Source organism: Monodon monoceros, unplaced genomic scaffold, assembly GCF_005190385.1.
Source record: "Monodon monoceros isolate NGI ecotype Baffin Bay Population unplaced genomic scaffold, NGI_Narwhal_1 Super_Scaffold_15, whole genome shotgun sequence".
Taxonomy (NCBI): domain Eukaryota; kingdom Metazoa; phylum Chordata; class Mammalia; order Artiodactyla; family Monodontidae; genus Monodon; species Monodon monoceros.
In genome coordinates, this window is record NW_021703771.1 from 28,139,373 (window position 1) to 28,211,461 (window position 72,089).

Sequence of the window (72,089 nt, forward strand, 5' to 3'; positions counted from 1 at the left end):
TTGTCAATGATAATCTTGTAATTGACATATTTGTTCGTTTGGTTTTGGTTTTTGGTTTTGCTTAAAGTCATATTTGGGATACAAGTTATATAATTAGAATGTAAGTTCAATAAGGGTAACAACTTGGGCTGTCTTAGTCATTCACTCATCCCCTATGCCTAATACTGGTGCGCAATAAGCATTTTTTAAATAAATGAATGAGCAGCTTTAAAGAGTTATATGGCCTATCTGCATTGTCATTTTTTTCTCCAGATCTTGACTTTCTATGTTTACTTGTATTTCCCTACATCTGATTATTTTTTAGTTATCCTTATTGAAATAATTATTTCTGTATCAATCATTTTGGAGTGTACTTTCTCTAAATTATGAATGAACATACTGCAAAAGTTATGAAAATATCTTCAATAAACATTTAATTGAATGAATTATTTCAGTTGACCTATATTGTTTCCACAGGCTTGATACTTTTTGAATGGTAAAATGACAAGGACAGCCCTACCAAGAGACTTTCTGCACTCATTTTACATCAAGTCAGCAGTCATCACAGAATGGGTTAAGGCAGCAGATCTGAAAATATAGGTCAAGAGCCTCTGGTGTCCCCAGAATCTTTTGGGGGGGCGGTCTGTGAGGTCAAAACTATTTTTGAAAAAATACTAAGACATTATTTGTCTTTTTTGCACTTATTTTATCATGAGTGTATGGTGAAGTTTTCCAGAGACTACATAATGTGTGATAGCATAACAAATTGAATTAAGAAGCTAGCTACCTTCTATTAAGCCTGTTAAAAAGAAACCAAAACAGAGGGCACAGTTTGAATATACCTATAGGCCAAACACAGATAGTCATGTAACCAAAATTTAAAGACGTCTCAATTTCCCTATAACGCTGACTCTGACCTTAAACAAAACTTAAGCTTTCCTCATATCAGCATCACCTCAGTTCCCTAGCCAATCAAGTGAAAATATACACAAACAAGTCAGATAATAAAATGCTATTACCCTAAAAAGAATGTAACTTTCTAGTTACTGATCACTATAAGAAACAATGTACTTCCTCATTCATGCTTTATAAATTTTATTTATAAACTTTTATTTACAAATTTTATAAAGTTTATTTAAACTTTATGAACTGAGCTATAACTGCTGAAAGCCAACCTTTTACTACTCTTAGTTCTGAAGTCTCCCTGTTCATGAATAATTTGTTTCTCAATCAATAAAATATTTATATCAATTAAAGTTCTCTGAATATTCTTTTGGCAAGCCAAATGTTAAAAAGATTTACAAAAACATGAAACAATGCCACTCTTCTCACTATTTTTTTTGTTCTAGAAGACCAGATAATTTTACCACAAATATGTATGTTAACAGGCATATACTGCAGTCATTTTCAATAATTATTTTATTTCTGTTTTAATTTTTAACATGGTAAATATTGTTATATAGGACCCACATACAAAAGCTCTTTGGGAGATCCTCAAAGTGTTTAAGACCACAAAATTTTCCTGAGGCTAAAAAGTGAGAAACTCTAGGTTACTAGAAGGAGCTCCTTCCTCTATGTAGTAGGAGAACAAAACCAAAAACAAATGTTTTCTCTTTCATCCTCCTTTGGACAGCTAGTCCCAAGGAACACCTATGATGTCACAATTGGCACCATCTTAGAACACACATACACACACACAAACGCTCAATAGAATGAGAAGAATCTGAGTGATGGCTACACAGATAGACATATACAGATCTAGAGATGTAGCCCCAAAGTTTGTTTTCTCTTTTCACTTCCATCTGACATTTACTCCAAGTCCAAGCCAGAATTACCTTCCCTCAGTTCCCAGCTCCTGAGAAATTAGGATCTCTACCTGATTTTCTTAGCACAATTCCCCAATCAGAGAGATTTCTGTAATACTCAATCGGTGACCCTTACATTTCTGATGGCACTGCCCACAGATCTTTTTACATGAGGCTATTTCTCAGAGGTATGGCCTTGCTCTGGAATGACATATACATTTCATAGCAAGTGCCAACTCTGATATATTGTCAGCAGTTGGCTGGAACATTGTTTGAGAAGAAATCTGAGGCATTTCCAGGCTTAGCAAGACAAATGCCATCATTGATTAGTGGTCTGCCCTGGGTGCTAGAAGGAAGTGTTAGCTTGTGTGCTGTGTATTTGCTGACCCTATAAAATTGATTAGAATCGCTGTTGTCAAACAAATGTAGAGCAAGACAATAAATGTTTAGTCCACGTAAAAATTACACAGAAATATAGTTACTATGGTAAGTAATAACAGATATCAGCAATATCTCCCTCATAAACAAACTCGATCTGCTTAAAATATAAGCATATATTTTAAGATTCAGAGAAACAAATTCAATTAAAAGAGCATAAGAATTGCTCAAAGGTTTGCATTCACATAGCCTGTATATCTATATATCTGAAGACATTTTTACCTTTCACATGAGCTAGGATAGATGCCAATTACCCTTGATTTTGGCACTTTAGGAGCTTGGCCAGAACTTACTTTCAGAAACAGTCTCCTCGGAATGGAATTTAGGAAGGTGAATTTTAGGGGTGCCAGCTGTGGCTCTTGACAACTTCCAGATGTTGTCACTGTTGCCACTACAGTGTGGCATCTGCTGCAAGTCCGATTTCTTTACAACATGTCATCTTGTTGGTGTAATTAATAATTAACGCCTAGAGAAAGAAGAAGAGAAGGAAGAAATTGAGAGAGAAAGAAGAAAGGAAACAGACAGAGAAAGAGAAATACTGTATGGTATCACTTATATGTGGAACCTAAAAAAGAACAAAAAAAATTTTTTTAACTCATAGATACAGATACCAAACAGATCAGTAGTTGCCAGAAGTGAAGTGTTGGGACTGGGTGAAATGGGTGAAAGTGGTCAAAAGGTACAAAAGAAGAAAAAAAAAGGAGAAGGAGAAGAAGGAAAGGAGGAGAAGAAGAAAAACACAGTTGTTCCTGGAGTTTTGAGCCAGTCTAACTTTTCCCTTGCTTGGCAGGAAGCACAGATACTATGTATTTCTTTAAAATGTGTTCCTATGACTATTAACTCTACCTACCACTGCCTTAGTACTGATACAAGCTGGCAATATATCCCTTTAAATCATACGTTGTTGGTGAAACAGAAGAATTTGCAGCTCCTTTGAGAGCAAAGCCCAAGCACTGACAAGAGCACTAATTTGTTCCTTTGCGAATTTGCCTTTTTGTCATTTTGCCTGGGAGTTACACTGTGGAGAAGTGTACGCTGGAAAGAAAGTGACGCCTGGAGCTAATAAATCTGACTCTAAATACAGCATTGTGAAGGAATTGGGGGGGGAAGCAAAACCAGAAAAGACTAATATAGTATTTGTTCCCTTGGAAACAAAAGAATACTTAGTGCTTTTGGAATAAATATATATATTTGCAGCACAATTTTCACAAAAGTGTGGCTCTAAAATGAAATTCTGCCAATATAATCACAAACAACACTAGTGAGGAATAAATAGGGGGCATAAATATACAGAGAATTTTATAGTTTACAAAATATTGACATGCATTTGACTCCATAGGTCAGACTACAAAGATTATGTACCAAAGATAAAGTGATGGGAACCAGAATCGATGCTGGTTATTGCTTTACTGATGAAGGTAAACGGTCAGAATGAGCAGAAACTTGCTCCCTCACCTCCCAACAAAACCTACAAATAACAAAAGGGAGTTTTAAACCTTATTTTGGAATAAAAAGGAAAAGAAAAATATACGAAAGCATGACATATTCTAAGATAAATAATTAAATAAATGGCTTTGCAGGATTTAAATTTTAAAAAATGATGATCAGTAGAAAACAGTATGAGTTCCTTAAGAGTAAATCTGGAAAAATTTACTCCTCCTAAGATTAATAAATTTGAATTATGAAATTCCATAAACAAGGTGGCATTCCATGATCTTCCCCTTAAACAAAAGAAGTATGGCATTTAGGACAATCATACCCAAAGGCTCATGTTAATCTCTTTTATAAAATAAATGAACCACACTGTTTGATGTTCCTAAAGTCCCCTCTGGCTCTAAAATTTTTAGAATCTAGGGTCCTATTGTATGAGTGTCACCAGTCATCACAGGTGACTCTTGATCAATTTTGTTATTAAGTTGAATAAAGACTTAATCATATTTATCAAATTTATAGATGACAAGTGATGGCAGAAATAACGATGTTGAATGACACAGACAATTTTTGGAATAGCCTTGACCATTTAGAACAGTTTGTTCTTCTTGGTATCCCCAGGGCATACCACAAAGCCTGGCATATAGTAGACCTCAAACACTATTTGTTGAAAGAATTAATGAATGAATGGGTCAAAAATAACAAGGTGAAAGTTATCAAATAAAATTAATTTGTTCAGGTACAGAATAGACTAAACCTGGTTTGATAGCAATTTAGATGAATACCAGTCAGATACAGTTCATTACCAGCTCAATTTAAGCCAAGAGTCCAATTAACAGAAGTATAATATCTAGGGAAATTAATCTCATTGTCATCACTCTAGTCAGACTATGTGTAAAATATTAAATTCCTTCTGGGCATCACTTTCTAAAGTTGACATTGGCAAACTAGAATTTAACAAGAGAGGGTAGCCAGGATATTCAGAAGTCTGGAAATCTTGTCATGAGATATAATTGAATTATCTGAGATGTTTAACTTGGAAAAAGAAAACAGGAGGGACATGCTTTGAATATCTGGAGAGTTGTCATGGGAAAGATATATTAGAGTCATCCTGTGAATCACCCAAGGAAAGAATATGGAAGCTACAGAGAAATAGATCTTGCTTTAGTATAAGGAAGGAATTTCTCACAGATCTGTCCCAAACTGAATTACTCTACCCTGCAAAGAAGGGAACACTTCATCACTTCAAATGTTCAAGCAAAAAGTACATAATCTATCAGACTCACAAATTATTACTGTGGATGGATATTAGCATGGATGATCTGAAGAGCCTTTCCTGGCCTGATATCCTCTGATTCTGTGACCCCTGAGTGATTTGCTGCCTACCTCTTCAACGTCATCATAATCTCTCTTTTCATTGACTTACCTTCTTTTCATTTAATATCTGATAAGTTCTCTTTGTTCTTTCTCCCATCATTCTCATTTGCTCATGAAGTAGTCCTACAATCTGACTTCGATTGCAACCACTGAAGGGAAAAAAAGTGGCCTCTGAAAAGTCACAACCTCTTTACCTTAAAAGCCAATGGGGTTGCATTTATTTACATTCCCTTTGATCATGCAGAGGTATTGTTAACTGTTCGATCCCCTATACCTTCTCGCTTCCCTTATTTCTATCTCTTCAATTTCATCCTCTTGCTTACTGACCTTTTCTGTCTTCTTCCACCCATGAATCACAGTAGTTTCCCAAGGCATTGATGCTTTCTATGTACAAGATTATACTGCCATTTTTGATGATGAGGTTAAGGTAACTGTTATATCCCTAACTACAATAAGAATGTCAGCTATGTAATTAACACTGTCTATGTCTTTGTAATTTCTCTACAACAACAAATGAATACTGACTTGCTTGAAAGTACCCGTTTTGCAGTTGTTTAGTTTTATTTTGCTGGTTAAGTTAGAGAAAGTTTATCTTGGAGGAATTTTACAGGATCACAGCTCATATCAAATCAGTGAAACCATCAATCCACATTACAGATATTAGAACATTTCATTAGCCTTTGAAATTAAGATGACTCTAAGGATGGTGTCACAATCATGTACCTAGTGTAGCCGAGAAGACCTTGAATCCTTCCCACATAATGTACACGTCAAAATCTGACTTGTTTGTAGACACAAATTGTTAGAAAATATTCTAGAAAATTGAAGCTCTATGTTTCAAGTCTACACAAAGATTGTTCTTAAAAGAAATCTCTCATCTCTTATTCAGTAGTCACTAGTGCCTACCATTATTCTATCAGGTAATGTATCAGATGTTGGCTAACACTGAAATAATTCCCATTCAAATTTTTATACCCCATTCAAAATAACGGAAACTGTAGTTGGGATATATGGTTGCTAGGTGGAGGTGGTTGCTTTGAGTCTCATGAGCTTAGAGTCTGAACAAATCTGTGTCCTTACCAAAGGTCTAAACCAGAGCTGTCCAACAGAACTTTTGGTGAAGATAAAATTGGTTTTCTATACTGTCCCATAAGATGGCCATGAGCCATATGTGGCTATTGAGTGGCTTTTGTGACTAAAGAACTGACATTAAATGATACATATATTTTTAAAGACTTTATTTTTTAGAGCAGTTTTAGTTTCACAGCAAAACTGTGAGGAAAGTGCAGAAAGTTCCCATATACCCCGTTCCCCCACATACGTACAGCCTCTCCATTATCAACATCCCCCACCAGAGGGGCACATTTGTTACAACTGATACACTTACATTAACACGTCAGAAGAACCCAAAGTCCGTAGTTACATAATGGCTCACTCTTGGTGTTGTACATTCTACTGATGTGAACAAATGTGTAATGACAAGTATCCATCATTATAGTATCATACAGAGCATTCTCACCACCCTCAAAAGCCTCTGTGTTTTACCTTTTCATCCCTCTTCCCTTCCCAAACACTGGCAACCACTGATCTTTTTACTGCCTTCATAGATTTGATTTTTCCATAATGTCATGTAGTTGGAATCATACAGTATGTAGACTTTTCAGATTGACTTCTTTCACTTAGTAATATGTGTTTGTTTTCTCCATGTCTTTTCATGACTTGATAACTCATTTCATTTTGGTGCTGAATAATATTCCATTGTCTGGATTTACCACAGTTCATTTATCCATTCACCCTTTGAAAGAAATCTTAGTTGCTTCCAAGTTTGGGCAATTATGAATAAAGATGCTATAAACGTCTGTGTGCAGGTTTTATGTGGACATAATTTTTCAGCTTCTTTAGGTAAATACCAAGGTGTGTGATTGCTAAATCATGTTAAGAGTAGGTTTAGTTTTGTAAGAAAGTACCAAACTGTCTCCAAGGCAGCTGTACTATTTTGCATTCCCATCAACGAATGAGGATTCCTGTTGCTCCACATCCTAGTCAGCATTTGGTGTTGTCAGCGTTCCAGATTTTGGCCATTCTGATAGGTGTGTAGCGGTATCTTGCTGTTTAAATTTATGTTTCTTTGATGACATATGATATGAAGCAACTTTTCATATGCTGCTTTGTCATCTGTATATCTACTTTGGTGAGGTGTCTGTTAAAGCCTTTGGCCCATTTTTCCATCTGGTTGTTTATTTTCTTATTGTTGAATGTTAAGACTTCTTTCTATCTTTTGGAAAATAGTCTTTTATCGTATGTGTCTTTTGTAAATATTTACTCCCATCCTGTGGCTTGCCTTCTGTTCTCTTGATATGGACTTTTGCAGAGCAGTTTTAAATTTTAATGAAGTCCAGCTTATCAATTATTTCTTTTATGCATTGTGCCTTTGGTGTTGTATCTAAAAAGTTATTGACATACCAGAAGTCATCTAAATTTTCTCCTGTTATTTCCTAGGAGTTTTATAGTTGCATTCTACATTTAGGTCTGTGATCCATTTTCAGTTAATTTTTATGAAGAGTGTAAGGTCTATGTCTAGATTAATTTTTTTTGCATGTGAATGTCTAGTTGTTCCAGTACTATTTTTTGAAAAGACTGTATTTGCTCCATCATATTACATTTTGTTCCTTTGTGGAAGATTAGCTGACTATACTTACGTCGGTTTATTTCTGGGATCTCCATTCTGTTTCATTGATCTGTTTGTCTATTCTTTCACCAATGCCACACTGTCTTGATTACTGTAGCTTTGTAATAAGTCTTAAATTCAGGTAGTGTCAGTCCTTCAAATTTGTTTTTCTCCTTCAATACCATGTTGACTATTCTGGGTCTTTTGACTCTCCATATAAACTTCAGAAACAGCTTGTTGATACCCACAGTGTTACTTGCTGGGATTTTGATTGGGATTGCATTGCATCTACAGATCTAGTTGGGAAGAATTGACATCTTGATGATACTGAGTGTTCCTATCCACGAATATGGACTATCTCTCCCTTTATTTAGTTCTTCTTTGATTTCATTCATTAGAGTTTGTAGTTTTCCTCACATAGATCTTATACATATTTTGTCAGATTTATGCCTAAGTATTTCATTTGGGGGCTTGCTAATGAAAACGATATTGTGTTTTCAATTTCAAGTTCCATTTGTTCATTGCTGGTATAATCTTAATTTTAATTAACTTAAATTTAAATAGCTTCATCTGTCTGGTGGCTATCCTTTTAGTCAGCACAAGCCATCTCTACAAAGTACAATCATGAATTCTTCCTTTTTTAGGAATTATTCCCTTTTTAGGAATAAATGTAAATGTTACTACTGTACCAAAATGTAGTGCTGCACCGAAACATTTACACTGACTTACTCATTTAACATTTATGGAATATACCAGGCACTATGTACCAGTTGTCATCCTAAATGCTAAAGAGCATCTAGGAGCTCACTGAAGAGCCCAGACTACTGAGAGATGTAGTGAGTAAAAATTACAATATAATTTTGCTTGCTGCTAGAGACATCTGAATAGAGAATTGTGGGGACACAGCATATGAAACAATTGCAGGAATTTAAAAAGTTTCATTGAAGAGTTTTATTTAAGCTGGGACGTCATGGAAGAATAAGTTAAAAAATAAATGTGGGTAGAGGAGAGTGAAGAAGAGGACAGGCAATCCAGAAAAGACATGAAGTCCTGAAAAGGCTTGGTGTATGGAGGACACAGTGTGCTACTCCACATGTGGTATGCAGCCGCAGAGGATGCTGCTGGAAAGTAGACTCCATGCTGATCGTGAGTCTTACATGATCAGTAAGAAGTCTGGATAGCAAGTAGTCACATAGTTCATTATACTTCCCCTATTGTTATAAATTTCATACTTTATATTAAATGCCTTTTTAAAAATCTGCTTCCTTAGATTTTCAAGTTGTTTATGGCAAGATCACGTCTGCCTTATCCACCACTGTACTCCATGGCATCTGGTAATCAATAAGTATTTGTTACATGAATGAATGTTTCTGCTTGTTCTGAAACTTGATGCCCTTTGGGACCACATCACCTACTCTATTCCAAGTTACCTCTTTAATGCCTGGTGTTCCACCTCTCAGTTTGCAACCACATTGCCCAACAGTTTGCCTGTTTGGTGGCAGTACTTAGTGACAGGTTTTATTACTGTTTTCTGCATTTTAAATAAAGCTGGGTACTTTACTAGACAAGAACATTTGTGGCATTGGCTTTGAGTGACCCAGAATGAGATACTGAGATGGGAAAGTAACTGAAATAACTCCCCTCCACCAACTCTATAGGGCATATAGTTAAAAGGAATTATATATGTATAGTATATACATTTTTTAAAAAATGAAGAGTGAAGTATAAAAGTAAAACGGATCAGGAAAGGTACTCCAGAGTAACTATCTACTTTTTACCGATTTCAATGTAGGGGAAAGCAAAACAAACGTGCTCCTTGTTTCTTCCATTCCATCCATAGCCATATACATTTATTACCTTATGTTTATATTTCTTCATTATTTGATGGAGCTAATCCTCCCCGTAAGAGAAATCGGAAAGGCTCTAGACTACATGAAAGCAGTTCCCAACATTTATGGTACCCAAATTATATTTGTGCAAAAAAAAAGTAATTATCCAACAGGTTCAAAGCTTTGAGCCCAAGTAAAAATAAGCATGATTCCCTATACAAATGGGATTGCCCTTCCTTAATAGCTAGAGAAGAGGGGATGCTAACTGCAGGCCCCGGCACATCTCCTCCCCGCCACCCCTCCCAAAAATAAAACAAAGGGAGGGCAGAAAAAAAAAGAAGAGTGGTTAATTTGATTATCACTGCGCCAAAAACATTAGGGATAATGCAAACAAAGACCTAAAGTAACACTTTATTAACTTGGCTTTCCTGCAACCCATCCGCGGCCGGGCAGAGACCTCGCGGCCTAGCTCTCAGCAGTCCCCGCCAGGCTTCCATAGCCGAGGACAAACCTCCTGCGCGGGGTAGGCGGGGCTGAGGCCTTTCGGGCCCCGCCCACGCCTGCGCCGGCCGCAAGCGTTTCGTAGCTGCGTCGGGGAGGAGTCTCTTGTCCCTCTTCGCGGCCCGTTCCGCCCCGGCTCCCGTGGCTTTTCGGCTGACGTGTCTCGTGTTGGTCGGCTGTTTGGCGAGTAGGGCCGAGATGGCGGACGCTTGGGAAGAGATTAGGCGGTTGGCGGCTGACTTCCAGCGGGCGCAGTTCGCAGAGGCCACGCAGAGGTGCTTGACCCTCCCTCTTCATTGTGGAGTCCAAAATAGCCCCTGGGCGGCCACGCCAAGATGTGAGGCCGCAAACCCCAGGCCTTGGACCCCGGACCTTCCCAGCCGCTGTCAGCGTTCTCGCCCCCTCCCCCGCTCCCAAAGCCTAGATTGCGGCTGCCAGTATAATTCCCGGCGCGGGGAGACCGAGAACATCCCCCCACCCTTTAAGCCCCAGCCAGGTGCAGGCGCGGCCTCCCCCCACGACAGCTGGGGCTGGTGACTTGGAGCTGTCTTAAGAACGTCTCTCTAATCCTTACTTAACCGTCAGCAAGTCATTGCCTGTTATACACTTCCTGACTTAGAGCTTGAAAGGAGAGGCTAACCCCAAAGTACAGTACTTTGCAAATAACTCTGTTGACCCCTTAAACATTTTGCCTTTTTATTCACCAGAACAGATGTCCTAGGCCAGAGCCAGGGTCTTATCTGTCATTTTCAGGGACTCTGGACACTGATATTTCCTACAAACCCACTAACCTTTGCGGGGGGGGGGGTGTCCTGAAAAGCACCCGAACTCTGCTTTTTACCATTACCGAGCTCGTAAAAAGCTAGTAGAACCCTTTTTTATCCGTTGACTATTCCTTGTCTTGTTCCTTCTGGGGCTGAAGACTTTAATCCCTTGATGCTGTGTTTTGTATCAGTGCAAGCAAAACTAGGACACTTAACGTGTTTTCCTATCTCCTGCCTACAGATGAGTTGTATGAATGAGACAATAATGCATTCAATAAAAGAAAATTTTTTTTTTTTTTTAACTGAAGCTAAAGTGAAAATTGAAATAAAAGGGCAGTTTTTTCCCTTATGTAAATTACATGTCCTAATTTTTCAGATTTGAAGATTAGAAGCAGGCCTAGAAGAGAGAGCAAACTTGAAATCTTTAATAGAAAGATTTGTAACTATGAACTACATGATTTAAGTTCGTGTAAACCTGTTTACTCCCTAGAACTTTTTTTAATTTATTGAATTAGTATTATACTAATAAAAGATACAGATTTTGTAATATAGAACCTAATGACTACCCAAACCTTTTTAAAAGCCCATTTTCATACGTTTTCTTAATCATATTATGCACTGAATGTATCAAATGCATTTTTAAAAGTTAACTTTTGTTTCCCTCAGGTTGTCAGAGCGGAATTGCATTGAGATTGTGAATAAATTGATTGCTCAGAAACAGCTAGAAGTAGTTCACACACTTGATGGGAAGGAATATATTACTCCAGCCCAAATTAGTAAAGAAATGAGAGATGAGTTACATGTTCGAGGTGGTAAGTAATTCCTTAGTTTTTTTCTTCTGGTTCTTTGGAAGGGGGGAAAAACCCTTAAAACTATACATCATAAGTGATTTGGAGGTTATAGGACACCCTTTCAATTGTTAATATGGTAATCAGCCTTAATATTTTTAATAGGTTTAGGTAAACCTGATCGTATAATTTAAATGAAGTCAAATATTGTCACTTTAAAAAATAGCATTTTGGGGCTTCCCTGGTGGCGCAGTGGTTGAGAGTCCGCCTGCCGATGCAGGGGATACGGCTTCATGCCCCGGTCCAGGAAGATCCCACATGCCGCGGAGCGGCTGGGCCCGTGAGCCATGGCCGCTGAGCCTGCACGTCCGGAGCCTGTGCTCCGCAATGGGAGAGGCCACAACAGTGAGAGGCCCGCGTACCGCAAAAAAAAAAAAAAAAAAAGCATTTTTTATTATTTTGAGTTATGTGTTCTGTATGTGAATTAATCAGCTGTTTCTTTTCACAGTTCATGAATTTATTGGGTGACTCAGGGGTGGATACTTAGCTGCCTCTTACCAGGTGATAATTATGAAGAGGAAATAGAGATTTAAAAGTATAGATTGTTGAAAATCAGGGTTGTACTACCATGCTCTTTTTTAAACTTTAAGTATTTGCAAATTAGGAATCGATGTAATAGCATGCTACATCTGTTTGTAGGAAATGCTATTACAAGCATACAAAAAAGTTTTTGTTTCCCTTGTCTTTTTGAAATTTGAACAAATTACTGAGCAAATTTGAACACTTTGATTAGATTAGATGCATCTGTGAAAACAACTCATTAGATGTCATTAGATATACCCTTGGTGTTTGTTTTTTATCTTCCTGCATAGTCCTAATAAAATATTAGCTATAATTTGGAATACTTAACAGATATTCTTTAGCTAATAGTGGTAACCTACCAGTTTCAAATAATTGAAAAAAGTTTACCTGATTTTAGTTGTCTGTATCTCTTTGGTCACAGTAGATAAAATTGGAAAGGGAGGTAAATAACCCCTGTATATCTGGCTAAACCGTGTATCAGCTGATTCTCTAATTGGCCTGATATGACAGATGGAACTTTGAAAATAAACTATTGTCTGTACCTTAAGTCATGAAAATTTATTCAACTAATGGTTCGCGTTTGAAAACATTAATTACCGCAGCCCTATGTCCTTTGTAGAAGGACGTTGACAGTCCAAAACATAAATCTGTTGGAATTTACAGTTTTTGGCTGGTATGTACTTAACACATAATGTAAAATAAATGAATGTCTTTTCTTTAAAGGTCGAGTAAACATTGTTGATCTGCAACAGGTAAATTTCAACTTTATAATAGTTTTTACTTTGATTCCTCAACATTAATTTTTTCAGTGCCCTAAGTATTCACTTGGTACTGGTATCATATTTTGTGTTTGTGAAGAAATAATTACATAACCCTCACTGACATATATTGAATCAGTTTAATAAGTTCTTCTTTCTCAGTTGACTTGCTTATTCTTTATTCTTTATGAAATAAACTCATAGTTGTCATTTTATGTAATTACAGAATTTATGTAATTTTGGGAGAAACATCACTGGTTTCCTGTTTGTTTTTAATATGTGGAAGTAAAAGAAATGTAGATATTTTTAGAAAATACAGGTATACATGTCATCAGTAAGGTACACTACAGAATATACAAGAAACTGGCAAATTTTGTGTGAAATGGTATATCTTTTATTTTAATTTTTATTTTATACTGGAGTATAGTTGATTTATAGTTTTTTTTTCAGATTCTTTTCCTGTATAGGTTATTACAGAATACTGAGTACCATTCCCTGTGCTATACAGTAGATCCTTGTTGATTATCTATTTTATGTATAGTAATGTGTATATGTTAATCCCAAACTCCTAATTTATCCCTCCTCCTGACTTTTCCCCTTTGGTAACCATAAGTTTGTTTTCAAAGGCTCTGAGTCTGTTTCTGTTTTGTAAATAACTTCATTTGTATCATTTTTTTTTTAGATTCCTCATATAAGTGATATCATATGATATTGACTTTCTCTGTCTGACATACTCCACTTAATGTGATAATCTCTAGGTCTGTCCATGTTGCTGCAGATGGCATTATTTCATTCTTTTTTATGGCTGAGTACTATTCCATTGTATATATGTAGCACATCTTTATCCATTCCTCTGTTGATGGACATTTAGGTTGTTTCCAACCTAATTGGAAGCAATTTACCTATTGTACATAGTGCTGCAATGAACATTGCTGTGCATGTATCTTTTTGAAGTATAGTATTCTCTGGATGTATGCCTAGGAGTGGGATTGCTGGATCATATGGCAACTCTATTTTTAGTTTTTTAAGGAACCTCCGTACGGTTCTGCATAGTGGTTGTACGAATATACATTCCCACCAACAGTGTAGGAGGGCTCCCTTTTCTCCATAGCCTCTCCAGCATATATTGTTTGTAGACTTTTTGATGATGGCCATTCTGACCAGTGTTAGGTGATACCTGATTGTAGTTTTGATTTGCATTCTCTAATAATTAGTGATGTTGAGCATATCTTCCTGTTGTTTTGGCCACCTGTATGTTGATGGAGAAATGTCTGTTTAGATCTTCTGCCCATTTTTTGATTGGGTTGTTTTTTTGATATTGAGTTACATGAGCTGTTTGTATATTTTGGAGATTAATCCCTTGTCACCCACTTCGTTTGCAAATATTTTCTCCCATTCTGTCGATTGCCTTTTCATTTTGTTTATGGTTTCCTTTGCTGTGCAAAACTTTTAAGTTTAGTTAGGTGCCATATGTCTATTTTTGTTTTTATTTTCATTACTCTAGGAGGTAGATCCATAAAGATATTGCTGGGAGGGAGACGCAAGAGGGAGGGGATATGGGGATATATGTATATGTATAGCTGATTCACTTTGTTATACAGCAGAAACTAACACAACATTGTAAAGCAATTATACTCCAATAAAGATTTTAAAAGAAAATATTGCTGCGATTTACGTCGAAGAGTGTTCTGCCTATGTTTTCCTCTAAGAGTTTTATAGTATCCAGTCTTACATTGAGGTCTTTAATCCATTTTATGTTTATTTTTGTGTATGATGTTAGGGAGTGTTCTAATTTCATTCTTTTACATGTAGCTGTCCAGTTTTCCCAGCATCACTTACTGAAAAGATAGTCTTTTCTCCATTGTATATTCTTGCCTCCTTTGTCATAGGTGAATTGACCATAAGTGTGTGGGTTTATTTCTGGGCTTTCTGTACTATTCTGTTGATCTATATTTCTGTTTTTTGTGCCAGTGCCATACTGTTTTGATGACTGTAACCTGTAGTATAGTCTGAAGTCAAGGAGCCTGATTCCTCCAGCTCTCTTTTTCTTTCTCTGGATTGCTTTGGCTATTTGGAGTCTTTTGTATTTCCATACAAATTGTAAAACTTTTTGTTCTAGTTTTGTGAAAAATGCCATTGGTAATTTGATAGGAATTGCATTGAATTTGTAGATTGCCTTGGGTAGTACAGTCATTTTGACGATACTGATTCTTCCAATCCAAGAGCATGATATATCTTTCCATCTGTTTGTGTCATCTTTGATTTCTTTCATCAGTATCTTACAGTTTTCAGAGTACGGGTCTTTTGCCTCCTTAGGTAGGTTTATTCCTAGGTCTTTTATTTTTGATGCAATGGTAAACGGGATTGTACCCTTAATTTCTCGTTCTGATCTTTCGTTGTCAGTGTATAGAAAAGCAAGAGATTTCTGTATGTTAATTTTGTACCCTGTGACTTTACCAATTTCCTTGATGAGCTTTACTTATCTGGTAGCATCTTTAGGATTTTCTGTGTATAGTGTCATTTCATCCGCAAACAGTGACAGTTTTACTTCCTTTCCAATTTGGATTCCTTTTATTTCTCTTTTTTCTCTGATTGCCATTGGCTAGGACTTCCAAAACGATGTTGAATAAAAGTGGCGAGAGTGGACATCCTTATCTTGTTTCTGATCTCAGAGGAAATGCTTTCAGCTTTTCCCCATTGAGTATGATGCTAGCTGTAGGTTTGTTGTATATGGCCTTTATTATGTTGAGGTGTGTTCCCTCTATGCCCAACTTTCTGGCAAGTTTTTATCATAGATGGGTGTTGAATTTTGTCAAAAGCTTTTTCTGCATCTATTGAGATTATCATACTGTTTTTATTCTTCAGTTTGATCAGTATGTGTCTTGGCTTGTTCCTCCTTGGGTTTATCCTGTAAGGGACTCTGCGCTTCCTGGTCTTGAGTGAGTGTTTCCTTTCTCGTGTTAGGGGAGTTTTCGGCTGTTACTGCTTCAAATATTTTCTCATGCCCTTTCTCTCTCTCCTCCTTCTGGGACCCCTATAATGTGAATGTTGGCACGTTTAATGTTGTCCCAGAGGTGTCTTAGGTTGTCCTCATTTCTTTTGATTCTTTTTTCTTTATTCTGTTCCACAGCAGTGATTTCCACCAATCTATCTTCCAGCTCACTTATGTGTTCTTCTGCCTCATTTATTCTGCTGTTGATTCCTTCTAGTGTATTTTTCTTCACAGTTATTGTATTGTTCATCTCTGTTTGTTCTTTAAATCTTCTAGCTCTTGTTTAACATTTCTTGTGTCTTCCCAGTCTGTGCCTTCATTCTTTTTCCGAGATCTTGGATCATCTTTGCTATCATTATTCTGAATTCTTTTTCAGGCAGATTGCCCATTTCCACTTCACTTATTTGTCCTTCTGGGGCTTCATCTTATTCCTTTATCTGGAACATATTTCTCTACCATGTCATTTTATTTAACTTTCTGTGTTTGAGGTTTCCATTCCACAGGCTTCAGGATTGTAGTTCTCCTTGCTTCTGGTGTTTGCCTCCTGGTGGGTGAGGTTGGTTCAGGGGCTTGTGCAGTCTTCCTGGTGGGAGGGACTGGTGCCTGCCCCCTGGTGGGTGGAGCTGGGTCCTGCTCTTCTGGTGGACAGGGCCATGTCAAGGGGTGTGTCTAGAGGTGGTTGTGGGCTCAGGACGTTAGGTAGCCTTTCTGTTGATGAATGGGGCGTGGTCCCACCCTGTTGGTTGTTTGGCCTGAGGTGTCCCAACACTGGAGCCTGCAGGCTGTTGGGTGGGGCCAGATCTTGGTGCCAAAATGGTGACCTCCAAAAGAGCTCACGCTGAGAAGTATTCCCTGGGGCCTCTGCCACCAGTGTCCTTGTCCCCGCAGTGGGCCACAGCAGACCCCCACCTTCCTAGGAGACCCTCCAGGACCCTCACGTAGGTCTGGCCCAGGCTACTGTGGAGTCACTGCTTTGCTCTGGATCCCAGTGCATATGAAACCTTGTGTGTGCCCTCCAAGTGTGGAGTCTCTATTTCCCCTAGTCCTGTGGAGCTCCTGCACTCAAGCCCACTGGCCTTCAAAGCCAAATGCTCTGGGGGCTCTTCCTCCTGATGCCAGACCCCTAGGCTGGGGAGCCTGACGTAGTGATCAGAACTCTCACTTCTGTGGGAGAAGCTCTAACAGAGGATCCAGTTTGTGGATTATTCACCTGGCGGGTACAGGGTTTGATTATATTGAGAAAGCGCCCCTCCTGGCATCTCCTTCTGGCTCCTTCTTTGTCTTTGGATGTGGAATACCCTTTTTGATAGATTCCAGTGTTTTTTGTTGATAGTCGTTCAGCAGTTAGTTGTGATTTTGGTGTTTTCTTGAGAAGAGGTGAGCTCACATCCTTCAACTCCACCACCTTGTTTCCCTACCTTCCAAAAATGAGCAGAACTGATGTCGTTAGGTTAGAGGACCTTGGTCCTTGTCTTTTTTGGAGAGAGAATTCCACTGTAAAGCAGGCACAGAGTTTATCGGAAGCACAGTATGTGCAAAGAGAACAAAGAAGCAATTTATTTAGAGCAAAGCAGAAATACACACCCAGAGAAGAGTGTGGACGTTCTCCCTGATGAGGAGCACACCAGAGAGGTGATTTAAATCACTTATATGGAGGAAGTTTTTCCGGGCCTTTGTTTTCCTTTGGCCATTCATCTTGCTTCGTTTCCCACCTCTGACCAGACCCAGGGCCCTTCCTGATATGCGTGTGCATCTTATCGCCAAGATGGATTCCAGCACAGAGGCCTATGGAAGATTGACAGCACCTTTTATGGGGCAGCGCCCCTTCCTTTTTGACCCCCAAGGAGTCTTTCTGCACATGTGCAGTCAGGGAGGTTTCCTTGACCTCAGGAGTGATAGATGCAGTCATCTTATCTAATTACTTCAGCAGAGCTCAGCTCCTGCCATTAACTTTGTCCTTGAAGTGTCTAGGGCATACAAACCTCCAATTACTCTGCCTGACAAACTCTAGCTGTTCAGCCCAGGGGCCTGTCTACCTTCTACCTCAAATCCCCCCGAGAGATGTGAACCCCAAGAAATCTTTATTGGGAGGATGAACAGCAACAGTCTTTCCTCTATAGATTCTTTAGGCTGGCAAGGGGCTCATAGACCCTACCTACTTGGGGTCATGGAGCCCTCACCAGGTCTCATTAAGGGGCCCCAGGGTGACTTCTGTTATTATTCTGGCAAGATCCGTTTCAAGGAATGGCTGGAATCTCTGGATCACCATCATCTTGTCTGGGAAACTGTTGCAGAGAACAAACTGAAGAAGTAGATTAAAAGAAGGCAAGGGCCAAAGATCAGTAAAAGAATTATTGTAACCAGAGGCCCAAGCAGGAGTAAGAACCAGGTTACATTTGGTAACAGTTTTGGTACGGGTCCAGATAGAGTCAGTACTTGGCTTATCCTGTCCAAAGAATGGAACCATTTGGCCTGGTCATATATTTTTGATGTCCTTTTCTGTTAACCCAGTGTGATTGTTGTAGGTGTTACAGTCCCAGTTAGAAGGAGTTGGAGGATTGACAACCTGAACATTAATAGACAAAACAGATCTCATTTTTTTTTTCTGGGAGAATAAGCCTGAGACCCAATATGGACCTGGTGCTTCGGGGAGACTTGTAGTCACGTAGCCAGTTGTCTAGTTTTATCTAAGTAGGTTTTAACCTTTGATGTGGTATTAAAACATAAATAACAGGAGCTATTGGTCACTACACATGTCCCTTCTTTCTGTTAATGTATGATCTAAAGCAATTTTATTATTTAAAAATGTAGTAGTTACAAAAGGAGACCTTGAAAACATAAGGTTGTAGCTACCAGCTGTCAGCTGGTATTGTCCTGAGAACGGCCGGTGGCGTCAAATTTGACACAGCTCATAAAACTTAAGTTCTCAGCAATACAAAGTCTTTTCTGAAATCACGCCCATAGTGTCACCTAGTATTACCTTGGATGGCTGAACTACAGCTCCTTCATTTTGACGTTTAATTGTAATTTTTCCCTTAATAGCCAAAGCAGATGTCACCGTTAATGATTTTAGTGTTTTTCTAGGTATGAGAAGAGGCAAGAATTAGGGATCAAAAAAATCCTTACCTGAAAATATCTAACTATTTGAAGGCCTGTTCTGTCACTTTTTCCCAGAGCACAGAGTGCCTCATTTCTGATTTCCATTCCGAACTCTTTTCATGGGATGTTGAAGGTTAGCAGCTGAAGCAACTCATGATTTAATCCTTGTAGAGGTAGATGGCGAGTGCCAGTTTCCAGTTGGCAGGGCCCTTTATGATCATAAATTTGGACATGGTTTGGGCGGCATTTTATGACCATTTTGTACCATGGCTCTAGGAATGTTCATTCCCAGGTCTGGTGAAGATTTTGCTGACAGGCCACTCACTGTGCTATTTATTACTGGACGAGGCCTTGTTATCAGTAGCCAAAAGTCTCTGGACCACCTGTCTTACTAGTCTCTTATGATCCAGGAAAATATTCCCTTTTTTGCTTCCTCCCATATCTGGAGTTACACTAACAGTCATTGATTTCGTATGAGACTATATATATCATCATTTTATCAGAGATCAGTCATACATTTGGTAATGTAAGAAATAACAATTTTGTAAAACAGGCAATAAAAAATAATATAACTAGCAGTATTAGTAAGGTCAGAAGTAAGGGTTTAAGTCAAGAACTTACATTAGGTGCAGCCTAGTATATCCCCAAGTTGTCTGTCTTAGTCTGTTTTGTACCACTTCGTATCTTTAAGGGAAATTATATACATTGGCATTGTCCATAAGACGTTCAGCCTAATTTCCTAATGTTACTAGGCTGGTTATCCTTAGTATAGTCTAATTGTTCCTTTAAACTTAAATGATCATAGCCTGGTGTTAATCTCCAGGTTGTAGATCATGGAGTATGTGATCTTTATCCAAAGGTTGATTATGAAGTTAGGCTTCAGAAAGAAACTTAGAATGTCCCTTTAATAATTTAATTAAATTTTGTAACAATATAATGTTAACAGCAAGGAACTATCTGGGAAGTGAGTCTTAGTAGACACAGGCCTTAATTAACAAAACTAGAATTTAATATTTAGTGAAACATAATCCTTTTTCTAAAATTGTCCTCATTTCCACCAAACACAGCCAAGATCAATTTGTTTTCAAAATAAGTTTGGTCCATTGACCGCATAGGCTCCTCCATACTGACTCTGGTGTAACTCCTCAGAAGGAGTCTCAGACTAAATTCCCAAAAGGCCTCTCAAGGCCAAGAAAGCCATGCCAAAGGCCTGCCATCAGATTTTGCTTAGGTGGATTTCTGTCTTCTAGAGGTCCCTAAAGTATTTTGAGATTCCTTTACATGTCAGGAGGCAGTCTTTTTTATTTATCTGATAAGGCTGTTCATAACCCAAGGATCTCCAATTTCTGGAGGGACCAGGCAAAGAGAAAAATGTTTTAATTTTATCCTCAGGTGTAAATTACCAAATTGTTGTAAGCCATAAGTAGCTTGAGGAGAAGGGCTTTTCTGTATCTGAAAAACAAAGGTTAGAAATTGGTAATATGTCAAAGTCATATTTAATGTAATTTAATCCCATGTAATTAATTTTTGTTCTGTTTGAGTCCACTTTTTCCATTAGTTTTGTTGACCTTGCCTGATGATTGAGGATGGTAGTTACAGTGATAATTTCAAGAAGTTTGTGTTAAGGCTTTTATATAATTTGTCTAGTGAAGTGGGTGTCTCGATCGCTGGAGGTTGAAGAAAGTATACCCCAAGTGGAAAACACATTTTTTAACCATTTCCTTTTCATTGTGAGGGCATCAGCCCTGTAGCCAGGGAAGGCTTTAACCCATCAAGTAAAAATGGAGTTTGCCAGGGAGCTGGGAAAGCCAGGTGGCCATCTTGGATTTCCCATAACCCTGTTTAATTTACAGCTATTGTTTACCCATTTTAAGTTCCCTGATTTAGGAGTAGACCATTGCCATGTTACAAGGACATCAGGATGGCAGAGTCTGACAGTCAGGGGTTAATCTTTGTAGAAGCAGAGTGAACTTTATCTACATGTGTCATGATCTTTACAGATTCTGTCGTTGTTACCTTTTATTTGACAATGTTCCTCCTGTAATTTAATCTGTCAAATAATCCCAGTTAGTGTAATATTTTTCTGAGATGCCTCAGGGGCCCTCTGAAGTGCCCTGAAGTTAGCTGGAGGTCAGAAGAACTTTAATTAGAATTTGACACTTGGGAAGTTTGTTAAAAAATATCAAAAAAATATCAAAAAGTTTTAAAACACTTAGTCAAATAGAATCATAGGTCATTGTGAAATAATATTTACTCAACCAAAGTAACAAAAGATTTCAAAAGCAAATACAAATCACCTAAAGACAAAGAAATTCACACAGTCTCTTATCAAAAGCAGCATTCCAAGAAAACTTTGTTCTCTTAACAGAAAGAGAAAACTAAATTCCAGTCTTCATATCTTCTATCACCGACAACATATATTCTACTTGCTTCACACATTGAAATGCTTACCTTATCATTTTAGTAGCTTTAATTACATATTATACTTGTTAACCCTTAAAAACCTTAACCTCTAGTGAAAACCAAGAAGAAAGCAATTGTGAACTGTTTGTCGTATTGGTATTTTCTGATTAGCAAACTTAATATATTCCATAACCTCTAAAAACATGCATTTTCCCAAAGCACAGTTTCTTTTCTCAATGTAGTACAAGGCATGTGTCTGATAAACCCAAACATCTTTAGTTTCTCTCTTGCGAGAAGACAAAAGTAGGTGAATTTAGATTTGTTCAGCGATCAATATTTCAGTATTTTATCTTAAAAATGATTTAGACGTTTAATGACTTTTTATCATTTGACTTGATTTAGCAAAACTAAAGTTTCAAGGTACCAAAAATCTGGAAAAACTAAAACATAATTATTCCCACAGTGTTTACTCAAAAGCTTTTATCCCATACCATGTTAATTCTCTTGTTGACAAATGTAACAGATACAGTGTGAACTTAATGACTTTCAGTAAACCTAGGTAAAACAAAGGTATTATACTTAATATTGATGACTCTAAAGACATGTCTGTATTAATAAACTTAAACTAACTTTAATATCAGATATCAATTCAATACTGAATATTTTCCAGCACATGTGAACCTGAAATTTGTTTAGCTTAGTTTCTCTTATATATAGAATTGTTTGATTTATAAGCACTTACTTTTCTTTCAGCCAATTAAATAGAGTTCACTTACGAATTAGCCTCAGCAATATTATCCACAGACAGAGACACGTACTGAGATATACATAAATCCAGACAGACAGAGATCTCACAGTTTCTGCTTGAGGTTTAAAATGCCTCTTTGCTTTTTTTTCCCCCTTGGCTTGAAGTTCTACTAATTAACCCAAGGCTGAAGTCTCAGGCAAAGTGGGCTGTGTTTGTCTCTCAAGGACATGATAAGAGTTAACTTCAGGCTTTCTCCTGGGCGTATTTTTGTTCTCTCAGGATCAGAATTCTGAAAAAAAGTATTTTAACAAGCTAGCTTTCTCTAATTGTATATGCAGAAAGAACCAGTTTTGCAATTTCAAAAGGGTTTTATCTTAACCAGTTTTTTCTGGAGTCTAAAGAGTATTGTGGCCACACAGTGTCAAAAAAAAAAACCCATCTTTTTCTGTATTCATAGTTTCATAGCTAGAATTTAGACCAAAGAGTGCTCAAATTGGCCCTAATGACAGAGGCAGACTGGCTGATACATTGTTGTCCCAGGGATACCTTCCATGGTGTTTATGACTAAAAGTGGACAGAAAGAACAAAAATAACTTACTGCCCTGGGAGCGTTTCTGAGGGGTGGTTTTTTTTGGTTTAGGAGGAGATCCTCCCATGTTGAATAACCTGCAACTGAGAACAGTGCTCCTAGAAATGAAGTCCAGCATCCTGGAAACATTACTAGGAGGCACCTGGAGGAGATTCAGAGTGTCCTCTGAATGTCTTTCGATCTTAATGCTGATGGACTTTGGAGCATCCTCTACTCCCCCACTGATTTCTAACCAGACGTCTCTGGTCAGCTTTGGTTTCTTGCACAGGGTGCCCTCCCTTCTTACCTGGGGTGGACATTTGAACCAGTGCAGAGTGGTTGCCGGTTTTCCCTTAAGCTTTATAGACATCAGATCTCCCCTATGTCCTATAGCAAGATTTCCTACTGGGATGTACTCCTCGGGGTTAAGCATTTGTGAAATTTATGACATTATCTCCTGGGAATTGGCCAGCCCAATAGGCTGTCCATAGCAGTGTAAGGGCTGCCAAAGCTTGAGGGGTGGGGGGGTCCGAGAGGTAAAAGGAGGAACTCTTGGAAGAATTGGAGTTGGGAAACATAATTATTTCCAAAGTCATATGCCCTGGTGTTTTTTGTAACTAAGACCTCAGGGAGCCTGTGCGCTCAGCCTGACAAACACAGCATTGGCAGTTTAGAAATAAAAAGCAAAAGATCTTCTCCCAGGAGGGTGTGAAAATATGTAGTGAAAAACAGAGCCTTATGTGCAAGAAAAGTAGGAAAGAAAGGTGCAGGCCAAAGGAGAAGCTAAGGAAGATAGTGCGAGCAGAGGTCTCTAGCCATAGTTGAGCAAGACCTGCAAGTTACCTTGGAAGCAATCCAAGTCATGGCGCCAGATGACGTCGGCAGGTGAGAGGACCTTGGTCCTTGTCTTCTTGGGAGAAAGAATTCACAAAAAGACATTGTAAAGCAGGCACAAGATTTATTGGAAGCACAGTATGTGCAAAGAGAACAAAGAACCAGTTTATTTAGAGCAAAGCAAAAATACACACCCAGAGAAGAGTGCAGGCATCCTCCCTAATGAGGAGCACACCAGAGAGGTGATTTAAATCACTTATATGGAGGAAGTTTTTCCAAGTGTTTGTTTTTCTCTGGCCCGTCATCTTGCTTCGTTTCCAACCTCTGACCTGACCCAGGGTGCTTCTCCATATGCGTGTGCATCTTTTTGCCAAGATGGATTCCAACACAGCAGCCTATGGGACATTGACAGCACCTATTATGGGGTAGCGCGCCTCCCTTTTTGACCCCCAAGGAGTCTTTCTGCACATGTGCAGTCAGGGAGGTCTCCTTGACCTCAGGAGTGATAGATGTGGTCATCTTATCTCTTTATTCTGGCAGAGCTCAGCTCCTGCCATTAGCTTTGTCCTTGAAGTGTCTAGGGAACACAAAGCTCCAATTTACTCTGCCTGACAGACTTTAGCTGTTCAGCCCAGGGGCCCATCTACATCTACCTCCCAGCTCAGAACCACCAGCCAGGATCTGCCGAGAAGCCTTGTTCACGAAGCCGACAGCAGGTTTGGCTGACGTCTTAGCAAGCCTGAGAACCTCAGCAGGGGCTGAGGTGCATGGGCCAACTTGATCCCCTGAATTTTAGCCTGCAGAGCCTCTCCTGAGCGAGAGAGCCAGGGCTGGGTTGATCGTTGGGCCAAGTGGCTGCCTGTGGGGCGGCAGTCTGGCAACTGCTCCAAGGCAATGGGTGGTTTGGGTCGCAGACTCACCAACTCACTGTGTGATCTCTGGCGGGTTGGGACTTGCCTGTTGCGCCCCACCAGACTTCCCAGGCTCCAGGAGGGACTCTGGAGGAGAAAAGACCCCTGAAATGCTGTAACTTCTTAATACGAACTTTCTTAGCAAGTGGAAATGTACTTGTTCAGAAATGAAAGTAAATAAGCAACAAGCCTCTAATTTTTTATTTGAGACTCGTTATAATATTTCATATCAATTTGAAATTCACCTAAGGATAAGTAAGTTTTTTTTTTAAGTTCTAAATATGTAATTTCAGACTTAAACAGCATGAACTTATCACTAACAGAATTTGTACTTATTTTCCAGGCGATTAATGTGGATCTGACTCATATTGAAAATAGAATTGGTGACATTGTTAAATCAGAAAAACATGTTCAGCTAGTGTTGGGACAACTGATAGATGAGTATGTACGATATTTAAGGACACTTTTTTGTTTTCTTTTTTTGTAAGTAAATTTATACTTAAATTTAGAACAGTTGTGGCCACTTCAGCATTTTGTTTAGAACGCTTAGTGCTCATTTTCATTGTAAGGATCATTGTACTTAAAAAATAAGTGCTTACTTGTGTGGAGTACTTGGAAATAATATAACTTCTATTTTTTTCTATTGTTTTAAAGCGACACAAAACATAATTTTTATCATCTTTCCTGTATGAGTTTAACTCTGAAAGCAGAATTGTTCCAAAAATATTAATGAAAATGATTGCAGAATTTTAATTGTTGAAAACAATTTCAGCATTTATTATTTGATTAACCTTACATTTAGTTACATTGATAAGAACATTTTCAGAATATGAGTAATGAATGGTGTTTACCTAAACATATTCATTACTTTTGAGGCATACCTTATTGCAACAGGAATTAGACATAATAGAGGAAAATTATTATTCCTAATTGGGTTTTTCCTTTTTTTTTTTAAACTATTAGGAACTATTTGGATCGGTTAGCAGAAGAGGTAAATGATAAATTACAGGAAAGTGGTCAGGTAACCATATCCGAACTGTGTAAAACCTATGATCTTCCCGGAAACTTTCTGACACAGGTATTTTTTTCTTAATACTATAATATGTCTTTTCAGATAAATAAAAGAATTTTAATGGGAGGGAAGAAACTATACCTTCTTACCATTAATTGATTTTTTGCAAGTGTTTTGACTACTGATGTTCTAACAATATATTTGGGGAATACTTAAACATTGATGGCTCTGATGAGATTGTTTAGACGTGATTGTAATCTTCCTGAACCCAGAGACACCCTAAACTTAAGTAGACTTAAGTTCTAGGCCTGCTTTGATGCAGTAGCAGGTATACCATAAGCATATAGGTTTATTTAACGTTCTGATAACAACTGTACAGAAACTTTAACCAGGGTATCATCAGTTCTGATTGCCTAGTTATATTTTAAGAAATATTTTAAGAAATAACTGATGAAGACTATAATTTAGAAGGGGTGCTACTGGCATCTTGTGTGGTAAAGGTCAAGGCTGATGCTAAACATCCTGCAGTGCACAGAACATCCCTTCCCAACAAAGAATTTTCTTGCCCAAAATGTAAGTAGTACCAACATCTTTTGATGTCACCTTTTTTCCTCTAAACTGTCAGTGTGACAGGAAGAAGAACCAAGGAATCACTTATATTCTCTTCATTTTTGGTACTTGTGTCAATACTCAAATCAGATATCTTGATTTATAGTGTAATAACAATGCTACCTGAAAATAGAGGCTAGTTCCCTGTTTGTTGTTTCTTTTTTCTTAAAATGGTTTGACATTTTAGAATTATAGAAGTCCATTTGGTACAGTGGAAAGTGCATGGGCTTTGGAGTTAAACAGACCTTGATTTGAATTCTGGCTATGCCACTGCTTAGTTATTCAGTGTCAGGAAAATTATTTCATGTCTTTTGTGCTTCCAGTTACATATCCGAAAATGGGAATAATTGTCTCTTTCATAGATCTCAGTGAGGTTATATTCATGATATATCTACTGAAATGGCTGGCACAGTGAAAGTACTCAATAAATGATGGTTTTGTTTTGTATTTACTGCAACAAATAAGGGAAAAGCCAAATCTCTTTTTAGGTATACTTTAACTTACCAAACCATAATTGCATGAGATTAATTTATAATAAAACAGATTTACTCATTCATTTTAGCTGAGTGATTTCTCCTAATTGCATCTAAAATACCATTTAGGACATAGATCTGTTTTACAAAGCATTTCAGGAGCCTAAGCTCCTGAGCAAATGTATGTAAATCACAGAAGATAAAATCGGCAAATACATATAAATCACAGAAGGTAAAAAAAAAAAATTTTTAGACTCTTAAATAAAAGTATCAGAACAGATTCAAATGATTTCTTATAAAATTGTGCTACTGATACATTTTAGAAATATATATAGTTTCTTAATATTTTTCAGTTTTAATTTTTCTCAGTTTCACAGGCAGTATTCTAAAAGCTCATTAAGAAGTTGTTTGGAAAGCATTTTTCTGTACCATAAAAGTATCAGCCAGCTGACTTGAGTAGATTTAACTTGTCCTGGGAAGGCAAATATGTCCAGGCTTATTTTATATGTACCTGATCCCAGTCATAGTGTAGCTGTGGAAAAATACTCTCTTGAGATTACCAAGAAATCAGGTTGTCTGTCAGTATAGATTTCTGGACACAGTTTGTTAATATTTGCATCACAGAAGATAACTTTTCAGGTCTTATGTTTCCCTAGGTTGCAGAATCTTGGAATAATATTTATATTTCTCTCTGTTAGTGTTAGAAGGTCCATATAGGATCCTCTCCAAGACCCATGTATATGTCTTGGCTGTCTATGTGTCAGACTGCCTGTATCTAGAAAATTGGTTAATCAATCTCTTTTATTTTACCATAGAAATAGGCCTTATTTTAGCATGTAGCTGAGCCTTTTAACATTCAGCTATTTGATTCATTCGATTCTTGTCTCTGCCATAAGATTATGAAGTTTCCTAGATCCTAAGTCTTCATTTTACCTTATATATCTTGTTAATTCATGCTTGCTGAAATTATTCAGTCATATGATTAATACAGCATCAGCATGCAACATGACGCTAGTAAGACTGTACAAATGTGTAATTCTGTTCTTTCAAATTAATAAGAATTTTCATCCATCTTTACCCTCAGGCGCTAACTCAGCGACTAGGTAGAATTATTAATGGACACATTGATCTTGATAACAGAGGAGTAATATTTACTGAAGCTTTTGTAGCTAGACATAAAGCACGCATCCGTGGGTTGTTCAGTGCTATTACCCGGTAAGCATATTTTAAATTATGTATATTTTTACATTTGTTTGATAATTGTTTGCTTTTTTGTTGTTTTAAAGCAGAATCTCATTCAGGCCCCTAGTTTATTGAATAGACAGAGGGCAGCTTCTGTGAAATAGGAATGGGGATTCCAGAGCCCTAGAATGTGGCCACACTCTCTCCAACGCACATCTCCTTTACTCGCCTACCTTCACCATCCTTATGACCCCAGATGTACTTCTACAGAACACCCAGATCATATATAAAGTCACCCTGGGATCATGGAAAGAGGATGCGGTCAGAAGTCCTTGGGTCATATCCCTATCACATAGTAACCTTGTGACCTTGAGTAGATAAGTCAGTCAGTCACCTAACTTCTTTGGGCCACAGACGGGGCTGGATGACTTTAGAACTTTTTTTTTTTTACTAAATAACATTCTAGAATTCTAATGAATAACAATTTTACTTTCAAAATCACTTGAACTTAATGTTTGGGCCCTGTGTAACAAACTCCGGTGTGGAATTAAGAAAAACTACATTCTCAATTCTCTCTTTTCTCCTGTGTCATTTAGTTTATCTCAGTGGTTTTTGGGTCCCACCAGCATTTAAATGTCCAGATTTCTCCATTTTAAAACAATCAAACCTCTCTCAACCCCATTCACTCCCTTTACCATCTTGTTTATTCCTTTCCTTAAAGTGAACCTTCTCGAATTGATGTCTACAGTTACTATCTCAGTTTTCTTACCTTTAGTCACTTCTCAACTCACCCACCTGGCTTCTACAACTTACGTAGCAATGATGTCAGTATCATTAAATTTAATGGGTATTTCCTGTCCTTGTTTTACTTTATAGCACCATTTAACCCCAATTACGGCTTCCTTCTTGAAATGTTCTCATCTCTCTTTTTTTTTTTTCTTTCTTAACACTGTACTTTCCTGGTTTCTTTTTACCTCTTTTGGCTGTACCTTATTAGGCTGTACCTTTTCTGGCTCTTCCTTCTTTCACGAGCCTTGAAAGTTTTGTTTCAGGCCATCTTTTCTTCTCAGTCCTGTACTGTCTGCCTAGGTGCTTTTACCTTTCTTCTAAGTTTCAGACTCATACTATCTGTACAGCATCTCTGTTGAAGTGTTTTATTATAAGTGCCTCAAATTCAGCATATTTAAAATAACTCACTACTGTCCCACTTTCCACCTCTTCTGAATTTATTCTTCCACTGGTGTTTCCATTACCAGTAAATATCATCATCAGGTTGGTTTTGCCAGAAAACTGGGAGTCCTCCTTTATGCCATCCTTTCTCTTACCTCCCTTTCCATAACACAACATCTTTTGAATTCATATTTTAAATATTTATGTAATCTTTACTTCTCTGACATCACCATTCTTACCACTTCAGTCCATTTTTTACCTAGACTGTATCAGGAGCTCTCTAACAAGTCCCCCTTCTTCTACTCTTATTACTTTTCAGGACATTTTTTCGTGGCAGCCACAGTGATTTCTTTTTGTCATTCAGCAAATCAAAAGCACTCATTGAACACCTAATACATTCAGGGCCCTGGTGGAACAAAAGACTAAAAGGATAGAAGAGAGAGCTTGCAATCTAATGCAACAGTTTTCTTTCTCTCTTTCTTCCTTTTTTTATCTCACACTTACAGAAAAGTTGCTAGAGAACCTTTTTGTTTTTTAATTCTGTCACATTTGAGAGAAAGTGGCTGACATGATGTCCCATAATCACACTTTAGTCTGTATTTGTATTTCCTACAAACAAGGGCAACGTCCTATAGAACTACAATACAAACATCAAAATCAGAAAATTGACCATGATCCATTACTATTATCCAGTCCTTGGATCCCATTCATGTTTTACCAGTTGTTCCAATAATATTCTTTATACAAAAAGGATCCAGTTCAGAATCACATAGTGCATTTAATTGTCATGTCATGTCTCCTTAGTCACTGGAACACTTACCTTACTTTCATGACCTTGACACTTGAAGATCACAGGCCAGTTATTTCATAGAATATTCAGTCTTTTCTTTCTGCTACTTTGTCATATTTATATTCAGGTTATGCCTCTTTGGCAGGAATATCACAAAAGTGATTATATGTTCTTGTCATTGAACCCTATCAGGTGGCATACAATTTAGATTTTTCCAGTTACTGATGAGGTGCACTGTGACTTCTTAATAAGGAGATATCTGCTAGGCTTCTCATAAAGATTCTTGTTTCCCTTTATAATTAAGTATTTATGGGGAGGGCAGTTTGAGATCATGTGAGTTACCCTGTTTTTCATCAAATTTTCAGTTTATTCATTTATTAAATCACTGTGGACTTATGGTTTTCTATATTATTCATTAGATTATAATCTATTGTTACCATTATTTAGATTTTCAAATTGGCTCTGATTTAGCTAGTGGAAGGCCTTTCAAGCTGGCTTCTGTGTCCTTTTGACGTGTCCCCATCATTCTTCCAACACTTCTTTCTGGCGCAACAAGAAGTTCCAGGCTCAGTTCATACTTTACCTGTTCCAACCTTGGAATCAGCCATTTCTCCAACGAGCCCTGGTTCCTTTTAGTAGAGTATAGTATTTAGAAACCAAGATCTGGACACTAGATTGTTTATTGCTGTTTGGTTGTTCCTACTCCCAAGCCCTCTCAGCAGACAAGCTAAGGTATACACGTTACACAATTGTATACACCCCCCTATATATCTATATTTTTGTATTTTTGTGTATCAGGAACCATGAGTTCACACTGATACCTTCAACACTCTAAGTCTTGTTCTAGTTTTCTCCTTTTCCATAATTGTAACTCCCTTCTCTGTCCATGAGAAACCTAGCTCCCATTATCCTTAATGTATTTACTTATTTGATTAATTCCCCTTTATGTGACTGATCTCCCATTTGCTGCTACAGCTCTCTTCCCTATGTGGATGTCTGCTTTACATAGGCTCTGACAGATTCCACCAGATCACCCTTCTAACACAAGAACAGTAGTTTTTTCCAGGAGAGGAACTGAGTAGCTGAGTGATAGGAATGGAGGGGGACTCCGTTTTGTAACTTTTTTGTACCCTGAACATTTATCACTTAGTCAAAAAAACAAAAAAAAAAACTAAAAGTGTATTTTTCCTATTAACAAATATTTATCCTTTTTCTTTGACTAGTTTTTGTGGTGAGTGTAGTTATCATCTGGTTCAGCAAATAATATTTTCCTGACTCATAGTAGCCCTGAGTTTCTCTGTATGGAGGTATTATCAAACCATGAGAGCAAAAACAAATTTTGAGCCACAAAAGATGTTGCTAGGCTGTGTGGCTTCTAGTTAGTACCATTTAAGGTAATGTATCTTCATATTTGCCTCTTAAATACAAGGAACCAACTCAGTTTTCTGGTCTAACTTCAGAGAGAAGACCTGCATCTCTGACTGAAAAGGGTTTATGTTTATTGTTACTATACGTAGCCAGAAAGAAGAGCAGGAAGTAGTTAGTGAGAAGAATACTAAGCTACATTGTATTCCAGATTGAAATAATTCAGTAGCTAAGTTTCATTGTACAAAAAAAGCTAGAAATTTTGTGCAATCCAATTAAACTTTTATTGAACACCCACAGTAAGTTATGCACCCAGCAGTTTTAAGATAAAGTTCTTCAAGATGCCCTCTGCATTTTTGTAGGAATGTGTTCAGGTAGAAAGGAACAGAAAACAAAAAACGTGAGAAGGTTGTAATAAGATAAACAGGAGAGCAAACTTCACGTAATTGGACCTAATTGGTCCGGGGGGGGCGGGCTCTAGATAATTCAACTGAAAATTTTAGGTAAAATAATTTAATACAAACCAAATTGATCTATATAGGAATTTGGTAAAAATAATAGTTTAGTCAAAAATCCCCAAACACAGCGGTTTTAAGTATTAATTCATATTTAGACAACTGTTTCTGCTCTCCCAGGTTTGTCATAGGGAAAATTTATAACATTTCAAATAATCAACAAGAGAGAATCAAGTAGTTGGAATAACTTAAAAGTCTTTTAGTTATATGTGTAAGAATAAAAACACAGACTAAACCTAAACCAGAGAACTGGTATAATTGGCTTAAAATGAATAGGGATGAAAAAATTGGAGTCAGAAAAAAGTCTAGACCTTTTTTTTCAATAGTTTCCTTTACTTAAAATAAATTGTAATTATTATAAAAGAAAAGCATTCACAGGGATCTATCCAAAAGAAATGAAAACATATCTCTGCACAAAGGCATGAAACAAATCTTCATAGCAGCATTATTCATAATAGCCCCAAACTGGAAATAATCCAGGTGTCCATCAACTGACAAATGGATACAAACAACAAAATATGGTATATCCATACACCAGTATGCTATTCAGCAACAAAAAGGAGTGAATACTGATCTGTGCTTTATTATGCATGAACCTCAAAGACATGCTAAGTAAAAGAAGCTGGATACAAGAGACCACATACTGATTCCATTTATAAGAAATCTCTAGAAAAGCACATTTGTAGAGGCAGAAAGCAGATCAGTGGTTCTCTAGGTCTACGGGTGGCAACAGGAATTAACTGCAAATATCTGGGAAGGAACTTTTTGGGTGATGGAAACCTTCTAAAACTGGATTGTGGTGTTGGTTGCTCAGTTCTGTTAATTTATTGAGATTGTTGAATTGTATACTTAGAATTGGTTAGATTTATATGTAAATTTTGTATATCTCATTAAAGCTGTTCAAAAAAAAAGAAATGGGGCTTCCCTGGTGGCACAGTGGTTGAGAGTCCGCCTGCCAATGCAGGGGACACGGGTTCGTGCCCCGGTCCAGGAAGAGCCCACATGCCACGGAGCGGCTGGGCCCATGAGCCATGGCCACTGAGCCTGCGTGTCCAGAGGCCACAACAGTGAGAGGCCTGCATACCGCAAAAACAAAACAAACAAACAAACAAAGAAATGTATAATCATTATAGAAAAGACTGATAAGCAAAAGAGAGAAATTAAAGTGGATTTCTCCCAGTCATACACCCTAACTGGAATACAGCATTCAGTTTCCTTTCAGTATGTTTGTGATCTCATTTTTCTTCAGAAATGGAATCATATAACATTCACTGACTTCCCAGGTGAGGGGAGCCTCACAGACAGAAAAAATAGAATGAACAAGAAATTAACATACAATAAAGGGCAAGACAGATAGTCAAGAGTCACCAAATTTGAGGTGAAATTTTGGTGGGAAAGCAAATTGATCACAGAATGGGAGGACAGATCAATTACCTGGTATTTCAATAGCATAATTCTGCTTAAGGATGTAAAATTTGGTGCAGTTTTTTATTTTTTTTTAGTTGATTTACAGTGTTGTGTTGGTTTCTGGTGTTCAGCAAGCAATTCAGTTATATATGTGTATATATATTTTTCTTCATGTTCTTTTCCATTATACTTTATTACAGGATACTGAATATAGTTCCCTGTACTATACAGTAGGACCTTCTTGTTTATCTATTTTATATATAGTAGTTTGTATCTGCTAATCCCAAACTTCTGATTTATCCCTCCCCCACCCCTTTTCCCCTTTGATAACCATAAGTTTTCTATGTCTGAGTCTGTTTCTGTTTTGTAAATAAGATCATTTGTATCATAGTTTAGATTCCATATGTAAGTGATGTCATATGGCATTTGTCTTTCTCTGACTTCACTTTGTATGATAATCTCTAGGTCCATCCATGTTGCTGCAAATGGCAACATTTGATTCTTTTTTATGGCTGAGTAATATTCTATTGTGTGTGTGTATATATATATATCACATCTTCTTTATCCATTCATCTGTTGATGGACACTTAGGTTGCTTTCACATCTTGGCTATTATTAATAGTGCTGCTATGAACATTGGGGTGTGTGTATCTTTTAAAATTAGAGTTTTTGTCTTTTCTGGATATATGCCCAGGAGTGAGATTGCTGGATCAAAAGGTAGCTCTATTTTTAGTTTTTTAAGGAACCTCCATACTGTTTTCCACAGTGGCTGCACCAGTTTACATTCCCACCAACAGTGTAGGAGGGTTCCCTTTTCTCCACACCCTTTCCAGCATTTATTATTTGTAGACTTTTTGATGATGGCTATTCTGACCCATGTGAGGTGATACCTCATTGTAGTTTTGACTTGCATTTCTCTAATAATTAGTGATGTTGACCATCTTTTCGTGTGCCTATTGGCCATCTTTATGTCTTCTTTGGAGAAATGTCTATTTAGGTCTTCTGTCCATTTTTGACTGGGTTGTTTGGTGTTTGTTTTTTTTTTTAAATTGAGCTATATAAACTGTATATTTGGAAATAACTCCTTGTTGGTCACATTGTTTGCAGACATTTTCTCCCAGTACGTAGGTTGTCTTTTCATTTTGTTTATGGTTTCCTTTGCTGTGCCAAAGCTTATCAGTTTGATTTGGTCCCATTTGGTTATTTTTGCTTTTATTTCTGTTACCTTGGGAGGCTGATCTAAGAAAACATTGCTACAATTTATGTCAGAGAATGTTTTGCCAATGTTCTCTTCTAGGTGTTTTATGGTGTCATGTCTTATATTTAAGTCTTTAAGCCATTTTTGAGTTTATTTTTGTGTATGGTATGAGGGAGCGTTCTACCTTCATTGATTTACATGTGGCTGCCCAGCTTTCCCAGCCCACTTGCTGAAGAGACTGTCTTTTCCCCATTGTATATTCTTGCCTCCTTTGTCGAAGATTAATTGACCATGGGGGGTGTGTGGGTTTATTTCTGGACTCTCTTTGTCTTCTGTTATTGTTGTTTTGGGCCGTGTGGCTTGCAGGATCTTAGTTCCCTGACCGAGGATTGAACCTGTGCCCTTGTCAGTGAAAGCACAGAGTCCTAACGACTGGACCACCAAGGAATTCCCTGGGCTCTCTTTTCTGTTGCATTGATCCATGTGTCTGTTTTTGTGCCAATACCATGCTGTTTTGATTACTGTAGCTTTGTAGTATTGTCTGAAGTCAAGGAGGGTTATCCCTCCTGCTTTGTTCTTTTTCCTCAGGATCGCTTTGGCAATTCTGGGTTTTTTATAGTTCCATATAAATTTTAGGATTATTTGTTCTAGTTCTGTGGAAAATGTCATGGGTAATTTGATAGGGATTCCATTAAATCTGTAGATTGCTTTGGGTAGTATTACTATTTTAACAATATTCTTCCAATCCAAAAGCATGAGATATCTTTCCATTTCTTTGAATCATCTTCAGTTTCCTTTGTTAATGTTTTGTAGTTCTTAGCATATAAGTCTCTCACCTCCTTGATGAGGTTTATTCCTAAGAATATCTTTTTTTGATGCAGTTTTTAAAGGGAATTTTTTTTTACTTTGCCTTTCTGATATTTCATTGTTAGTATAAAGAAATGCAACAGATTTCTGTATGATAATCTTGTATCCTGCTACCTCGCTGAATTCATTTATCAGTTCTAGTTTTTGTGTGGTGTCTTTAGGATTTTCCGTATATGGTATTATGTCATCTGCTTATAATGATAATTTTACCTCTTCCCTTCCAATTTGTGTACCTTTTATTGCTTTTTATTGTCTGATTGCTGTGGCTAGGACTTCTGATACTGTGTTGAACAGAAGTGGTGACAGTGGGCATCCTTGTAGTAAATTTCAGCAGGAATGCGTTCAGCTTTTCACTGTTGAGTATTACGTTGGCTGTGGGTTTGTCATAAATAGCTTTTATTATGTTGAGATATGTTCCCTCTGTACCCACTTTGGTAAGAGTTGTTATCATGAGTGGATGTTGAATTTTGTCAAATGCTTTTTCTGCAGCTATCGAGATGATCATGTGGTTTTTGTCTGTTCTTTTGTTTATGTGGTGTATCCCATTGATTTGCTATGTTGAACTATCCTTGTGAACTTGGGATGAATCCCAATTGGTCGTGGTGTATGATCTTTTTTATGTGTTGTCAGATTCGGTTTGCTAATGTTTTGTTGAGATTTTCTGCATCTACATTTGTCAGAGATACTGGTAATTTTCTTTTTTGGTGGTATTTTTGTTTGGTTTTGGTATCAGGATGATGGTGACTTCATAGAATGTCTTTGGGAGTGTTCCCTCCTCTTCAGTCTTTTGGAAGAGTTTGAAAAGGATTGGTGTAAGTTCTTTGTATGGTTGGTAGAATTAATTCCCCAGTGTAGCCATCCCGTCCTGGACTTCTGTTTGCAGGGAGTTTTTTTTATTACAGATTCTGTTTCACTTCTAGTGATCATTCTGTTCAAATTAATTTGTTTCTTAATTCAGTTTTGGAGGACTGTATGTTTCTAGAAACTTGTCCATTTCTTCTGGGTTGTCCAATTTGATGGCATATAATTGTTCATAGTATTCTCTTATGGTTTTTGTATTTCTGTGGTATCAGTTGTTATTTCTCCTCTTTTATTTCTTATTTTATTTAGTTCTCTCTCTTCTTCTTGGTGAGCCTGGCCAGAGGTCTGTAGGTTTTGTTTACCCTTTGAAAGAACCAGCTCTTGATTTTATTGATTTCTTTTTTTTTTTAATTGCAGTATAGATTTACAGTGGTGTGTTTCAGGTGTACAGCATAGTGATTCAGTTACATGTATGTATATGTATATGTGTGTGTATATATATTCTTTTTCAGATTCTTTTCCCTTATAGATTATTACAAAATATTGAGTATAGTTCCCTGTGGTATACAGTATGTCCTTGTTGTTTATCTATTGATATTTTATGTATAGTAGTATGTATATGTTAATTCCAAGTTCCTCATTTATCCCTCCCTCCTACCTTTCCCCTTTGGTGACTATAAGTTTGTTTTCTATGCCTGTGGGTCTATTTCTGTTTTGTAAATAAGTTTATTTGTATCATTTTTTTTTTTTTTAGATTCCACATATAAGCAATATCGTATGATATTTGTCTTTTTTGGCTTATTTCACTTAGTATGATAATCTCTAGTTCCATCCATGTTGCTGCAAATGGCATTATTTCATTTTTCTTATGGCTGAGTAATATCCCATTGCGTGTGTGTGGGTGTGTATGTATGTCTGTCACATCTTCTTTATCCATTCATCTATCAATGGACATTTAGGTGGCTTCCATGTCTTGTGTATTGTAAATAGTGCTGCAATGAACATTGGGATGCATGTATCTTTTTGAATTATAGTTTTGTCCAGTTATATGCCCAGGAGTGGGATTACAGGATCATATGGTAACTCTAGTTTTAGTTTTTTTAAGGAACCTCCATAGTGCCTGTACAGATTTACATTCTCACCAACAGTGTAGGAGGGTTCCTTTTTCTCCATACCCTCTTCAGCATTGTTTGTAGACGTTTTTGATGATGGTCATTCTGACTGGTGTCAGGTGATACCTCATGGTAATTTTGATTTGCATTTTTCTAATAATTGGCATTGTTGAGCGTTTTTTTCATCTGTATTGGCCATCTGTATGTCTTTGGAGAAGTGTCTGTTTAGATCTTCTACCTGCTTTTTGATTGGGTTGTTTGTTTCTATTTTTTTAAATCTCTTTTATTTATTCCCTCTCTGATCTTCATTATTTCCTTTCTTTTTCTGACTTTAGGTTTTGTTTTTTTCTTTTAATTCTTTTAGGTGGTAGGTTAGGTTGTTTATTTGAGATTTTTCTTATTTTTTGAGGAAGGCCTGTATTGCTGTGAACTTCCCTCTAAGGACTGCTTTTGCTGCATGCCATAGATTTTGTATGGTTGTGCTTTCATTGTCAGTTGTCTCAAGGTATTTTTAAATTTCCTCTTTGATTTCATCTTGAGCCATTGTTTTTTTAGTAGCATGTTGTTTAGTCTCCATGTAATCGTTTTTTTTCTTGTTTTTCTTTCTGTGGTTGATTTCTAGTTTCATGCTGTTGTGGTCAGAAAAGATACTTGAAATAATTTCTATCCTCTTCAATTTGTTGAGGTGTGTTTTGTGTCCTTGTATGTGGTCAGTCCTAGAGAATGTTCCATGTGCACTTGAAAACAGTTGTGTATTCTGGTTTTATTGGATGTAATGCCCTGAAAATATCAATTAAGTCTAACTATTCTAATGTGTCATTTAGGATCTCTGTTGCATTATTGATTTTCTGTCTGGAAGATCTATCCATTGATGTGAGTCTGGTGTTAAAGTCTCCTACTATTAGTATTTGTTTTATGTATTCAGATGCTCCTATATTGGGTGCATATATGTTAAAGAGTATAATATCCTCTCCTTGTATTGATCCTTTTATCATTATTCAGTGCCCTTGTTTATCTTTTTTATGGTCTTTGTTTCAAAGTCTGTTTTCTCTGATATGAGTATTGCTACCCCCACCTTCTTGTCACTTCCATTTGCATGATACATCTTTTTCTATCTCTTCACTTTCAATCTATGTGTGTCATTTGCCCTAAAGTGGGTCTTTTGTAGACAGCATGTTGTAGGCTCTTGTTTTTTTATCCAATCTGCCACTCTTTGACTTTTGATTGGAGCATTTAGTCTATTGACATTTAAGGTAATTTTTGATAGATATGTATTTGTTGCCATTTTAAACCTTGTTTTCCAGTTGATTTTGTATTTATTTGTTCCCTTCTTTTTCTTTTTGTCTTTCCTATTGTGGTTTGATGGTTTTCTTTTTATGCTTTTGTTCTCTTCTTTTTGTTTTTTGTGAATCTATTGTATGTTTTTGATTTGTGATTACGCTGTTTTTCAAGTATGTTAACCCATTCCTGTATCTACTTGCTACAAACTGGTAGTCATATAGGCTCAAACACATTCTAAAAAAAAAAAAATCTGTATTTTCTTACTTTTCTCCCCCATATTTTTTGATTTCAATGTCCTCTTTTGCACCTTCATGTTTATCCTTTTGCTGTTCATTGTAGTTAATATCGCTTTCACAATAATTTTTTAAAAATCTGTGTACTGGCTTATTTAAGTGATTTACTTTCCAGTTGTGATATTCTTTTTCTTTCCTACAGATTCTTGCTTTTCTATTGAGAGAAGACCTTTCAATTATTTCTTTTAGGATAGATTTAGTATTGCTGTATTCTTTCAGTTTTTGCTTGTCGGAGACATTCTTTCTCTCTCCTAAATGATAATCTTGCTAGGTAGAGTTTCCTAAGTTGTAGGTTTTTCCCTTTCAGGACATCGAATATATCTTGTCACTCCCTTCTGGCCTGAAACGTTTTTTGTAGAGAAATCAGCTGATAGGCTTAAGTAGGTTCCCTTTGTAACTAATTCTTTTGTTTTCTCTTGCTGCCTAGAAACCTCTCTTTATCTTTTAACTTTTGTCATTTTAATTATAATATGTCCTGTTGTGGGTTTGTTTGGGTTCATCCTTTTGGGACCTTCTCTGCTTCCCATACCTGGATATCTGTTTCCTTCCTTAGGTTTGGGAAGTTTTCAGCCATAATTTCTTCCAGTACATTTTCGATCCCCTTTTCTCTTTCTTCTCCTTCTGGGATCCCTATGATGTGTAGATTGGCACACTTTATATTATCCCATAGGTCTTATATATTGCTTTCATTTTTTTTCATTTGTCTTTCTGTCTGCTGTTCTTATTGGGTAATTTCCATCATTCTTTCTTCCTGATCATTTATTCATCTGCATCATTCAGTTTGCTATTTATTGCCTTTAGCTCAGCTTTCATCTCACCAAATGAGTTTTCTAATTTTTCTTGGTTTCTCTTTATAGTTAGTAACTAGTTCCTTGTTACAGTGATCTGCATTTCTATTGATAGCCTTTCTTAATTCCTTCAGTAGTTTTATTACCTCCTTTTTGAACTCAGGGTCTAGTAGACTGGAGAGGTGTTTCATTTTTTGTTCTTTCAGGGGAGTTCTCTTGATCTTTTCATTGCATTTGGCTCCTCTGCTTCTTCATTTTACTTATATTTCTCTTACTGTTAAGAGTTTAGGAGAAACAGTTATCTACTGTGGTCTTGGAGGGCTGTTTTTATGTCAGAGCATCCCCGTGTACCCTGCATGAATCTGATATTTTTGGTGTGAGAGCTGTTTTTAGTGTGGGGCCCTGACACGTCTTTTCTCAGTATGTGCTGGCCATTATCCCATTGATGGGGGTGTTACTGGTGTTGTGGTGACCAGAGCCTGCAATGGATATTGAGCAGGGCATCCTCTTTGCTCTGTGGTTGTCACAGCCCTGTTGGGGACAGGGTCTGCTCACCAGTTGTTGGAGTAGAAGCCCCCAGATACATTTCTAAGCTACTACAGTGTGAGATAGGCAAGACTGGAGTGCTCCCTCTGGGAGAAAAGCCACTGCCTGTTCCTCCACAGGAGCTGTTTGCCGGGAGGGCATCTGTGGTGTTGCCTGTCACTCGTGCAGTCTCACAAAGTATGCTCTTGTTGGCACTGCCCTGGGCCCTCCTCAATCATGGGAATGCAGGCAGTCGACCTGGGTGACCCTCCGGCACTGTGCTCACAAAACCAGCAGCGCAGATCCACTGAAGTCAGGCACCTGAACTGTCATGGTCGCACACCTGGACCTGCCCTGGGAGCTACAGAATCAGCCCAGACCCTAGCTCCACCTCCACGTATGCATGCCCATAAAGCTTGCAGCTGCTAATGCCAGACTTGACCCAGCCACAGGATCGCCAGTAATCTGCTTGGATGTCCCACAGGTGCTGAGCTTACAAAGCCACCAGCAGCGGCATAAATCCACAGATTGATCAGCTGCTGGGACACAGCTCAGATTTCAGCCCCACCTCCAAGTGTGGGCAGCACTCCCGGGCTTGCATGCTCCCAGAGATCATAGAGGCAGAGCCACATCTGCTGTGAGCACGCAGAGATTGAGGCTGCTCTGGTGGGGCCTTGCCCCTCCCTTTGCTTGAGGGTCACCCCATTAACAGTGGGGCTTCTATGGCAGACCCAGGCTCAGTCCTGTGTACACCTCCTGTTGCAGCCCAAAGCATACTCCACCCCCTTCAGGCTGTCTCTGCACAGCGAATCCCAGTCCTCTCCCCAGGTCTGTCCCCTGAAGCCCAAGTTTCAGCACCTAGCCCCCATGCCCACTAGCAGACATGCGTCTGGCTGGGGAGTACAGCAAGGTGGTCAGGACTGTCTGTGCCAGCCTCTTTTCTGCCTGTGGCAGGCTGGTTGCTGCATTCTCCTCTGAGCCTCTGAAGCTGTCTTGCTGGCCTGGCTGATGTTCCAGTCAGTGAAGGGAGTTCCCAGTGTGAGGGAACCTTCCCTCTTTCACAGGTACCTCCCAGGGACGTAGATCCTGTCCCAATTCCTTTTTTTTTTTTCCTACCCAGTTAAATGGTGATCTTTCTTGCAACTTTGGTTGTATGAGATCTGCCAACATTCAGTAGGTATTCTGTGAGAATTATTCCACATGTAGATGTATTTTTGATACATTTATGGGAGGAGGTGAGCTCCACGTCCTTCTATCCTGCCGTCTTGATCTGTGGTGCAATTTTTGCCTTCATTTTTTTCTTCTAAATTAATTTGTTTTTCATAAGCTAATCATCCTAGTTTTTTTTAAATTCATAAGTATGTGTAACTCTATGATGAGTAAAATGTTTTTTTAATTTTTTTTCTTTCCATAAAGGCCTACAGCAGTGAATTCTTTGATTTCAAAATATGGATTTCAGGAGCAGCTTCTTTACTGTGAGTTTGCTTTAAAGTATATATCACTTAATTAGCTGTTGAATAGACTAAATGTAAAACTTAACTAATTTTAATGTTTTTGCCTCTTTTAATCTTAAAACTTATGTAACTAAAATATTTCTAGGGGGCTTCCCTGGTGGTACAGTGGTTGAGAATCTGCCTGCCAATGCAGGGGACACGGGTTCGATCCCTGGTCTGGGAAGATCCCACGTGCCACAGAGCAACTGAGCCCTGTGCGCTAAAACTACTGAGCTTGTGCTCTAGAGCCTGCAAGCCACAACTACTGAGCCCGCGTGTTGCAACTACTGAAGCCCGCGTGCCTAGGGCCTGTGCTCTGCAACAAGAGAAGCCACTGCAATGAGAAAGAAGCCTGCACACCACAATGAAGAACAGCCCCCACTCGTGGCAACTAGAGAAACCCTGCGTGCAGCAACAAAGACCCGACACAGCCAAAAATAAATAAATTAAATAAATTTATTAAAATATATATATTTCTGGTTGGGAAGTTTCTCTATACCAATTGTCATATACGTGTCTTGTTATACCCACCAAACATTTAGTGTTGGGTACCTCAAGGGGAGTGGAATAAAAAAAAATTGTGTGTGTATAAAATACTCTGTTATGCATATGCATATAGAGATTTAAAATTTTAGGATTAAGAATAATTTTTGTTTCTTACAGATTTTTACTACATTTTCTTATGAAAGTAGTGTTTGGCTAAAAAAATTTTTACAAAAGGCTTATAGACATTAAAAATAAATTCTTAGCATTCAAACAGTACAGTAATATCTTCAAAATAATTTTGGTCCATTGACTATTTTGTGTTTTTGTGAAACTCTTATGAGATTTCGAAGGTTTTTTTTTAAAGCTTGGCTGGAGTAATTTTTAAAAGCAGCGACAATCTTTCAACTCAGGTATTTGTGCAAATATAAAATTAAAATGAATAATGGAAAAGAAATTTAAATACAGAACGAAAAATTAATTTTTGTTCACTACATTTTGCAGAATATGGAGTTCAATTTAAATTTTTTAAGACAAATTTAAAATTAAAATGTGACGTATTTCTGAATTTCCATAATCGGAGTTGGTGAAATTTCATTATAATGTAAAGTTCTTCAAGTAATAACTGATAAATTGATAACTTTGTCTGAATTTAGCTTGGGTTTGTGTTGTACAATCACACAAAATTTAAAATTATGTGCTGCAGTCAATTGTGAAATCTAGACCTTTCTGATGTACTCTAATTTACTCAGCATTGGAATTCTGAAATTCATATGTAAACTAATTTTTATTTCTGTTAAAAGCTAACTTTCCTGAATCATTCTTTGTGCCAGACATCTTTTGACTGTTCTTGTTGGTTCACTCAGGAATAACTCCTTCCTATCTGCTTTGTCTCTTTTTAGGGGATTTTGATATTTAAAACAACAAAGTGTGTAGTCGAATGTTATGGTTTAAATAAAAATCATAAATTTGGTGTTAATGGCAGGCACTAGTAGGTGGCAGAGTTGAGGTTTGGACTTAGGCTATCTGGGTCCATATCCATCCTCTTAACCATGGCATTATATTTCTGTTATAGGTAGGATTAAAATGTGTTCCTTCAATTTAAACAGTGGAAAAGTAATTAATTTATACAGATTTTCATGGCTTTATTTCACACTGTTGATTCTAATAGGATCCAGGTGTCTTGATTTTTCTAAATATGAGGAAATTGAACTTGGTAACACTAGTGATTGTGTATTATCTATTCTCAGAGTGTGTAATTGTCTACTTTTAATCATGAGATAAATATTGGCATTTTTTTCCCAAAATTAGACTAAAAAATTCAACATTAATTAGTTTGTATTACAGTTCAGCATCTTTAGCTAGTTACCAAAATTTCCTGAATTTATGACCTGAGTATTCTCATAAATGGCAGGAAAGTTTTGTCTAAAATATAATGTCTTTATTTAGTATGAAATTTAAATTTTAAATTGCTTTTTTAAAGGGTAAGAATAACTAAATTGTGAAATTTTAAAGTGTTTTACTTTTTGAGATTTTTACCTGCTCTGATTTTTTTCTGTTTGTTTGCTTTTCTTTTAAGCTGTTCTTGAGGAACTTGTTAATAGTGGACGCTTACGAGGCACTGTGGTTGGTGGGAGACAGGATAAAGCAGTGTTTGTCCCTGACATTTACTCCAGAACACAAAATACTTGGGTGGATTCTTTTCTCAGGCAGAATGGCTATCTGGGTAACTTTTTTTCTTTTTAACTAAAAATCATTTCTAATATTAAACACATTCTTAGATTGTACTAGCCCTGGGAGTACACATATACTTTACTGTTGGCCAGCAGACTATAATGGTTCTTTTTGAGTATAAAAGTAGTCATCACACTGTAGGTTTTTGTGGGTCATGTTAACTGAGTTTAATTCCATAGTTGTTGAACAGTTGTAATGTAGAAAGGCCAGAAGCCGGTATTGATTGTTAACAGCCTTCTAGTAATGTGATACTATATGTGATACTTCAGGTTCTTTTTAATTCATAAAAAGTAATTATATTTATTATATCTTGTAACTTATGAAGTTGCTTGGTTTTTTAGTTACATAATCTTAGAAATATTTTATTGCTGTCAGTTTTACAGTGTTCATTTTTATTAGTTATCCAGTACTTCAGAAACATAGAAGTTATTCTAAATTTTGTTTCTGAGGTTCCATCATTTGGATAAAGTAGACTAATTGAATTTAATCATTAAAACAAGTAGCATATATATATATAACTCAGTTTGATCAATTTCATAACCCAAGTCAAACTATGTAAGGGATCAGTTACCTATAAATAAGTCATTAGTGTTCAGTTTAAATGTGTGCTAGAATGAATACTGGCTTGGCTTATGTTTTCTTGACTTTCTACAATGTGCCTTCTCAGTTTCTTCAGCCAAGGACTTGGATTAGAATTTTGTTGTAATTAATTTCCTTAAATATTATTATTTGAGGACAGAGAGTGCATGGTAGATATCTCTAATAACTTTAATGGCTGCAAATTTAAGTCTTAAATTTTTTACTTTTGTTTTATATGCTAAATCTTTTACTAGTGTAAATTAGACTAGAGATTGCTTTGTCCTCAGTTGTCTAATGAAACATTTGAAAAATAGATTCCATTCCTTTAGTTAACTATAATCAAAATTCCAGTTTTTGTTTCTCTACTTAAATCATTACATTCCGTTATCCTCATTTCTACTTTTATTGCTCTTTAGTCCTCATGTTTCCCTTTGACCCCTCAACTGGAGAGAGATAAAGCTGAATTAATGAAGTACTTGAACCAATTTTTCTACAAATATGTTTAGTAATAAAAATTTGGGAAGGTAACATAACCAGGGAATAGGCTATGGTACACTTCTATGTTTTATTCTTAAAAAACTCTATTAGAATACAGTGCATTCACAAAGAACAGATTTTGGTAGAACTTAACTTTTTCTGAGGTTTCTAAAAGGTGTGAATGATGATTCTATTCCAACCTCGTGATGTATTTCTAGAATTTGATGCTTTGTCCAGACTTGGAATCCCAGATGCTGTGAGCTACATAAAGAAAAGATATAAGACTACCCAACTCTTATTTTTGAAAGCAGCTTGTGTTGGTCAAGAACTTGTGGATCAGGTGGAAGCATCAGTAGAGGAAGCCATCAGCTCTGGAACATGGGTTGATATTGCAGTATGTTTTATCTTTTTCTTCTTAATTTTCCTTTAAACCAGTGACAACTGATACTTCACTAGTATATGGCCACTTTAAGAATTAGGATGTAGCTTTCAGGAAGGATACTTTCATGGTTGGTGGGGGGAGGAGGGGTATTAATGAAAATGTTAATTTCAGATAGTAGAAAGAGCTAAGAAGAAATGTATTTTGGAGGCAAAGTTATCAGGACTTGAAGTTGGAATGTCTGTGAGTTTTTGAGAGGAACTCAGTGTGACTTATAGGTTTGGGGCCTGATCAACTGAATGGAGAGTGGTTCCATTAATTGAGATGGGGGAGCAATGGGGAAGAGAAGATGGGAGCTGGGAGTCTGGGGGCAGGAGGCGCAAACCACGTTGTTTTGAACAGGACGTGTTAAAATATGAGATGCCTGTTAAGTATATGAGTGGGGGGAGGTTAGGGAAGCAGTAGGATATGTGATTTCAGAGTTCAGAGTGAGGATAAAGGTAGAAATACAATTTGGGAGGTTGTCAGCATATAGAGGGTTTTGAAACCATTGGACTTAACGAGATCACTTAGGGAGAGAATACATATAACAAATGGTTTATCTGTATTATATTGCATTTATACTTTGTTTTCATTTTGTTTGTAATTCTAGCCTCTGCTACCCAGTTCCTTATCAGTGGAAGATGCTGCAATATTGCTTCAACATGTGATGAGGGCACTCAGCAAACAGGCTTTAGCTGTAGTCTTTAGCGATACTATTGTAGTCAGTGAAAAATTTATAAATGATTGTACAGAACTGTTCAGTGACCTGATGCACCAAAAAGCTGAAAAGGTATGCCAAATTTCCTTTCACCTACTAATTTTAACAGTACTTTCACATTAGAATCATCTGATGACTTTTGAAAAATGAGGTAAGCAGTATACCCAGAACTGAACACTGTGTTTCATACGTTATTTTCCTTCAATGCATCATTCCTTTTTATTTCCTCTCCTGGATTTGTTTTTCTCCTTCTTCATTCCCATCAGAACATAGAAGTTAGAACTTAGGAAGCTGCTTTTATAAATTGAAATCTTACAAATGAAATTATATATTTCACACTTACGTCACCTGAGGGTATTGGTCCAACATTAAAATCCATAAAAATGATACCTGTGGATTATATGCATAAATGTATAGTATATTTATCAATCAGTACACATTATATTTACTAAATCTAGCAAAGCCTCATAATTTGACCTATTTGGGATATACCAACGGGATAACTTATTGAGGAAAGAAATTGTTACTATTAAAATTGATTAGTTCCTCAGAGCAACTGCTATGGAAGTGTTTAGAAGCAGAGGTCATGCCAGGTCTGCTTTAATGACTGTTCAATTCATGTTTCTGGTTAGCAGCACCCTCATTATAAAGCCTGCTCACAAAATAGGTAGAAAAAGCCCATTTATATCTCAGACTGTTAATAAATTCATGAGGGCTTATTAAATATATAAATAATTTATATTTATCTATATCCCTTTTAAGCTCCTTAATAGTCTTAAAAATGATATAACTTTTCTACCTTTGGCCTGCAAAGCATCAGAGAGGAGTAAAAAGTACACAGGATTGATATCAGTAAACCTGAGTTCTAATTTCAACTTGTTTACTCTGTTTGCCTTTGACAAATAGACTTCCAGTTTCCTCATCTTCAGAGAAAAGGATGGTGATGCCCACTCTCACAAGGATAAATATAAATTAAGGAGCAATGTAAATAAAATGTTTAGTACATGTTAGCTACCAGTTACTAAATGACTACATTATTATTTTCATTTGAGACCCTTTACTAAAATAAAAATTTAACACAATCATTGATTTTTCTTTTTTTCTTGTGCTCCTCCCTCCAACCACAAAAATAAATTCAGGAAAAAAAGTGATTTTTTGTTTGAACTGTTAACATTCTTAACATTTCTTTGCAAAACTGAAAAAGAAATATTTTTAATGTGAAAATGTATGTTTGTCACTACAGATTTAGAACTCTTTCCCATGATAAAGAATCAGTTTCTAAAGTTGGAAATAGTTCATTGTTCCTAACATAAATTTATAAAAAGCAAAGATCAAGAATGAGTCCAGAGGGGAAAAAAGTTCACATGCCTAAGTATGCAGCTCATATGTGATCATTATGGTGGGGTGGGGATGGAGATTTCATTATCTTTCTAGTAATCTCAGGTATCCAAGTGGCACTGGACCTTGGGAGTCTTAAAAAGAGAGGTAGCAAGGGTCATCCGTTAAGCAGTGCTAAAATTAGCCAATAACAGTTGAAGAGGATTGCATCCGATGCTGTGTGATCAGCTGTTCAGTGATAGGATAAGATTTCTCATTAGCTGGTAATAAATACAAAAAGTCAAGAACAGCAAGGGAGGAGACTTATTTGGGGCCTGGAGAAACAATCTCAGAGTGGCAGCTGAGACAAAGCTCTATAGTTCTTAGCAATGAAACCAAACAAGAACAGTTAGGACGTGAGTATAAACAGCTTTTATTTTATGCTTTTTGTAATGTTATATATTGTTGCCTACAAAAAATAAGCATATTTTATTTCAGGAAATGAAAAATAATCCTGTTCATTTAATCACTGAAGAAGATCTGAAACAAGTCTCCATTTTAGAAAGCGTTAATACAAGTAAAAAGGATAAAAAAGATGAACGAAGGAGGAAAGCAACAGGTAACAAGTTATTATTAACAAGATTCAAGATGAGTTTATTTGTTGCAGTGAACTTTGCACTTACCAGACCTTTTGAAAGGCCTTTTATTTGGTTGATTCACCTTTAACTGTTAATATTAACCAGATCTTTTGCTAGTGAATTAACTTTTAATTATGAAAATATTGGTGATTATTTAGTGTTTCATAAGCTAATTTCATGATCTCCTGTTCTCATTCTTTATGTTCCTGCTCCAGTAGCTTTTCTTTTCTTTCTTGATTCTCAAATTTTGCAAGTTTGTGTTCACCTCAAGGCCATTGCACAAGCTGTTCCCTCCCAAGCTTCAAGTAACTGTTTCCTTCTTGTCATTAAGAGCTCACCTTTAAATGTCATTTCCTCACAGAGGCCTCCCTAACCACCCAGAATAGTATATACAGTCACTCTCCATCGGATTATCCTCCCAGGTTTTTTTACAGCACTTTTATCACTGTGATGTCTTTTATCGTTTGGGAGTCTGCTCCATCTTATTTATTGTTGTTTCCCTAGTACTCAGAGCACTCCTTGGCATATTTTAAGTGCTCCATAAATATTTATTGAGTGAATGAATTTCCCAAGGACTTTTAAAAATTCTTTCAATTTAGAGTCACTGGAAATTATCCTAGGTAGCACTGGCATACTAGTAACTTGCATTTGGAAATTAACATGTATTTTCCATACTTTTTATAGCAGGAATAATTTTATTAGTGCTGTATCAGGGTTAAAGAAATTAGATATTCAACATATTTCATTACTAAATACAGCTATATTAAACACGTTATAAAAACTTCATTTGCTGTGGGAATTCACTATATCTTTGAGATTCCTTCCTCTTCAAAAACCTTTTTCTACAAAGTCTTTCAATAATATTTTGAAATTTCTGTTCTAGGAAAACTACATAGTAAATTACTGCAATAAATCAATAATATTCATAAGCATGCATATTTTGTTATTTTAAGATATAATTATAAATCCACCTTAATTGATTGCACTTATGTCAGTAAAACTAGTCTGTTTTATATCCTTCTAAAAATTCAGGTTCATCTGGTGTTTTGTTCTGATAGTGCTGTCGTTTTATAATAGTTTAATTACAGTTCATGGAATAATGTCAAACAAGAACATCTTTCCCATAAGAAACTTATTACCACATGTAAAAGATACATTCACTTTAAACTTGTGCTTTTGAAAGTTGTGTTTTTCTATCATGAAAGCAATAGAACTTATAGAATATGATGAAGTTTAAGGGAATTCTTCTTAGAGTTTAGAAAAAGATCTTTGTTTATATAAATCATTTTATTGAAGAAATGAATCTTTTATGAAGAAATGTATTTTCAATATTTTTCAGTGTTACAGTTCCATTACTAAAGTATCCTGTTTTGTTGAATAGATATTTTAAATGTAAATATATAATAGAGAAATACCTCGGTAACAATTTTACTTTTATTTACAGTGTTTTAGTTTCATAGTTTGTATTTTTTTAGTCTTCATTTAGCCAGTAGGTGATTGATAACTGTATTTTTCTACTTAATCAATTTAATATTTATGGTCAACATTTATTGAGCCCCTGTTATGTGTCAAGCGTTGCCTTAACCTCAAGTATGCAGACGTTAGTGAGGTGTTCTCCCTACTGTCAAGAAGTTATCTTTTTGGGTGGCGGGAGAGTCAGGATGTCTCCTGTAAACCTGGGGAATAATCTTTAAATCAAAAAGACAAAACCAAATTTGTGAGGTACTGTAGTTGGGGATGTTAATGAGGCTGTGGTAACAGAGATAAGCAAATTAGGGCACTTTTGAAAAAGGTAGAAGAGGAGGTAAAGGAATGGGTTTGGCCAGGAAAAAGTCAGTCAAAGCTGCAGAAAATAGATGTCATTAGAGAAACAGGAAGAGACTGCATTTAGAGCAGGCAGGTTATCTAAGTGAGTTGCTCAAATTCAAGAGATTTCATATCTTATTAATTTTTACTGATTGAGTTCACAAAACTTGGCTTTATTTTTCTACTGTAAAGTTAAATACAACAATGTATTGTCATTATTTCTAAAAACAGTATTTAGTTAGGTAATGATAACTAATGTCGTTTTCCACCAGAGGGCAGTGGAAGTGTGAGAGGAGGAGGTGGCGGCAATGCCAGAGAGTACAGAATTAAAAAAATCAAGAAGAGAGGGAGAAAAGATGACAACAGTGATGATGAGTCATCTCACACAGGTGTGTAGCTTATTTCACTCTTCCTTTGTATGTGCATGATTTTTTTTAACATTTTCTTAAGATGCATACACTTAGGTGTCTATGCTTAAAGGAAGTCCTTGCTTTGCAGAGTTTCAGTGAGCACAGATTTCACAGTTAGTTAAATAACACCAGAGTCCCAACAACACAGTTCATATTTCAGTTACCGGGGTATGTTAACTGTGAGTAATTGCATAAAGTACAAACTTTGTTGCTGGCTCCTTAGTCTACAGATCAGCACGTAAATAACAGATGTGCATCATGATCTGTGACAATCACATCACTTATTTCCAAGTTTTTCAGAGGCAGATCACTGTGCATCTCTTATTCACTTTATGCATAGAAAACACAGCATGTAGTTGTGTTGACTTCTTGTCCCCCAGTGATAATAAATCCATATGACATTTTACAAAAATGGATAATCAAAAGAGGGGATTGGCCAACAAAGATAAATGTGCAGCAAAGGAAAAGTCATAACCCTGGAAATAAAATATGAATCAAGAATGGAGTTATAAAAGAAATGCCTGACCATGGGAATGTTGGCATTACCTCTGTTCAAGAGACTAGCTGTGCAGTCAGAGAAACTCGGTGAAGGCGGAAATAAATAAGGGAAATGGTTGTGACGAAAAGGATAAAAATGTCTTAGAGGAGGTGAAGTTGGCAAAAAGCTTCACATTAAAGGAATTCTCAGAGATGTTTCACAACGCTGAAAGGGCAAAGGATAAAATGTTGGAAGCTGATTCAGAGTTTAAAAAGGAATATGACAACTTGCCCAGGCATAGAAAAGATGCTTCCTCTGTATTTTAAGTTACTGGATGAGAAGGCAAGCCCTGTTCATACTATTCTTGATGAGTGTTTTACAAAGAAATAAAACATTTTCATTCTCAGTGTTTCTGATGTGCTAAATTACAGTGTACTAAACTAGAACTATTAGTCTTATTTTTCATTTCCCTATACATTTATAACCAACAGTAAGAGCTTTGAATGTTTGCACAAACATTTTTAAAAGGTTACAGAACAATCGTAAATTTTCCCATTGTTTATTAAGAACACTTTGCAGTTTCGGCTTGCACAGATTTTTATGGTCTCCCAACTTCATGCAAAAGAAATTATAATATTTTATGAATAGTGAATTTCTACAAAGTTAAGTAGAAAACATTAATTTCATTAATTTCATGCCTGTTTAATTTTTATGGTAACACCTAATTGGTTGGTTGCTTCTGTCTAAGCAGGAGAATTAAGTATATGCATCTTTCTTTGTCTAGACTTGTTATTGTTTGGTATGGTTAAGTTAGCAAGAGCCATCTTTGCTTTTCTAAATAAAATTATGATTTTTAATATGTTTCTGTTTTTAAAAAATTAATGAAACTGTGATACCTCCCGTCCTCCTTTTCCCCACCAAAAAAAAAAAAAACCTTGAAATGATGATGATTTGACATTTTCTTTTACCTATTCCACAGAATTTATTATGTATGGGCTTGGGAGATATAAGTGTCAAGTGACAAGGCTTCAGATATTAATGTGCTGCTACCTGTAACAAAAATTGCTTAAGATCTGTCTAAAGTAGTCTAAGATAGGTAACAATGGCTACTGTTCTCAACATACATAAAGCAGTATTAATTAAAGGAAAAGTATCTTAGAAACTATGAGCTCTACCCTTATTTTAATTAGCACTAAGACTATTCTGTTTTACTTTTTCATTAATGAATGGATTTTCCTATTTTCCCAGATGTAACAAGGAGTGGGAGTGAAGTAGCATTTAAGAAAATACTTCTCTAAAATGTGTAGCCCTAAGTAATTGTTAAATGAGGCACGTGATATTCTTTTTGTGTATAGTATAAGAGAGAAGGTATAAAAGAGTAAAACCATTCTCCCTATTAAAAAAAAGGTAATTTCAGTACTTTTGAAAAAGGGTTCTGTTGTAATCTCAGAAATGGAGGATGCAGTTAGGTTCTCAGCTAAAATATACAATCAACTCTGTGTGAAAGATTACTAGAAGGAAATACAATTTAATAACTAGTAAAATGCATGCAGGAAGCAGACGGAGAAATCATACTATTTGTTGTGAGAGATCAGGAATGAAAAGCAGATCTCAGAAAAAATGGATAGTACTTTTCCATCTATTCTAAAGCTATAATAAGTAGTTGTACTTAGATCTTGATGCATAGTGAAAATTGATTTTTGAGCTATTCTATTTTTATTTCTAAGGTTTTACTTATAGAGTCAATAACCTAATTTAGCTGGGAATAATCACTTTTTTATAGTTTTACAGTTAGTAATGGAAATATTGTTAGCTTTCTTTGCAACTCATACTTTTCCAAGTAAGTGAGTAGGCATGACATTTCCACAGTTAACAATTATTTCCATTACATACAAATTTTCCTTGGTATAGAATTATTTTTGTGAGAGCAAAAATAAATTATGGGTGTAAAATTTTAAGTTGTTTTTTCTTCCATGCCTTTCCAAAATAGACAATTTTTAGCTTAATTCTACTGGAGCTGTGGTTCACTTGATTATAAAGACCTTTCCTGAAAAACTTGTGTAAATTATAAGGATGATTGGATTTTTATTAAATATTTATTTTTATAAAGAAGGACATTCTGCTCAGTATCCATTGTTCAACAGAGAAAAATTATCCTTTCCTAAAAGATTTTTTTTTTATCCACTAGTTTTGATTTCCAACTATTTGCATCATCCAAGTTTGGGAGGAAAAAATTGTCTATTATTTTTTGATTGACTTGTAGAAAACAAGTTAGAAAATTATTACTCAAAAGAAATGCCACTATATATCCTATTTTAACAGTGTTTTCATTGGTTATTGCTATTGGACATTGGCGATTTTGGTGACAAACTAACAATGGAGACTTTATGGTAGGCAATAAATGAATTACCATCTTATTATATATATTAATGGAACCTTATTTGCTTGTAGGTTGCTTATTTTTGTTTTTTCCTATGGCTCATTTTTATTACAGGAAAGAAGAAGCCAGAGATCACTTTTATGTTCCAGGATGAGATTGAAGATTTTTTACGAAAACATTTACAAGATGCCCCTGAGGAGTTTATTTCTGAACTTGCTGAGTACTTAATAAAGCAAGTATAAGAACATGTTTTCTGTTTTATAATAGAAATTTAGTGAGTTATTACTTAAAATTTTTACCAAGATCATAGAAAACATAATTTAGGTGTTTTCTTTTCAAGCCTTAAAATTTAACCTAGTCACCAAATTCCAGATTTGTTTGCTTACAGAAACAGTTCAACAAACATTTAAGTGCTTTGGGCAAGGCAGTTTCGTCGGAAATACAGGGCAGGAGTGTGGAGGTGGTCTCCTTCACTCATCTTACAGTTCTAATTGGGAGAAAAACACCAGCACTGATCACTGGCTGGTCTCTAACACTGCATGAAAATACATCTAAAATGAAGAAAAGAGTATTTTCTATTTGACAGAGATTAAACAGTGCACTTTTAGGGAGAAAATAAAGTAACACACTGCCCTCAAAGAGAATAAAATAGACAGCACTACCTTATAAGTGAACCAGGCTAAATTTATTTTTATACAGAAATAAAAGAAATTGTGTATAACTTGACTACTGCTAGCTAACATGGTTTTCCCCCAAGTTAGTCTCTATGTGTAAGCTTCTCTAAATGCAATCCAGGAGCCTAGTGCATCTAAATTTTTGAATTAGAACAGCTTTTGTGAGTGAGATTTTTAAAAAACTTAAGTGAACATTCTTGTGCGTGAATACATTACATAATTACATTTTTCGTATATAAAAAGATGAAATAGTTACTATTAATCATTTGCCATAACTTTTTAAAATAATCTGTTCTGAGTTGGGCATAAAAAGATTTTTTAAAAATACATATCTTTTATAGTACATTAGAAATTGAGAATTTGTTATCATTCCTGAGGATGGGAAACACATGTATAGGCTACTGTTCTCCAAGTTAACTTTAAAAAGCTGCTCTGAATTGAATTTGAACTGAAGCTTTTGTTACTGTTTTTCTTATTGTCTTTCATGCAATAACTTTTAGTACTTTAAAACAGAGAAAAATAATTCACTGAAGTTAGAATTTCTGGAATTTGAGGGGAAATTCTTATTAACTATTCTCCAAATTAATCTTATTTGTTTAACAGGGATCTTTTTTAAAGCTTTATTTGCATAGAAGCAAAATTTCTTATCTACATAAACCCAGTACATCTTAATAAACAAATATATTTATCTCATGCACAGACCTCTAAATAAAACTTACCTCGAAGTGGTACGTTCAGTATTCATGTCAACTTCTGCCTCTGGAACTGGCAGGAAGCACACGATCAAGGACTTGCAAGAAGAGGTTTCAAACCTTTATAATAATATTCGATTATTTGAAAAAGGGATGAAGTTCTTTACAGGTATTATACTTAACACTGTTTTTTCGTTGATTCTCATAATTGTCCTTGGACATTCATTTTAATGAAGCACTTTTATTTTCCAGATGATACCCAGGCTGCTCTTACGAAGCACTTGCTGAAGACAGTGTGTACTGATGTCACTAATCTCATTTTCAACTTCTTAGCTTCGGACTTAATGATGGCAGTAGACAACCCTGCAACCATTACAAGTGAAGTAAGTTAGTGATTTTCTTGCCACTCTTGATGTGTTTTGCTTTGAAATCCAAGCATGTTTTATTTTCGTTTTTAGGAAGAAATCTGTCAGATTTTTAGTTCAAGTTTAGTACAATATATATACAGTTGCTACTAGGATTGGTAATATAACCAGTCTATTAACAGTAATAATAAAAGTAAGGAAATACTAGTCATTGTGTCTGGGAATGCCTGTAATAAATATAGCATGCGTGCTTGGCCTTCTACTTCCTATTATTGTACAGAAAGCAACAGGAAAACGTTGTATTATCTCTGAAAAAAAGTAAATAAGCTGAGTAGCCTATAAAAGCTTTTTTTAAGCTCATCAGATGACTCAGATTGGATTTAATTTCACCAGGTAGCCTTGCAAAGAGTGAGGGTCACTATTCAAAGAGGGGTAGGAAAGAGAGACGGGACAAATGAACTGGCTTAATTTAGGCAGATCTTCAGAGAGAAGAGGTGTCCATCATAGAAGCTGGAAGTAAAGCAGCTGAAATTTTAACAGATTCTTAAAGGTCTAGGCTAGCATCACAGTTTAGAATCCCAGGAAGCACCCAGAACAAGGAAAAAAAAGGGTAATGATGCTTAGTTACTTTGGCATCAGCTATTTTATATTTTCCTGATTATTGTTACATCACATCCCTTTTTCCTGCTGAGTTGCAAGTCCCTTATCAGTGTTTTGACTTTGCAGTCATTTTCATTTCGTGACACCATCTCGTTTATTTAGACTAATTCCAGTTCATTTTCTTAAATTCTAATCTCAAATTCAAAGCTCATCTCTTCCCTTCTTGCAATGTAAGGTAGAGCTATGGCTCCCAGTTGCCTACAGGAGGAAAGGTATGGCCTATCCCTAGGACTCCTCCTCTTCTTCCTCACCCTAGATCTACTTAAGGTTGGAGATTAGGAAGAATGAAAGAGACAGCAGTGCCTTCATAAGACTGACTGCTATCACTGGCCTTGATCTAGGTCAAACCAAATCAGTCTAATGCTTGTGGCTTCTCGTGATGTGGCCTTTGTTGCATAGGTGGGATAGGTTGTTTTGTGGGGATGTTTTTAGTATCATGTGACTCCTTCTCATAGCAAGGACTCCCCCTAAACCTCCAGATAAAGGTCCATTTATCTCTCCTACCCCAGCAAGGTACTGTTTCCCTCCCATTCTTTGCATTGAGCAGTGATTCTCAACTGCTTGGATAGTTCCATAGTACCTGCCTCCATGCCAGCCTCTGCTGTGGGAAGTACCTGGGGTCCTTCCCGTGCCCTTTAAGGGCCACAGGAGGATTGCTGTAGCATGGGGTAGGAGTCAATAGGTTGGTCCAATCTTCTAAGACATACTGTAATTTTCAGGGCCTGCTGGCCAAGCCATTCCAATAAGGCCTCCTCCAGAAATTTTGCACCAGAAGGAGCCCTAAGACTCTGGTCAAGAATGCCACCAAACTTCACAAAGCACAGCTGTGTGGAGAGGGGTGCTGAAAAGGTTCCACACACTAGACAGTATAACAAGCAGCCATCCTTCTGTGGTTCAGGTCCCCTTGCTTATAGGCATCCTGGATCTTTATGGCCTTCTGGATCTTTATGAGTGGGGCTCCCTCACTTGGCCTTAGAGAAAAACACTCTTCCCACCACAATAGAAAAAAGCAGGAGCAGCCTCTTACCCCAAATTATTTTTCTTGCACGATGAATGGTGTGTATATGCTCATTCACTCATGCGCTCTCTGTTTTATCATTCTTCTTCTTATACTGCTGGAGCAGATGGGAGGAGTAGCGGCTGCATCTAGCGTCTTTGACTGTTGACTAGCATTCTGATTTTAGAGTGTTTTAGCATATTTTTATCCCTAGTTTGTGGTCTAAAATATAAGAATAAAGATAAATTTCACTCAGCATTCTGTTACAATAGTAAATACTCAGTTTTTGTTTTGCTTTTTGTTTTGCTTTGTTTAAACTTATATCCAGTACATGTCAAAGGCACAATTCCAAAGGAATTTCTTTTGCCCTATAGGTAAGAAAAAAAATTCTAAGTAAATTATCAGAAGAAACTAAAGTAGCTCTCACAAAACTCCATAGCTCTCTGAATGAAAAGGTAAGTGAAGTTTTATTCTATTTAGATATTTGGGCTAGAATTTGTGATCTTTGAATAGATAGATTTTTATCAGAATAACTGAAATCTAAACCTATTATCCTGCACTCAGACACCTCTTTGGCAGGTGAAGGAAGAGACCAAGCTGGGGGCATTTTACCCTCTAGTCCTAAATCACAGCTTCAAACTTCATGACAAAATGACCTTTTATGGTATTAAATGACTGCTTTTCTTTAGGCAACCTGTTTTATAAAAGTAAATCATGGTATTAAATACCTTTTCAGAGCATAGAAGACTTTCTTTCTTGTCTGGATTCTGCAGCAGAAGCTTGTGATATTATGGTGAAAAGGGGAGACAAAAAAAGGGAAAGGTAACATTGAATTAATGTCTGAAATTTCGTATCTGAAATTGGAGTCTATCTGAATCTTGCATAGAGAACTGTTGTGTCTAAATGGCTGTAGACCTTCAGTCATAGTTAGTCTTCATATCCTCTCTCTGACCCAATAGAATAAGGTAGCAGAGTTGCTAATCCCATAGTTGATCAAGCCTGGGAACTTACTAGCTTTAAGACCTTTATAGGAACGCTTATTTAATCTAATGCACATCTGTTTGATCCCCAACAATTCAAAATAAAAAGCATACTTTGAGTATCTCTGCTCCATATATATATATATATATATATATATATATATATATATATATATGTTTTTCTGTCATTTTCTAGCATATTAGTTTGTCCATGCTGTTTAGGATTATGTGTGTCTGTATCCCCTAAAAAGTCCTTTAAAATTGTCATGGAACTAGATTAATTAAACTAGAGATGCTAAAAATGAAAACAGAATAGAAGAATTGAAGTTGGTGAGAACTTGTTAAAATATGATAATGTATTATTTTATTTTTGTTCAGGCAGATACTGTTCCAGCATCGACAAGCACTGGCTGAACAGCTAAAAGTCACAGAAGACCCTGCTCTTATTCTGCATCTCACATCGGTTCTGTTGTTTCAGTTCTCAACGCACAGCATGCTCCATGCACCTGGAAGATGTGTCCCACAGATCATTGCTTTTCTGAATAGTAAAATTCCAGAGGTATTACATTTTCAGTGCTCTTGAAACTTTTATAGCTTTTAGATGCTGACTATTTTGAATGGATAGATGTGAATCATTGTGAACACTAAGACACAAAAAACATCATCTTCCTGCTTCCAAGAATGGAAACAGTGAATAAGGAGGTTGATTTTTAAAACTCAGCATAGCTCAGGAATCTTTCCATGGTAAGGAATATTCTGAATCTGGAAATTAAGCTTTTGGAAGAGAAATAATAATGTTCAGTCTTCCATTTCAGTTTATGCAGGTTTAACCTGTCCTTTAAGGACCAGCTCAAAAATTCTTATCCTGCACAAATTCATCTGAGAAACTCTTCAGCTAAAGGTAAATTGGCTTCTTTGAACTTCCATATCACTTTGACAGTATCTTTGGTGATAGAAGCTAGCTCAGTCAACTTACATTAAAATGACCTGTTCATGTTTTATCTCCCCCAAACTGTAAATTCCTTGAGAGCAAAGACCTTGCTAGATTCAGCTTTCTAATTCTATGGCCAGTAATTTGTAAAGATGAAGACTGTCAATGTATTGGGTTGGCCAAAAAGTTCCAAGATGGCTCCAGTAGCAGTCAGTTGTCTTTATTTGAAACAATATTGTTAGATTGTATTAAGACAGCTGTCATATCAGTGTGCTGTTAAAAAGAAAACATCAAAATTGGTGAATTTTTGTGTAGCCATTTTAATATTGAAGATGGAAAAAAAAAGCAACATTTTCGGCATATTATGCTTTATTATTTCAAGAAAGGTAAAAACGGGCTTCCCTGTTGGCGCAGTGGTTGAGAGTCCGCCTGCCGATGCAGGGGACGTGGGTTCGTGCTCCGGTCCGGGACTATCCCACATGCCATGGAGGGCTAGGCCCGTGAGCCATGGCCGCTGAGCCTGCATGTCCGGAGCCTGAGCTCCGCAGCAGGAGAGGCCACAACAGTGAGAGGCCCGCGTACTGCAAAAAAAAAAAAAAAAAGTCAAAACACAACCAAAACACACAAAAAGATTTGTACAGTGTATGGAGAAGGTGCTGTGACTGATTGAACATGTCAAAAGTGGTTTGTGAAGTTTTGTGCTGGGGATTTCTCGCTGGACAATGCTCCACAGTCAGTAGACCAGGTGAAGTTGATAGCAGTCAAACTGAGACATTGAGAACAATCAACATTATACCATGCAGGAGATAGCGACATACTCACAATATCCAAATCAAGCGTTTTTCATCATTTGCACCAGCTTGGTTACGTTCATCGCTTTGATGTTTGGGTTCCACATAAGTTAAGCGAAAAAAACCTTGACGGTATTTCCGCATGTGATTCTCTACTGAAAATGTTCCATTTTTAAAACAAATTATGATGAGCAATGAAAAGTGGTGTGAAACAGAAGAGATCATGGACCAAGCGAAATGAACCACCATCAACCACATCAAAGGCAGGTCTTCATCCAAAGGTGATGTTGTGTATATGGTGGGATTGGAAGGGAGTCCTCTATTACGAGCTTTTTCCAGAAAACCAAAAGACTAATTCCAACAAGTACTCCCAAAGAGACCAACTGAAAGCAGCACTAGACGAAAAGCACCCAGAATGAGTCAAGGGAAATCACATAACCTTCCATCAGGATAACGCAAGACTGCATGTTTGTTTGACGACCAGGCAAAAGCTATTACAGCTTGGCTGGGAAGTTCTGATTCATCTGCTGTATTCACCAGATATCACACCTTCCGATTTCCATTTATTTCAGTCTTCACAAAATTCTCTTAATGGAAAAAACTTCAGTTCCCTGGAAGACTGTAAAAGGCACCTGGAACATTTGTGTTCAAAAAGAAAAAAAATTTTGGGGAAGGTGGAATTATGAAGCTGCCTGAAAAATGGCAGAAAGTAGTGGAACAAAACAATGAATATGTTGTTCAATAAAGTTCCTAGTGAAAATGAATTTACTTTAAAAACTGAAGGAACCTTTTGGCCAACCCAATACTTTGTTCTACAGAAAATTAAATCATGTTTGTTAACTTTTCTCCTCTTTTCACAGGTTCAACATACTCTTTTAGTAAAGTATCAAGGTTTGGTTATAAAGCATTTAGTCAGTCAAAGTAAGAAGACTGGGCAGGGAGAAGATCCCTTGAGTGATGAATTAGACAAAGAACAAGAAGATATCATCAGTATGACTCGTAAAGAGCTTCAAGAACTTTCCTCATCCATTAAAGACCTTGTTGTCAAATCCAGGAAATCATCAGTGACAGAAGAGTAATGATTTTAATTTACTTAATGTTGTCATACAGTAAACGTTTTTTCCCCAAAGTTAAAGGTGAGTGGTTACAAAAAAAAAATAACGCATTTCACAGTCCAGAATCCCCCACCCAATAGCACTTCCCACACTCACAGTTCAGTTCAAACAGTAGTGTTGTATTCATTGTAAATCTTACAAAGATGTGAATTTTTGTAAATTGGGTTCTCCATGGAAGATTTCTTTTTCACATTATTCTAAAAATTATACATTTCAGGTTTATTTTCTTTCTAGATGCTGAATGAAGAATAAATCTTCTGCTTTTATCTCTAGGAAAGGACTCATTCGTTGTGTTATTGGATTTGAAGTGACACGTGTAAATTTACACATATTACAGAAACTTAAAATGCGGTCATGTTTTTTTTTGGTGTTGAAAATAGTGTTTTTACTTTAAAATTAATAGAGAATGGTTCAAACCTAAAGTACAGAAAATTGCAAAATATTTTTTTATTACTAAGCCCTCACTCTTATTTCTGGCAGATAGATGGCTTCTCATCTCCCCCACAAGAGTGAACTTTTATGTGGCTGGGAGGTTCAGGGACGTGTTTACAGGTACAGAAGAACACCCGAGGAGCCCATGCACTGCTGTGCTCTATTCTAAAGTACGATGCTAACAGGAGTGAGAGAAAAAATATAATTTACTACTGATAGGTGTAAGTCACATTTTAACATTGTAATAACTAAAAATTTAATACAGTTTAACCCAGTTTGCATTTCTGAATTTCATTTTTTATATTAATAGTCACCATCACCTAATACTTTGTTGTAGGGGATCTATAAGTGCATTTAAATCATTAGAACTTTTTTTTTTCAAAATAGAAACGCTTATTTAAAAATAGGTGTTTTTGGGCTTCCCTGGTGGCGCAGTGGTTTAGAGTCCGCCTGCTGATGCAGGGGACATGGGTTAGTGCCCCGGTCCGGGAAGATCCCACATGCCACAGAGCAGCTAGGCCCATGAGCCATGGCTGCTGAGCCTGCACGTCCAGAGCCTGTGTTCTGCAATGCAAGAGGCCACAACAGTGAGATGCCCACGTACGGCAAAAAAAAAAAATAGGTGTTCTTGTTCTGTAAAGATTAGTAGTAGTTAAAAGACTAAAATAGTTCCTTGGAGTAATCATTTCAATCAGATGAGTTTCAAGCAACAATTATTGTATATAAAAGAGGAACTTATTTAAAATAGTAAATTAAATCTCAAATATTTTTTTTAAATACTGTTTTATATAATACCTTACATGGCATTTAAAACTATTTTTGAAAATGTTTGAATACAAAGATTGGTCTACCTCTACACTAATTCTAGACAAAGTATTAATACTGAAAGAAATATAATTTGCTAAGCAAAGTTGATAGGAATGTAACAACCTAAAAAATATTTTCCATTGCTAATTTCCTATTAATATATTTTCATAAGGGCAAAGGAAGAAAAATGACAAATCCTCTGTGAACACAAATTCCAATTAGTTTGTTGATTCAGCTTCCAAAATACTGAACACCCAACCTGATTTTTTATTCAGTCTTTAAGGACCTTACCATTTATGCTTCAAGAGATATCAAAGTAATCCACATTTGAGTCAAACTAGATCACAGACAATGAAGCAAATAAAAGCATTTGACTTTGTTAATTTGTGAAAATAAAAATAGAAGAGACAGTGAAGCAAATAAAATATTCTTATTTTGTTTGCATGAAATTTGTTTCATCAAAATGGTTATTTTTCCACAGTAAGAGTTTTTATTTTTTTGTAAATAAAATTATTTAGCTGATTTCAGATTAAAAATCTAATTTCATTAATAAAAGTTGTTCCATGTTTATCTACTATGATCTTAATGGGCAGATTTAAGAATGTTATTTGAAATAAAGTCTGTTGTTTCTGTTAAATTTTATGTACTTTGAAGACTTATTTTAATTACTAGGATTAATTGATACATATTGTATTTACATTTTAAAATTCTATTCTGAACATTTTTAAAGGATTTTGTTATATTTTTCTTACACAAAAATAATTCCATAGTCCTTTCATTCCTTGAAAGTTTGCCATTTCGTGAACCATTTCACCTCAGTAAATCATTTTCAGTTAGCTAGTTTTCAGCAAATGTATAGCTAAACTCTCATCTGCTACTTTCTACTGTTGCAGATAATGGTAGATATTTGAATAATGTGCTCAGGTATTCATATTCATGTGTTCCATCTCCAGACCATGTGTTTTTGAATAGTCGAAGGAAACTCACTTCTGACCATCAGAAAGATTCAGTGAAGAGTGGTATATCTTACCAAAATTAGTATATTTTCCAAAAAGACCTTAATGCTAAATTAGAACAATAAATGTAGAAACTGCTTAACCTGAATGTAGAACCATCTTGAACTTTTTGGAGAATGTATTGATACTTTAGTCAGATCATGAAGCACCAAGGACGAGGTCAAAGGGCAACAGTGAGCTGAAGAAGAGTGTGTGAAAAAACGGTTCATTCCTTCCTCAGAAATGCCACTTGACCCATGGCCAAATGGATTTTTTTTCTATCAAGAGCTAATTTATGTGAGTTGGATAGGGGGTGGGGACAATGGAAGGTTTGCTTTCTTTGACTAATACCAATGAAGTCTTTGACCCAGTGTACGTGGGAGATGAAAGAAAAACACATTTATAAACTCTGAGATGTACATTTTCCACAGAACCTAGGAGCACTATTAAAGTGGCTGTTAAAATGATCTACAGACTCACTCAAGTTGCTCCACTTTGAAGGCCACACCAAGCCAACAGGAGAATAAATAGAACCCAGGGCTCTACAGCAATCAGAGAAGAAAAAGAATCCAAATTGGAAAGGAAGAAGTAAAACTGTCACTGTTTGCAGGTGACATGATATTATACATAGAAAATCCTAAAGATGCTACCAGAAAACTACTAGAACTCATCAATGAATTCAGTAAAGTTGCAGGATACAAAACTAATATGCAGAGATCCATTACATTTCTAACAATGAAATATCAGAAAGAAATTAAGGAAACAATCCCATTTACCATTGCATTGAAAAGAATAACATACCTAGGAATAAACTTAACTGCAAAAGACCTGTCCTCTGAAAATTGTAAGACACTGATGAAAGAAACCGAAGCCGACACAAACAGATGGAAAGAGATACCATGTTCTTGGATTAGAAGAATCAATACTGTTAAAATGACCATACTACTACCCAAGGCATTTTACAGATTCAGTGTAATCCCCATCAAATTACCAATGGCATTTTTCACAGAACTGGAACAAAAAAATTTTTAATTTGTACAGAAACACAAAAGACCTCAAATAGCCAAAATAATCTTGGAAAAGAAGAACAGAGCTGGAGGAATCATGCTCCCCAACTTCAGACTATACTATAAAGCTACAGTAATCAGAAAAGTATGGTATTGGCACAAAAACAGACACATAGATCAATGGAACAGGACAGAGAGCCAGAAATAAACCCACATGTTTATGGTCAATTAATCTACAACGAAGGAGGCAAAATTATACAACAAAGAGAAGACAGTCTCTTCAATAAGTGGTGCTGGGAAAACTGGACAGCTACATGGGAAAGAATGAAATTAGAATGTTCTCTAACAGCATACACAAAAATAAGACTCAAAATGGATTAAAGACCTAAACATAAGACTGGATACTGTAAAACTTCTAGAGGAAAACATAGGCCGAACGCTCTGACATAAATTGCAACAATATTTTTTTGGATTGGTCTCGTAGAGTAATGGAAACAAAGGCAAAATTTTTTAAATGGGACCTAATTAAAAGCTTTTGCACAGCAAAGGAAACCATAAACAAAATGAAAAGACAGCCTACTGAATGGAAGAAAATATTTGCAAACAATGCTACCGACAAGGGATTAATTTCCAAAATATACAGTTTATACAGCTCAATATCAAAAAAAAAACCCAATAAAAAAAATGAGCAGAAGATCTAAATAGGCATTTCTCCTAAGAAGACATACAGATAGCCAACAGGTACATGAAAAGACGTTCAACATCACTATTAGAGAAATGCAAATCAAAACTACAATGAGTTATCACCTCACACTGGTCAGAGTGGCCAGCATCAAAGTCTACAAATAATAAATGCTGGAGAGGGTGCGGAGAAAAGGGAACCCTCCTACCCTGTTGGTGGGAATGTAAATCGGTGCAGCCACTATGGAGAACAGTATGGAGGTTTCTTTAAAAACTGAAAATAGAGTTGCCATATGATCCAGCAATCCAACTCCTGGGCACATATCCTGAAAAGATGAAAACTAATTCAAAAGGATACATGCATCCCAGTGCTCATAGCAGCACTGTTTACAATAACCGAAACATAGAAGAAACCTAAATGTCCATCAACAGATAAATGGATTAAAAAAATGTGGCGCATATATGCACACACTACTCAGCCCTTAAAAAGAATGAAATACCATTTGCAGCAACATGGATGGACCTAGAGATTGTCATACAATCAGAGAGACATATAATTATCACGTGGAATCTTAAAAAAATCTAAAAAATGATATAAATGAACTTATTTACAAAACAGAAATAGACTCACACACATAGAAAACAAACTTATGGTTACTACCACAGGGGATAGCAGGGGGTAGCGGGGAGATAAGTTAGTTTGGGATAAACATATACACACTACTATGCATAAAATAGATAAACAACAAGGACCTACCGTATAGCACAGGGAACTATATTCAATATCTTGTAATAACCTGTAATAGAAAAGAATCCAAAAAGTATTTTATATATATATAATTATATATATATGTAATTTATAATTTTATAGTTGATTTACCTTGACTTGGTAAATCAACTATAAAATTAATTAATTTAGAAAAATAGAACACAGGACAGACCTCTTCCAAACCACCTAAGAAAGCAAGCCTGACTTTTGGGCCTTCAGAAACAGTGTTTATTCCATTTACATCACACACAAAAAAAGGAGGAACAACTACTTTGAACAGGTTATTAAATTTTTATAAGTTCCCAGTCTTGTGTTTTATCTGTTTTACCAGGCTTGTTTCTATTTGCACCTCTGTGTCTCTTCAGTGATTAGTAGTAAGACCTAACCTGGATATGTGTTTGAAGAGCAGGAAGGGATTGCATTGGGGTGTGATGGAAAAAAAGGAGGACATGGTGAATTTAAATCCTTGGCTCAGTAATCTCCTGGATCCTGTAAGACAGCTAAGTACAAAGAATATGAATGAAAATCTTAAAAATGTGCCTTGCTTTCAAGGAGATGGCAAGAATCAACAATTGTAGTTCCATACAGTGTTTTGAGAGAAGCAAGCAGAGGATGTTATGGGAGAAGAAAGTCAAACTGTCTTGCACTGCAGGGAGGAAAGCTGAACAGGCTGGGGGTGACCCCCTGAACCGAGACCTGAAGGAAGAGTCGGGCTAGCCTGGTATGGGCATTTCTGGGCAGAGAAAAGGAGATTCTGGAGTACTAAGATAATATGAAATGAGACATTTGAGAATACCTAAAGTATGAAAATAAGAAAAATGGTTTGGGGAAGTAGTGTAAGATGAAGCTGGAGAGGTCAGAGGGGGATCACAAAATGCCTTACATGCTAAACGGAAAAGTTTAGCCATCCTCCGAAAAACAAGGGGTTGCTTTTAAGGATTAACCAGGGACATGAGGTGATTAGATTTGTCTTCTAAAAAGATCATCCATTCTGAAAGGCAGTTTGACAATTTACCAAAATCCTTTAAAATGTATACATTATTTGTTTTGCATTTCTCTAATGATTAGTGATGTTGAGCATCCTTTCACATGTTTGTTGGCAATCTGTATATCTTCTTTGGAGAAATGTCTATTTAGGTCTTCTGCCCATTTTTGGATTGGGTTGTTTGTTTTTTTGATATTGAACTGCATGAGCTGCTTGTATATTTTTGAGATTAATCCTTTGTCAGTTGCTTCATTTGCAAATATTTTCTCCCATTCTGAGGGTTGTCTTTTCGTCTTGTTTATGGTTTCCTTTGCTATGCAAAAGCTTTGAAGTTTCATTAGGTCCCATTTGTTTATTTTTGTTTTTATTTCCATTTCTCTAGGAGGTGGGTCAAAAAGGATCTTGCTGTGATGTATGTCATAGAGTGTTCTACCTGTGTTTTCCTCTAAGAGTTTTATAGTGTCTGGCCTTATTACATTTAGGTCTTTAATCCATTTTGAGTTTATTTTTGTGTATGGTGTTAGGAAGTGTCCTAATTTCATTCATTCTTTTACATGTAGCTGCCCAGTTTTCCCAGCTCCACTTATTGAAGAGGCTGTCTTTTCTCCATTGTATATTCTTGCCTCCTTTATCAAAGATAAGGTGACCACATGTGTGTGGGTATATCTCTGGGTTTTCTATCCTGTTCCATTGATCTATATTTCTGTTTTTGTGCCAGTACCATACTGCCTTGATTATTGTAGCTTTGTTGTATAGTCTGAAGTCAGGGAGCCTGATTCCTCCAGCTCCATTTTTCTTTCTCAGGATTGCTCTGGCTATTCGGGGTCTTTTGTGTTTCTATACAAATTGTGAAATTTTTTTATTCTGGTTCTGTGAAAAATGCCATTGGTAGTTTGATAGAGATTGCATTGTATCTGTGGATTGCTTTGGGTAGTATAGTCATTGCAAATCAAAACTACAATGAGGTATCACCTCACACCAGTCAGAATGGCATCATCAAAAAATCTACAAACAATAAATGCTGGAGAGGGTGTGGAGAAAAGGGAATCCTCTTTCACTGTTGGTGGGAATGAAAACTGATACAGCCACTATGGAGAACAGTAATGGAGGCTCCTTAAAAAACTAAAAATAGAACTACCATATGACCCAGCAATCCCACTACTGGGCATATACCCTGAAAAAAACATAATTCAAAAAGAGACATGTACCACAGTGTTCACTGCAGCACTATTTACAATAGTCAAGACATAGAACCAACCTAAATGTCCATCAACAGATGAATGGATAAAGATGTGGCACATATATACAATGGAATATTACTCAGCCATAAAAAGAAACGAAATTGAGTTATTTTGTAGTGAGGTGGATGGACCTAGAGTCTGTCATACAGAGTGAAGTCAGTCAGAAAAAGAAAACCAAATACCGTATGCTAACACATATATATGGAATTAAAAAAAAAAAAGGTTCTGAAGAACCTAGGGGCAGGACAGGAATAAAGACACAGATGTAGAGAATGGACTTGAGGACACAGGGAGGGGGAAGGGTAAGCTGGGACGAAGTGAGAGAGTGGCACTGACATATATACACTACCAAATGTAAAACAGATAGCTAGTGGGAAGCAGCTGCATAGCCCAGGGAGATCAGCTCAGTGCTTTGTGACCACCTAGAGGCGTGGGTTAGGGAGGGTGGGAGGGAGACACGAGGGAGGGGATATGGGGATGTATGTATACATATAGCTGATTCATTTTGTTACACAGCAGAAAGTAACACAACACTGTAAAGCAATTATACTCCAATAAAGTTGTTAAAAAATGCATATACTGGGGGGGACCTTGAAGATGGCGGAAGAGTAAGACGCGGAGATCGCCTTCCTCCCCACGGATACACCAGAAATACATCTACACGTGGAACAACTCCTACAGAACACCTACTGAACTTTGGCAGAAGACCTCAGACCTCCCAAAAGGCAAGAAACTCCCCACGTACCTGGGTAGGGAAAAAGAAAAAACAGAGACAAAAGAATAAGGACGGCACCTGCACCAGTGGGAGGGAGCTGTGAAGGAGGAAAAGTTTCCACACACTAGGAAGCCCCTCCGCGGGCGGAGACTGTGGGAGGCGGAGGGGGGAGCTTCGGAACCGCGTAGTAGTGCACAGCGACGGGTGCGGAGGGCAAAGCGGGGAGATTCCCGCACAGAGGATCGGTGCCGACCGGCACTCACCAGCCCGAGAGGCTTGTCTGCTCACCCGCCGGGGCGGGCGGGGCTGCGAGCTGAGGCTCGGGTTTCGGTTTCGGACGGAGCGCAGGGAGAGGACTGTGGTTGGCGGCTTAAACATAGCCTTAAGGGGTTAGTGCACCACGACTAGCCGGGAGGGAGTTCGGGGAAAAGCCTGCACCTGCCGAAGAGGCAAGAGACTTTTTCTTCCCTCTTTGTTTCCTGGTGCGCGAGGAGAGGGGTTTAAGAGCGCTGCTTAAAGGAACTCCAAAGACGGGCGCGAGCCGCAGCTAAAAGCGCGAACCCCAGAGACGGGCGGGAGACGCTAAGGCTGCTGCTGCCGCCACCAAGGGGCCTGTGTGCGAGCACAGGTCACTCTCCACACCCCTCTTCCGCGGAGCCTGTGCAGCCCGCCACTACCAGGTTCCCGGGATCCAGGGACAACTTCCCCGGGAGAACGCACGGCGGGCCTCAAGCTGGTGCAACGTCACGCCGGCCTCTGCCGCAACGTCACGCCGCCTCTGACGCCGCAGGCCCGCCCCGCACGCAGTGCCCCTCCTTCCCCCCCCCCCACCCCCGGCCTGAGTGAGCCGGAGCCCCCGAATCAGCGGCTCCTTTAACCCCGTCCTGTCTGAGCAAAAAACAGACGCCCTCCAGCGACCTACACGCAGAGGCAGGGCCAAATCCAAAGCTGAGCTCCTGTGAGCTGTGAGAACAAAGAAGAGAAAGGGAAATCTCTCCCAGCAGCCTCAGAAGCAGCTCCACAATCAACTTGATATACCCTGCATCTGTGGAATACCTGAATAGACAAGGAATGATCCCAAATTGAAGAGGTGGAATTTAGGAGCGAGATCTATGATTTTTTTTCCCTTTTCCTCTTTTTGTGAATGTGTACGTGTATGCTTCTGTGTGAGATCTTGTCTGTATACTCTTGCTTCCACCATTTGTCCTAGGGCTCTATCCGTCCATGGTTTTTTTTAAAAAATTTTTTTCTTAATAATTAACTTTAATTGTAATAACTTTATTATACTTTACCTTCGTTCTTTCTTTCTTTCTTTCCTTCCTTCCTTCCCTCCTTTAGACAACGAATCACCCCAAATTGAGGAGGTGGTCTCTGAGAGCAAGATTTATGATTTTTCCCCCTTTACCTCTTTTTGTGAAGGTGTATGTGTATGCTTCTGTGTAAGATTTTCTCTGTATAGCTTTGCTTCCAACATTTGTCCTAAGGTTCTATCCGTCCCTTTTTTTTTTCCTATATATTTTTTAATTCAATAACTATATTATACTTTATTTTATTTTTACTGTATCTTCTTTCTTTCTGTCTTTTTTCCTTCTTTCCCTCCTTTCCTTCCTTCCTCCCTCCCTCCCTCCCTCCTTTCTTTCCTTCTTTGCTTCTTTCTTCCCTTCTTTGCTTCTTTCTTCCTTCCTTCCTTTCCTCCTTTCCTTCTTTCTTTCCTCATACTTCTATTAATTCTCTCTACTTTTTCTCCCTTTTATTCTGAGCTGTGTGGACGAAAGGCTCTTGGTGCTCCAGCCAGGAGTCAGGGCTCTGCCTCTGAGGTAGGAGAGCCAACTTCAGGACACTGGTCAACAAGAGACCTCCCAGCTCCACATAATATTAAACGGCGGAAATCTCCCAGAGACCTCCATCTTAACACCAGCACCCAGCTTCACTCAACGACCAGCAAGCCACAGTGCTGGACAACCTATGCCAAACAACTAGCAAAACAGGAACACAACCCCACCCATTAGCAGAGAGGCTGCCTAAAATCATAATAAGGCCACAGACACCCCAAAACACACCACCAGACGTGAACCTGCCCACTAGAGAGACAAGATCCAGCCTCATCCACCACAACACAGGCACTAGTCCCCTCCACCAGGAAGCCTACACAACCCACTGAAACAACCTTAGCCACTGGGGACAGACACCAAAAACAATGGGAACTACAAACCAGCAGCCTGCAAAAAGGAGACCCCAAACACAGTAAGATAAGCAAAATGAGAAGACAGAAAAACAGCAGATGAAGGAGCAAGATAAAAATGCACCAGACCTAACAAATGAAGAGGAAATAGGCAGTCTACCTGAAAAAGAATTCAGAATAATGATAGTAAGGATGATCCGAAATCTTGGAAGTAGAATGGACAAAATGCAAGAAACAGTTAACAAGGACCTAGAAGAAATAAAGATGAAACAAGCAACGATGAACAACGCAATAAATGAAATTAAAAGTACTCTAGATGGGATCAATAGCAGAATAACTGAGGCAGAAGAACGGATAAGTGACCTGGAAGATAAAATAGTGGAAATAACTACTGCAGAGCAGAATAAAGAAAAAAGAATGAAAAGAACTGAGGACAGTCTCAGAGACCTCTGGGACAACATTAAACGCACCAACATTCGAATTATAGGGGTTCCAGAAGAAGAAGAGAAAAAGAAAGGGACTGAGAAAATATTTGAAGACATGATAGTTGCAAACTTCCCTAATATGGGAAAGGAAATAGTTAATCAAGTCCAGGAAGCACAGAGAGTCCCATACAGGATAAATACAAGGAGAAATACGCCAAGACACATATTAATCAAACTGTCAAAAATTAAATACAAAGAAAGCATATTAAAAGCAGCAAGGGAAAAACAACAAATAACACACAAGGGAATCCCCATAAGGTTAACAGCTGATCTTTCAGCAGAAACCCTACAAGCCAGAAGGGAGTGGCAGGACATACTGAAAGTGATGAAGGAGAAAAACCTGTAACCAAGACTACTCTACCCAGCAAGGATCTCATTCAGATTTGATGGAGAAATTAAAACCTTTACAGACAAGCAAAAGCTGAGAGAGTTCAGCACCACCAAACCAGCTTTACAACATATGCTAAAGGAACTTCTCTAGACAAGAAACACAAGAGAAGGAAAAGACCTATAATAACGAACCCAAAACAATATAGAAAATGGGAATAGGAACATACATATCGATAATTACCTTAAATGTAAATGGACTAAGTGCTCCCACCAAAAGACACAGATTGGCTGAATGCATATAAAAACAAGACCCTTATATATGCTGTCTACAAGAGACCCACTTCAGACCTAGAGACACATACAGACTGAAAGTAAGGGGATGGAAAAAGATATTCCATGCAAATGGAAACCAAAAGAAAGCTGGAGTCGCAATTCTCACATCAGACAAAATACACTTTAAAATAAGGACTATTAAAAGAGAAAAAGAAGGACACTACATAATGATCAAGGGATCGATCCAAGAAGAAGATATAACAATTGTAAATATTTATGCACCCAACATAGGAGCACCTCAATACATAAGGCAAATACTAACAGCCATAAAAGGGGAGATCGACAGTAACACATTCATAGTAGGGGACTTTAACACCCCACTTTCACCCATGGACAGATCATCCAAAATGAAAATAAATAAGGAAACACAAGCTTTAAATGATACATTAAACAAGATGGACTTAATTGATATTTATAGGACACTCCATCCAAAAACAACAGAATACACATTTTTCTCAAGTGCTCATGGAACATTCTCCAGGATAGATCATATCTTGGGTCACAAATCAAGCCTTGGTAAATATAAGAAAATTGAAATTGTATCAAGTATCTTTTCTGACCACAACGCCATGAGACTAGATATCAATTACAGGAAAAGATCTGTAAAAAATACAAACACATGGAGGCTAAACAATACACTACTTAATAATGAAGTGATCACTGAAGAAATCAAAGAGGAAATAAAAAAATACCTAGAAACAAATGACAGTGGAGACACAACGACCCAAAACCTATGGGATGCAGCAAAAGCAGTTCTAAGGGGGACGTTTATAGCAATACAAGCCCACCTTAAGAAGCAGGAAACATCTCGAATAAACAACCTAACCTTGCACCTCAAGCAATTAGAGAAAGAAGAACAAAAAAACCCCAAAGCTAGCAGAAGGAAAGAAATCATAAAAATCAGATCAGAAATAAATGAAAAAGAAATGAAGGAAACGATAGCAAAGATCAATAAAACTAAAAGCTGGTTCTTTGAGAAGATAAACAAAATAGGTAAACCACTAGCCAGACTCATCAAGAAAAAAAGGGAGAAGACTCAAATCAATAGAATTAGAAATGAAAAAGGAGAAGTAACAACTGACACTGCAGAAATAAAAAAAATCATGAGAGATTACTACAAGCAAC

At 37.0% G+C, this 72,089-nt stretch overlaps 1 protein-coding gene across 1 annotated transcript; it reads left to right on the forward strand.

Moving 5' to 3' along the window:
* The first annotated feature begins 10,191 nt into the window (after window positions 1–10,191).
* Window positions 10,192–60,035, forward strand: UFL1 (UFM1 specific ligase 1). The gene is made up of 19 exons (XM_029223992.1): window positions 10,192–10,303; window positions 11,459–11,604; window positions 12,886–12,914; window positions 24,819–24,916; window positions 25,439–25,553; window positions 27,654–27,784; window positions 41,280–41,338; window positions 43,419–43,565; window positions 44,848–45,023; window positions 45,661–45,840; window positions 47,584–47,704; window positions 49,802–49,918; window positions 52,912–53,029; window positions 54,172–54,332; window positions 54,416–54,546; window positions 56,560–56,640; window positions 56,922–57,007; window positions 57,544–57,724; window positions 59,748–60,035. Exons 1-19 carry the CDS (start codon window positions 10,227–10,229, stop codon window positions 59,964–59,966), a joined length of 2,373 nt encoding a protein of 790 aa, XP_029079825.1. The 5' UTR covers window positions 10,192–10,226; the 3' UTR covers window positions 59,967–60,035.
* The last annotated feature ends 12,054 nt before the right edge of the window (window positions 60,036–72,089 follow it).

What these genes read in the sequence shown, in the direction of transcription:
- UFL1 (XM_029223992.1), top strand. Translation starts at nt 10,227, where the DNA reads ATGGCGGACGCTTGGGAAGAGATTAGGCGGTTGGCGGCTGACTTCCAG. An exon ending in TGAGTTACATGTTCGAGGTG is followed by an intron (nt 11,605 to 12,885) that starts GTAAGTAATTCC and finishes TTTTCTTTAAAG; the next exon opens with GTCGAGTAAACATTGTTGAT. An exon ending in TGCACCAAAAAGCTGAAAAG is followed by an intron (nt 45,841 to 47,583) that starts GTATGCCAAATT and finishes ATTTTATTTCAG; the next exon opens with GAAATGAAAAATAATCCTGT.